This window comes from Eumetopias jubatus, unplaced genomic scaffold (assembly GCF_037043125.1).
Source record: "Eumetopias jubatus isolate StellerSeaLion01/CBP00866 unplaced genomic scaffold, mEumJub1_p1.0 scaffold_9, whole genome shotgun sequence".
NCBI classification, from domain to species: domain Eukaryota; kingdom Metazoa; phylum Chordata; class Mammalia; order Carnivora; family Otariidae; genus Eumetopias; species Eumetopias jubatus.
The window spans coordinates 63964396-64036484 of NW_028274815.1; the positions used below are offsets into that span (position 1 = coordinate 63964396).

At 36.1% G+C, this 72089-nt stretch overlaps 1 pseudogene; it reads left to right on the forward strand.

Annotated features, from left to right (window-relative positions):
* The first annotated feature begins 23906 nt into the window (after window positions 1–23906).
* Window positions 23907–51928, forward strand: LOC114198528 (proteasome maturation protein-like; annotated as a pseudogene).
* Window positions 51929–72089: the final 20161 nt, after the last annotated feature.

The window sequence follows — 72089 nt, forward strand, 5'->3', positions numbered from 1 at the left end:
AACTGAGCCAGCCAGGCGCCTCTGTTCTATTTTTAACATATGCCAACCTGACTACTGCCTTAAAGCCTTTGCTTCAGCTTTTCTATCCTCCTGGATTATTCTTTCTCTACATCATAGCATGACTGGTTTCTTCTCATCATTTCATCTCCCTGGAGAAGCCTTCCTGATCACCACAACTAAGGTGCCATCCATCCCTTCTGTGCCATTACTTTTTGTATATTCATAGTGTTTATTACATTTGAATTTACTGCACTTATTTTTTAATGTGTGTATGTATTTTTTCCTTCTCTAGAATATATACTCCAATTGGGTAGGAACCTTTTCTATCTTATTCATTGATATAATCACTTATCTAGAATTATAACCACATAATTGAAGTTTAATGAAGGTTTCTAAAATGAAAAACACGTCAGATATTAGTTTGCTTATATTCATGTCTGGAATTCCTATTATAGCTTGGTTTTCTCCCCAGTATTTCTAATTATACTCTTTTTGTTGTTGTTGTTGTTGTTCTTTATAGAAGACACATTTGCTTTCTTTGTGACTCTAAGATATTCTAGTATATTGAAAAATGTAATTTATTGTGGGCAAGCTCTTCCTAAAGTTTCTTTCCCACAGAACGCTGTTTTAAATTGGATATATTGCTTTCTAAGTTGATATATAGATGTTGACTTGGAACATCTTTTCATTATTGTCCTGGGTTCAAGTCACTGCTTCTCATTTTCCAAACCTTTTTCTTAGATTACTATTTTTCTTTTAAAAACAGAGTCTCAAACAAATATTATAAAATTTTATTTACTTATTCACATGATTGGAAAGTGTAATTGAAATTGGAAATCAGGTAAACAAGCTGTTTATAATAATATTGCCTGTCAGAAAAGTTCAGTCCCCTCTTTGGAAATGCATTTGTATTAGGGAGAACTTTTTCATGATTGCTTTAACAATCTGCCCAATACTTTCCCATTTTCATAAGATTCTTCATTCACTAAATGCTATGGCAGTGTTCTTCATAATTAATAACCTCTTCTCTGGGAAAGCACATGTTCTTTGTCAGGGCCCCCAAAGAGTCCTACAGATACTGATTTTTTTCCTGACTTCTTTAGATTTGGCAAATGTGAACTAAACTCTGAAACTCTAAAATTGCAGTTCTATCTGGTTTTTAATCTGTAGTAAATCTCCATGCTCTATGCTTCTATTCCTCTCTATACTTCTTCACTACTGTCAGAATATTGTGCTTTTATTGTAATTATTTGTTCAGGATCACCATCTAAACATCTCCTTCAAAATTTAAGTTCTGCGAGGGCAGGTGCCAGGCCAGTTGTACTATCTTCAGCACTGAACACAGGTTTCTGGAACACAGTAAATGTACACCCAAAATATCTACTGAATGATCAAAAGTGCAATGGATCGATAGGTAAACTCTTGCTGTTTTTCTGTTTTGGTATTTATGACTTTAGCCAGTATCTCAGAGATATCTTCCTGGTGAGATATTTAACAGTTTAAAGAAAATGTTAGCTATGGACAAAGTGTAAATCCAAGTGTAGGAATTCAGTAATTATTAAAAGCAGCATTAAGCCCATTACTGCTAAAGCTGAAAATAATTCTCTTCTGATGCCTTCGATATCACTAATGCGAAAATGTAGGGAGTGCTAAAGCATACAGAGACATTCAGAGAAATATAATTTACTAGTACTTCTCTTACTATTTTACATGAGAACTTGTATTATAACCTCTTTAGCTCCAAGAAGATGTATTCAGGGCATGTTCTGAATCAAAGTTCACCTAGCAGGGAACCCAAACCTCCTGTATAACACATTTCTGCAGACGGTGTTAATGGGGATGCTCTTCTCTTCCATTTCCCATTCTTCCATATGGAAGGCAGTTCATAGATAGGTTTTTGTAAGCTCGTTTCTGGTCTCCAGCGAGCACTCAACATAAGAGACATTTTCAAGAGGATCATTTCATCATTAGCTGCTTATAGGAGGCCCCTAATGAGTTAGCTGACTCAAAGAATTGGGAAAACAAACTTACCTTGAAGCAAATGGGATCAAATTTGTCAACAATACCAAATTGCCGCACATGCTGCTGCACCTGCTATAGTAAAAGAAGATAAAATATAATTGCAGTTGGGAGGAGATGCCCAACCAGGGACTGCAGCCAGAGCTTCAACAGCTGTTGGTAATGGAAATCTGTCATCTTCTATCTGCGCTCAGTGCTTGGAGACAGTTACACAAATGACATTCTCTTAGGCTGTCTCATAGAATTAGCAGTGCTTTCCTTTGCAAACTTTACCAACGTGTCCCTATAAGGAGACATATTGAGGAAGTTCAATAAAACAGCTATAATGCTAGTAAGCCTCTAAAAAGGAATTGATAGTTTGGTTATTCAGTAACCAGTCAAGAACTGGTCTGCAATATGGAGTCTACTAAGTTGTAATTCAGCTTTTCATGTGCTTACATCAAATTTCCATCATTAGATCATAAGCAGTTTCAAGGTAGCATGTGTCTGATCCATCTATGTGTCCACCTGTACCGTCTGGCCTTTCACATAGTGTATGCTCAATAGATACATGTTAATTAGATTTTTGGCATAAATAGAATGTACTCTATGACATTCATTTATGTAATTATAACACCCGGTTTTTTTAAGGCATGAAATCTGATCGTCAGTATATCTGAAACCAAGCTTTATGTAAAATTTATCCCTTCCCATAGTTGGAGTGCAATAGTATATTTGTAAAGAGGAACCACATGATTTGCTAAGCTTGACTTTTAAGCTAATATCTAAAATCAGGAGATGTCATTTTAAGGGATATTTTAAATAAATGCTATGGCCCCGATCCAGCAGACTGAGAACATAGTTATAATACACTGATGAAAGAAGTTAATTATGCCAAATCTATAACATGTTTCATTTTCCATTTCCCATATAAACAGGTGAGATTTTTTTTTCCAGGTGAGTTTTAAGATAAAATACAAAGTCATTAAAGTCAGATGGTGGAAATAGATCTCAGTCATCCCCTCCACCACTGCTGGATAGGCCTCTGATAGATTTTTTTGCTGTACTCTCCTCACTAGCTTATGCAGATCTGCCACTATATGTCTAGGTTTCTTACCTAATGCTGGTAGCAAATGATCTTTTCTCTAGCAAGAAAATAAATCAAGCATTTACCTGCAATGTGATGGGAGTATCTGAACTGTCCACGTGTAGCAGAAAAATCACATACAACAAGTACATCCAAATTCTTCTGTTAACAGAAAAATAATATAATAAATACCAGACTTTTGAAAAGGCAGGAAACCTGTTCACTCTGAATAAATTAAAGACACCCAAAGTATAGAAAAGGTTAGTTGGAGAAATGCCTAGATTAGATTTCTCTTTTTCTTTCCTTGATTTAAAATGAATCATCACCCACAGGGATTTTTATTTGTTCTGAGATCAAGCATCAACTTGATGCCAACCTGTTCAAAAGATCACCACTCCTCAGTTCTCTCATGTATAGGAAGATTTTAGGGATTCAGAACAGCAACTGCAATGAAAGCTCAAAAAGTACTCAATCTTCAAAATAAATGAATCTTCTTTGTCCTTCAGTTCTTCTTGCAAAGTGCTTTTGGTCCCTTGCCCACTATTTGTCTCTGGTACTGCGGTACCATGGATGTCTGCTTGTCACTGGTCACCACAGTAGGTCAGCTCTTATGCACATAAACTTTTATCTTAGTTTTGAACATGGCCATAAATATTTAATTTAAAATATTCAAACAGCCTTTCCTCCTATAGAATGTAAATTCTTTAAGGTTGGGACTTGTTTTATTTATCATTATATCTCCAACTTTTCAAATAGTTCCTGGTATATAATAGGTGCTCAAAAATAATTATTGAATTAATCAATTTATACATGTATGAATGAATGAATAAATGGATGGGTGGGTGATTTCTGTTAAGTTGGAGTGAAGATAGCTGTGATATTTTGGGTGTTCAAAAAAAGGATGTGGCTTAGGAATACAAGTATCTGTTCAGGCAATTAAACTTTGCTTATCTAGAATCAGCAAATCTAGGAATACTTAAATTGCCTTTACCCTGTCTCAAAAAGATATCAAAAGCAGAAGAAAAAAACTTTGTCCTTAGAATAAAAAGCCTCACTGTGTGTGTGTGTGTGTGTGTGTGTGTGTGTGTGTTCAACCATTTTAAGCTTCTGAAGGACAAAGTCTTTTGTATGTGTGTGGGATGCAATGGGCAAACTGGGTAGAATATTCAGCCTTGAATGGTAAGAAATAGATTTTATGATTTTATTAATATTTAAATTTGTGAGTTTCACAGATGACTTTGGAAGTATATTCCAAATTAATATATTTTGATTTATAGTGGTGGAACTTACAGTTTAAAAAAAAGAACCAATAAACGATGGGGGTAAAATTCTAGAAAATATCTAAATTTTTCAGGTTCTCATTTCATTTATACACAAAATATAACCTGCCAGCAATGAAAAGATTTCAATGATTGATATCAAACCACCAGACTGACTGTTTAGATTCCATTTATACAATGGCTCTTTTGTGACTGGGTTCAACCAGTCTTAACTTCCTACAAGACTTTGTCCTAAACCCTGCCTTTTTGATTAGGTGACAATGAGTAGTACTTACTGGGAGTGGTTGCTGAGGTTTTGATTACTTTTCTACAACACTAGATATAAAGCAGCAGTTAAAACTTCACATTTAGAGACATTTTAATAAATTGAACATGTAATTGATTAGATCTATGATCTAAGTACACTTATCATCCCTTGCTTTTCTATTTCTTTTTAATCCTTAACAGATGGTACAGAATTCATTATGGCTCAGCCAGAATTACAGCAAATTTTTCCTTGTCACCAGAACAACATGCTTAATTCCTTAGAGAGTGAGTTAACTTCTGAAGCCTCTTAGAAAAGACTTAACTTTTAAGAAGGCAGTCATCAAAAGATGCACCTAAGCTTATTCAACATTTTCTTCTCTTTATGCCAATCTAGAGGCAAGGAATAAATAAATTAAAAGTTCTATTAGCCAACAGCTATTTATTGAGCATCTATAATGTGCTTGGCACTGTGCTAAGGCATAGATATATTGAAAAAGAAAGAAGTTTTACCGTAAGATGCAAATATACTAACATATACTTAAAATATATGGGGTGCCTGAGCGACTCAGTCAGTTAAACGACCATCTCTTGATTTAAGCTCAGGTTATGATCTCATGGTCCTGGGATTGAGCCCCGAGTGGAGCCTGCATGGGGCTCTGTGTTTAGCAGGGAGCCCGCTTGAGATTCTCTCTCTCCCCATCTCCCTCTGTCCCTCCCCATTGCTCTCCCTCTCAAATAAATAAATCTTAAAAAAAAAAAGAAGAAGAAAATATATTGTACTAAAAGCTATGTTAGAAATAAAAACAAGGACTTTGGAAGAGTGACTAAGTCCCCATGCGGCAGGGTGAAGCCAAAAGAATCCCATCTGACTATTAACTTTTTTCAGTATTATTTGCCAAAAATGAAAGTGCTGTGTTCCAAAATTGCTTAGTTGATCTCTGTCTCTATTGCAAAAGAGGATAGGATTACTCTTCATAAAAAGTTACTTAATGACTTAAAAATACCATAGTTTATTTTCCCCCTTAAAGAAAAATGTATTTGATCTATCCATTAGTTAACTCATTAAGAAAATAAGATGTCTGAAGACATTCCTGCAATGTGAAGAAAGAGCACAGGAATAAAAATATCAATGTTAAAAGGGCATTTGATAAAATTCAGCAACACATTTCTTATTTAAGAAAATAACAACGAATCATGGAACACTACATCAAAAACTAATGATGTACTGTATGGTGACTAACATAATAAAAAAAAATAAGAAGAAAGTAACTGCAACAGAGAAGTGGAACATATTTATCTGTAAAAAAGACTGTTCACCAGCAATAGGAGCAAATACTATCCCAAATATAAGACTCTAGATTCACTTCAGTTAAAATCAGAAATTGGGTCAAGATGTCAGAATCACAATTATTTGACATATATTGGAATAAATATAAAAAATAAAATAATTTTCCTATCTGGAAAACTTATTTTAAAATTTATAAGAAAGAATAAATACCTAATATTTGATGGGAAGGAAAAAAGTAACAATGTATTTAAAAAACTAGGTATTAGAATATAATATAAAGCTACATTAAAAAAGTAATGTGGTGTTGGTATAGATTAGATATGTTGTTCAGTGGAGTCCAGCAGTGTTCAAAAATAGATCCCAGTGTATATATGTGAGAATTTAATACAGAACAATTTTTTTTTTCAGTGAAGAATGTGTGATTTATTTAATAAACAGTATTAACATGGTGGGGGCCATTTCTTGGAATGAAAATATATTCAAAAACAAATTCCAGTTTCATTAAACAATGTCTGATACCAAAAGCGTTTTACAAATTATGAAGACAGGAAGAAATAACCCAGTAGAAAGGTGGAGGGGGAGGGAGTTGAGACAATTTGGAAAAGAGCAAATGACCAACATCCAAATGAAAAGATCCTCTCTGTAGCCAATTGTCTGGAAAGTGCAAATGAATGTATCAATGCATGCCACTTTATAACCATCAACAAACATATCGATGAAAATAAAGAAAAAAGAGTACTCTTGGTAGCATCCTCATTGGAGGATGTGGAGAAATGTATGTTCTTACATTTGAGTGATGGAATTGCAAATTGTACATTTTTAGGGTGTTATCAGATTTATTCAAATTCAAACATATATATTATACCTTTTAATCTCTTAATATCCCTTTTAAGAGCCCAGCCCATGGAAAGAAAACTACTAATATTTAAGGTCATAGGCATAGTGATGATTATTTCAACATTTCCAATGATACTTTCCAATGACAAAAATGTGGAAACAAAGTGTTCATCAAATACAGAAATTCTGGAATACATTATGGTATATCTACATGATAGAATATTAAATCAATGATAAAAAGAATGAATTATAGCTATGGTCATTTACTAGAGGAATTTTCTAAAAATATTTATGAGAGTGAAAATCAAGATGCAGAAAAATACACCTAGTGTAATACCATTTCTTATAAACAATGACAATAAAACTTGTATATGCATATGCATGTGTCTATATAGTTGATTATATTGATTATTTATTTTGTGTGTATGTGTGAGAGAAATAGTTTTAGAGTATATTTGTGTGTATATATAAATAGGTATTATATGTACATATATTTTCAGGGAAAAAAAGGATATATGGGCTTAGAGGCATCCGGGGTTGAAGTGGGGTAGGAAGCTGATACAGTATGAGGGAAGAAGAGAAAAAGTGTAAACAAGTGGAGCATTTTAAAAAAATGATAATATAAAATATCCAAGATATATATTATTTTTATGCATTTATAAAAATTCCATATGTATATAAGCATAAATACTTTAAATTCCTAAAATGATTACAGATTAGAAAACAACTAAATTACATTGATTTGCAGTTAAATTCTCTTTGTGAATAGAGTTTAACAAACCAAATATTGGTAGGCAATAACGACCATGATTTGTATAATCACTAGGGATATTTCAGTTTGCAAATTGTCATGGAATATAGACACCCCCCCCCCCGTTAAATGAAGCTCATATATGAATGAAATAGTCTGTTGAATTGCTATCCCGATGTTTGGCAGTTTATAGGCATGTAGTAAGTGATAATATTTTTTTCAGGAACTTAATCTCTGAACATGGATTTTGGCATCTGATAAAATTCAATTCACATCCTAGTTTAGCTCCTTACAACCCCTATCAACTAGAGTAAGCTATTAGAGCTCTTTAAAACCACCATTTCTGTAAAATGAACATCATGATGCTTAGCTCTTCCATCTATTTGTGAGGATTAAATAAGATAACACATGTAAAGTTCCTAGCAGAGGGCTTGGTATAGCGTAAGTGCTTAATAAATACTCCTATAAATAGAGCTTCACAGTACAGAGTGGTGGTACAGTGATATAATGGTGAAAAGCACTTTCCAATATCTGATGAAATGTATCAAGCCAAACAAGACTGACAGGTGGTATATATGAATGAATTTTAGGGTATGGCTTTTGTTGCATCGAAACTAGTTAAAGATACAGTGAACCTCTCTTTCAAATGCTCCTCAATAAAAATTCACATCGCTAAGGAACACCTTATTTTAGTTAAGTCTTCAATAGAATGAAGTCTGAAAGGTATTTGCTTTAACAGGATATTACAGTTATTACTGGGATGTCAGAACACTCTGAATTAGAAAAACTCTAGATCCGTAAGTGAATGCAAGAAAAAAAAAAAAAACTCTTGGATCCCCGCCCCCTTTTTTTGGCTTTCATTCAGTTTCTTCTCGTCCAGTCCGACATGTTGAAATAGGACACACTGTGATAATATATCTTATTATGAGAAAGAGAGAGAGACAGAGAGAGGGAGAAGGAGAGACAGAGAGAGAAAGAGATCTGAATATGCTCACTTACAGTCTTTTTCAGACACCAAGAATGTCTATGTTGTTGGCACTGGTGTCTCAGCTCATTTTCACATGCATTGGCAAATCTCTGTTTAATCTCTTATTCTGTACAGTCTGTGTAAATGATGGTTTAAAAAATCTACATATGACTCCTATATTACCAGTAAACTGTACATTCCTTGAACAGGGTGAGCATAAACAATATGGCAAAAGGTAACTGGACTGGAGGTAAGTAACTTCTGATTTCTCATATCTGAAACTAACTAGTTCTATGACCTTAAGGAATATAGACTATAGTCAAAACTCTTTGAATATGTTTTCTCATTTAATTCCCACAAATTACACCTCAAGGGAGATGTTATAATTCCCATTTTACAAATAAGGAAACGGGCTTGGATGAGCTGTTATTTGTTACAAGTCATGGAGTCTCCGAGTGGCATAGATAATATTTCTACCTATGACTGTCTTAAGACCACAACTCTAAGTCTTTTCTTGATAAACCTGTCCTCCTCTCCCTCAACTCAATTCCATCTTAAGCAAAAAAAAAGTAGCTTATGTAAACTCTTAACTCCCTTTTTTGACTGTAATTCTAGTCATATCCATATACTTTGGTTATACCAAGTGCCGAGTGCCTCAGAATAAAAGATTTTATAAAACAAGAGAGGAATAAAAGAGAAAATCTTGAACATTTAAAATTTACTACTACATCCTAAAGCTAACTGTTCTTCAGAGTGGATGTTTCTCTTTTATTTTTAGACAATTGGGCATTGCAACAGAATTAAAATCTCTGTAGAAGTTTCCTTTTCCTTTTGGCATAAAGCAGTTGTTCTTAGGGGAAGGAGGATATTAGAATAACCCCACTTTGGTACATGTTTATCCTAAAATTCACATCTTAAGTACTCTTCTATACAGTGGTCTTACAAAAGTTAAAATAAATATAAAAACCAGGAAAAATTAGTGACCAAAAATAGGACTTCTCTAATGAAAAGAACAGGAAAATGGCTATTTTAAGATTGAAACTAGAGCACACAATTCAGTTTCTAAACTTGATTAGATTTCTTTACCCAGCCTGAGAAAAATGAGCCTCAAATCGAGGCAATTACAGATACAGAATAAAACTATTCCTTTAAAAAAGTGTCTTTTATGTAAGGAAAGGTCTGAAAGGGTACCATCAGACTATAAGATACTTGGCTGCCCAAAGTAATCCCATAAGAAATAGAGCTTGAATTGGGATAAAGAAAAAATAATGAAAAATAGCATTATCTTACTAAAAATACCCTGTACAATAAGGGAACATTTTGTAAGAGGAATCATAGCTATAATCATAAGTTACCTAAGATGTTTCATTTCTTTATTCTGTCATATACCTACAAAATAGTTGCTGTAAGTAGTGGCATTTATTTTAACGTTTCAAAGAAAAAATACTGCCTTATCATTCTTTGTCATTTCTCCTAGTTGCCTATTTCAGCTAAAAATCCACTGATGATTACATGTAAACTCTCACATGATAGAGTGGTATATGTTGTCCTGCATTTCTTTGTCAAATCTACATTTAGCATCCCTACCTCTACACAGGAAAATGAAGAACAGACTGAGCAGATTTGGTAAATTGAATTATTCTTCATCCTTCTTATATCCATGCCCCAATGTTTTATCCTTCCTATATCCAAGTCCTTTGCCATATACTTTGCAGTGCTTACCCTAAAATGGGTGAAGTTTAGTTCCCTACCCGTTAACATTGAGTTTGGCCCTAAGACTCTCTTTTCAATAAGATGAGGCAGAAGTAACAGTGTGCCACTGCAGAGCTCAGGCCTCCAGAGTTCATGTGGGCTACTGTTTGTGTGATCTCACTTCTGGCCTTCTCATGAGAAGAACCTTCATTAGACTGTTGGATCCGGGAGGAGAAAGAAACATGAGGTACAGAGCCACCCCAGCCAAGCCCAGCCTAGATCAGCCAAGCCTGGGGAACCCAAGATAAGTGAGAATTAATGACTGCTCTTTTAAGTCATTAGCTTTCGACTAGTTTGTTATACAGTCGTTTTTGCCAGTAAGTTAAATGATACAGCAGATATATGTGAGATCTGATACAGGGGATGACCCCACACACATCTACACACACTCAGAAACTACTGTGTTTTCATGCCAGCAGGGTTTTTACTTGAGGCTGTAGAGCTTTTTTAACTCAACTGCTTAACATGTATTGATGCTATGAACCCTGATGTGGAATAAAATCAAGTTTTCCTTTACTTTCCTCTAAGTAGCAGGAGTGCTTGTTATATAATAATAAGTGTGTCAGTCTATTGTATACTCTCAAATACCCTGTAAATCCCCTTCTTGACACATATCACATTTGTAATACAGTATTAATTTTATTTAAATTTCTGCTTTGCCCACTAGGATGAATAATAGCTACAAAGCATGGTGGCCTTTGGTAGTCACACAATATTATAAGGAGCTCTTGATATCACCATTTGAGATGAAGAAAATGAGATCCAGAGATGCTAAGTAAATTTCCCAAAATCACACAGCTGGGAAGTAGAAACACTCAAGTTCAAATCCAAGCAGCTTTAATCCAGAACCCTTGCTCTAAAGCATTGAGAGATAGCACACAATCTGGGAGGTCATTATTCTATCCCTAACACCTTGCCCAGTACATGACACGTGGACATGGAACAGTTGTTGAATGGTGTGATTGAGCATGCCTGAGCTAAGGTAGAATACATACTATGGAAAGAGGAAAGCTAATATCATGTTGAAGCCAACTGTTTTATTTCATTAACACTTATGAGTATAACCAAAGCAGCTGCTGTGATATGTGCTGATGATTTACAAGCTGGCAAAAATTGACAGATATGGTCCCTGCTCTGCTGGTGCATACATTCTAATTGTTGGAGATAGAAATAAACAAGAAGTGATAATTACAAAATATGAAAGTGCTGAGAAAGAAATAAGATGATAGAAAATAATGGGTATGAGCAAGAGATATTTTATTTTCTTAGTGGTCAGGAAAGGCCTCCATTTAAGAGGACACATTTAATCTGGGAGCCAACAAGTGGACCTGGGGCCTTTAATCCAGGAGCAGGGGAGGTGATCATTCCAGGAAGAACGTGTAAGAGTCCTGAAGCAGGAAATCCCTACCATCCTACTTTTTCTACATCACTGCTAAAATCTTCCGATGCTCTGTCCACATTTACTCTGTCCATTTCTCAATATATCTCAACATTGTAGCCACAGTGATCTTGCTCAACTTGTTCTGTTATTTTAAAGAAGAGAAAAATACTTAGGCCTGCAAGTTTGGCTCAGGCCTTTTCCCCAAAATTCATCTTGTTCTGTTTTGCTTTCTGTTCTCGTCATCTGTCCTTCCATCTCTGTGCCCTGTCATGCCTTGTCATACTTTAAATCTGCACATTTACATGCTTCATTTTCTGCCTGGGTCCCTCTTTTTTAGATAATTTGTGCTAAGGAATTAGTATCTCAACAATCCTTGTTTTGTTTCCTAACTATATAAAATTCCTATTTGAAGACATTCATAGCACTGTTCATTACTCCTCTGTATGTTTGCCACAGTTAACATTTTATAGGTGTGTGTGTGTGTGTGTGTGTGTGTGTGTGTGTGTGTGTGAATACTGAATAAGTGTAAATTTAATGAAGTTAGGAACCATGTCTTTTTGTAATTACCATTATACCCCAGGGCTGTGAACAATGCTTGAACACGAAATAGATGGTTAACAGATATTTATTTAGTGCATTGAGTAAAAGTTGTTGAAGAATTTTAGGCAGGGGAGTTGCATAGTACAATGTATTTGAAAATGATCACTTTTGCAGCCTTGAGAAGAATGAATTAGGGAGGGGGGGCAAAAGTGAAGGAGAAAACAGTTCACAGGCTGCTGCTGTGGGCTGGGTGAGACAAAATTGTGGGTGGGTATGGAAGTGATGGCAGAGCAGATCTCAAAAAGTTGTTGGATTTCAGATGATTTTGGAGAAAGAGTTTGCAAGTTTTACCAATGTTGGCTGAGAAGTATAAAGGAAAAAAATGAATTAAGCATAATTCCTAGGTTTCTGAAAGCATAGTGATATTTCTGGAGATGAGGAAAATTCATATGGATGGAGGAGTTCTGTCATTGGGGACATTAGGACTGATTTTAGCTATGTTAAATTTAAGATGTCTTTTATTTATTTCTTGAAGATTTTATTTATTTGTCAGAGAGAGAGAGAAAGAGCACAGGCAGGGGGAGTGGCAGGTGGAGGGAGAAGCAGGCTCCCTGATGAGCAGAGAGCCCAGTGCGGGGTTCAATCCCAGGACCCTGGGATCCTGACTTGAGCTGAAGGTAGATGCTTAACGAACTGAGCCCCCCGGGCATCCCTAAGATATCTTTTAAATGCTCAATGGGCAATGTCAAATAGACAGTTGAAGTGAATTATCTGGAGGCCGAGGGGAGATTGTTCAAATGCCAATATACGTGTATATGTAGGCATCATCAGTATTTCGATTTCATTGAAAGTCATGGGAAAGGCAAAACCATGTGAGAAGGGAGTATAGTAAAAGAGGGCTTAAGGCTAATTCCTGAAGAATATCTATATTTAGAAATAAGAAATAAGAATTTTAAGAAGGACAGAGTAGGAAATATTTTAAGCAAAGAATGCGGAAACATCTGGATAATCATACTGCAAAAAATAAGAAAAGGACATTTGATCTCTACCTCTCTTTATATAAAAATTAATTCAAGCTGGATCATGGACCAAAAGAAAAAGCTAAAGCTCTAGATGATACAGAATAAAACACAAGAGTGTATTTTTACAACTTTGGGTTAGGTAATTTTTTATTTTTTTGGCCAGGATCCAAACTATGCTACACTTAAAGAGAAAAGAAACTGATAAATTAGATTTAGATTAAGAGCATTTGTTCTTCAAAAGACATCATTAACGAACTGAATAAACAAACAACAGACCGGAAGAAAACTTTAACAATTTATATACTTGACAAAGAACTTGCAGAATATAAAAGGAACTTCTACAATTCAATAATAAAAAGGCAAACAACCCAACTTAAAGTATTAGCAAAACACTTCACAAAAAAATACAAAATGCTTACCTGTAAAGCTCTACCTAATGTGACATTTGCCTGTCTCTCTGACCTCATTCTCTAGCTCACTATGTTCCAGCCACCCTGCACCTTTTCCCATTATTTGAATACACTCTTTCCTGCTTCCACAACTTTATCCTTGCTGATCCCTCTGCCTGGAACATTTCCCCCTTTATTCTTCACCACATCTAGTTCCTTGTTATCTCTCAGGCCTCAGTTTTAAAGTAGTTGCTTCTGAGAAGACATGTTGGCCCAGCCCAGGGAAAGCTGTTCAAACTCCGAACCCTATCTATTGCCTAATCCCACTTCAATTGCTTAGAGCACATATCGTGTACCAAAATTCTCTTATCCCATTGTTCCTATCTTATCTCTTTCCTCTGTTAGACTCTTGAGTTTCAAGAGCAGAGACTATATCTGACTTGTATTATTCCGGTGTCCTCAGCTCAGAATATGTGTACAACAAATATATGTTGAATAACTGAATGACTGAAAAAATAGGAAGAAATGAAATGAAATGAAATGAAATGAAATGAAATGAAATAATACAATGATGTGCATTGGAAATTCCCAGTTCCTCCAGTTGGACAACTTAGAGCAGATTTCTTTCTCTCCCCCGACCCCAAAATGGGTGAAAATACCAACCCAGCATGTCTGTAGCGAAGATTTCTTGAAAAGCCTCATGAAATGAGCCCAGAACAGTGACTAGCCATTAAGAGTATCTCAAACACAAAAAGCTTAGAATTGGAATGAAGGGCCGAGAAGCTGGGGCCAGACCACTTGCGTTTGATTTCTGACTCTACTACTCTCTGGTTTTATGAGTTAGGCAAGTTCCTTTATCTCTCTGTACCTCGGCTTGCCCACCTGTAAATATTTGTACTTACCATACAGAGTTACCGTGGGGATTAGATGCGTTAGCACATATATAGGTCTTAGGAAAATGTTTGGCAACGGTAAATGGTCTAAAAGTGTTTGTTAAATCTGTGTTGGTCTTCCTTGAAGCATCTTTTACCTGGAGGGTATCAACCTGAACTAGTTGTTAACAACTCCTGGCACTGGTTCTGATGTTAGCCCACCTAACCCATGCCCCCACGTTGCTTGATTAAGTAGATATGAAGGGTGAATGCAGCCTTGGGATGGTTTTCTCTGAACCCAAACTCCTGAATTTCTGTCCCTTCCGTCTCTGGGTCAGCAACTTCCGTGTTTCCCGTCCCTGTGCGCATGCGCCCTTATAATAGAGCCGCTGAGAAGTTCTGCAAAGCTACCTGTAACCAAATTGGACCCAGGAGACCCATTCAGCACTACACATGTAATGTAAGTGAAAGTATCAGACTTACATAAAAGTTAAAAGCATTTTTGCCTTGAAAACTCATGCGTCCACTAGCTAGATTCTTCTATTAACATTTCTATACATACCACATACTCAGTTCATCTAGCTGTTCATCCATTGTTCATCTTGTTTTACATATATTTCAAAGCAAGCTGCAGACACCAGCACTCTTCACTCCTAAACACTTCAGCATGAATATCATTAACTTCATGTCAGTATCTGACTAGCATTTTTAATTTTTTTCTTTTGATGTAAAATTTTTCTACAAAGAAATACAAAAATTATAAATATGCTGTTCAACGAGTTTTGACAGTTGTATACAACTATGTAACCTAAACCCCTATCAATATATAAAATATTACCACCACTAGAGAAAGTTCCCTAAAGCTTTTCCCAGTCAACCTTTAACTCCACTCCCTAATAACAATCATTGTTTGATATCCCACCACTGCCCGCCCCCCATAGATTATTTTTCTTGTTCTGGAACTTCAAATAAATGGAATAATTTGGACGAGGCTTCTTTTCCTCAGCACAAATTCTGAGTTTCATTCATGTTTTTGCATGTGTCAGTAGTTACTCATTTTTATTGCTGTGTAGTATTTCATTATATGAATATACCACAGATTATTTTTATCTATGCACCAGTGGATGGATGGATGTATTTTTTCCAGTTTTACACCACTACAAATAAAGTAACTTTGAACCTTCTTATACAACTTATTTTTTTTTTTTGTGGATATATATTTTTGTTTCTCTTCATCTACATCTAGGATTTGAATTGCTGGGTTACAGAGCAGTTATATATTGAACTTTATAAGGAAATACAAGACTTTCGCCAAAGTGATTATAACACTTACAACCACAGGTACCAGAATTCCAGTTTTTTACCTCCTCTCCAACATTGGATGCACAGCATCTCACACATTTTGCCCATTCTATGTTATCTGTCCCATACGTTCTTTCCTCAGATATCTATGTGGATTGTGCCCTCACATACTACTAGTCTTTGCATGGTGACAGATGGTAATTAAACTCGTCGTGGTGATCACTTCATAATGTATATAAATGTTGAGTCACTATGTTGTACACCCAAAACTAATATAATATTATATGTCAACTATACTTTGATTAAAAAAAGTCATTTTGTCAGTGCAGCCTTTCTTTTCCATCATATTTTAAATTGCTCTCAGCATCCACCTTGCCAACCACCAACAAGATTATCTCCCTTACTTCCTTAATTTTCCCAGAGAGTTTATGTACTTGTCAGTTTATCTGTTCCCCCTAGTGGAACGTGAGCTCCATGAATAGCAGGGAATGTTTGCTGTTTCTTCCATATGTGTTTAAAAAAAATTGCCATCTAGTCATGCTAAACTGCAGCTAGAACAAAAATGGATTTGGATTATGAAGGACCTTCAGAATGCCAGGTCAACAACTGTACAGTTCTATAACGTATACTTGTTCTATAATGTAAAATGTAAATACCTGGCTCACAGTAACACTTAATATATATTTATTTGAATGAGTGAATGCCTAGAAACAACTTGTGGAGTGGATAAAGCACAGCATTAGTCTCCTTGCAAAAGTGTACTTGTAGTAAAAATTCATCTAGCGACAAATTTGAAATACTTGAGTTAAACCTGATTGCCAATTAGAATGTGTCATTCTTTTCCTTTGCTTGAACCTAAAAAGGGACAACAGATGTGATAGTAATTCATCATGACTAGTAGTAGATGCTTTGATGCCTAGCAATGAAGGAATATTCTTTGTCAAAGCCAACAACTAAAACTTTTAAGAGAAGAAGTAGATAGTTTTCCAAACTAATTTTAACATCTCTTAAAATGTCTGGAAGACTTTCATGGTAAAAATAAAAAGTCTGTGAAATGTTTGCAGCCCTTACCTCATTATGTATTGTGTATCACTCATACAGAAGAAACACATATGGCAGCTAATTGTATATTGTTTCTCGAAATTGTTTTAAGATCTTCTTATCTTCCCAGCATTCTCTGCCTTGTTAATGAGGTTCTCATTTGAATATATTGAGAAAAGTTTCAGAATTAGTACAGCTGTTCAGTGAAACACTGTTAAACTTTAACTTCTATCTTTTTCCTCTCTAGGTGTTTTATTTTCTTTTGGTTATAACTTTGACTCTTTTTCATCAGAATGAGGCCACAAATTCTCAAGGTAGCCTTAATAGGGATATATATTATATATTGTGTTTGCTTTAAAAATTGTTTACGTTATTGAACACAGAAGTCCTACTTCTAAGCGGTTAAGTTCTAAAAGGAGGTTTGAGAATACATTTATTTCTAAGTCCACAGAGTGTTCAAGGCAGCGAACATGGATACACAACTGACAGTTAGGAAGTCTGTTGTCTCCTTAAAGCTTTTAAAATAGCTTTTTAAATATTTAAAATTTTTTTTCTTCCTTGATGATATAACAGCAGTGACATTTTAAAATCATTAATGTGATTTTCTTACTTGCCTTTGTGAACTTATAACCTTGGCCCTTTTCTGCCTGAGACATCCATTACATCTGGAGAAAGTGAAGATTTATAAAAGAAAGAAATAGGGCTTATTAAGGAAAGACTATATAGAAAAATATTTAAAAATATAAAGAGTGGCATTATTGTTCTTGGGTAGATTTTCCAAATTCTTTTCCTTTTTCCCTCTCCTTTTTAGGATATCTAGGATCAATTAGTGAAAGCCCATGTCATAGTTTGATCTACAGTGTAGACAAGATACCCATTGTCTATGACATCAAGACTATTTCTCCCACAGAAGGAAATCATAGCTTACGAGAATTAAAAGGGAAAGCCAATTTCCATTCCTGAGAATTATGGGAAGATTGGAAGGAGAGAGAAGCAGGAGATGACATAGGTATCCTTTGCTTATTCTTAGGAAACATCTTAATTAAAAAAAAAAAAAGGTCTAAGTCCTGTGAGAAGACTAGCATTTCATGTGATGTGGCCAAGAACTGGATAAAATTTCAAGCATAATTTATTATAAGTGGATCTTCAAGGAGAAAGTTAGACCAAAGATTTAAGTGCATCTTAAAGAACAAAAGGAACTATACTGGGTGTGTGGGAAAGCGGGTGCTGGTGAGTTGATATATGGAGTAGTCTTTTGATTACTGCAAGGCTAGTGAGCCCATTTCAAGTTTGCATGAGCAAATTCAGTTTTCTGAAATAGATATGATTTGCAGGCTTTGTGGCTATCACATGCCCTGCAGTTAAGATTACATTTTAGAAGATTAAAAAATATCTTGATATTAAACTGCTAAATGACTTGAAGAGACTTTTGCCCTTTTCTTTTTAGAATGAAAGGATATATAAGGAACATAATCACAATAAAATGAAATGGCACATGCTTCACTTTAATTTTAAATAAAGTATTTTCTTTAGCAGTAACCTTTGTTCTCCATGCTTCTGGGATCACCAGATTGCTTATACTGTAAAACTCTGCTGTAACTTTCATAGCAGGAACTTAGATTAGGCTATATTGTCATTGCTTCCAGTCACCTGCCAGCTCTGAGAACGAGGGTTGGAAACAGGCTAATGTTCTTATTTTGGGGGGTAGGATGTGAGAAGGGGAATAAGGCAGGCAAATCTGTCTTGTCAAAGAGAGATCTCCAGAATTCTCCAGGCTCAATGTCCTTGACAGAGCTAATGAATTGGGTACAGGTTGCCAGATTTAACACTAAAAAACACAGGATCACCTGTTAAATTTAAATTTCAGATACACAGCAAAGAACTATTTAGTATAAATATGTCCATGAAATATTTGGAACATATAAAACAAAATGGATCCATTATTTATTTGAAATTCAAATTTGACGGGGCATCCTATATTTTATCTGGCAGTCCTACTTACGTGCTAACCGACCGGAAGATTCTTGGGACTATTGATCCTGTTCTGCAAATTACAGATAGCCACAAGGCTCATAAATATTCCCATCAATATTCTCATTCCACCTCCAGCCGCCACAGCCAGAAGAGCTCTGGCCACTTCTGCGCATCTATAATGGATGGTCGCACAGAACTGCTCCAGTTTCCTGAACAAGAGGAGCAAGCAAATGTACACCACCAGCCCAGTTATCTGAAGGCCCGCAATTTCTTCTGCAGCGGGCCGGCAGAGGACCACAAAGGTGCCATGTCAGTCATGAAACAGGGCCAGCAAGCCTGCCGCCTCCTATGGGTGGCCATCAACAAGAACACCGAGGCCACCCTCAGCAGCATCGGGCACATGATCTGCAAGAACAACTACCACGAGATTTACACATGGCCACATAGGCAGACCCAGCACCATCCTGCGCAACCAGAAGCCTGTAATGGAAGCCTGAAAAGGAAGTGAACTATCCACCAAGAGATCTTGAGCAACCCCTACCCCTACCCCCAAACAAGCAATAAAGATGTCAGCCAACTTTTCTAAAGAAAACAAAAATTCCCATCTAGTCGTGCTAAACTGCAGCTAGAACAAAAATGGATTTGGATTATGAAGGACCTTCAGAATACCAGGTCAACTAACTGTACAGGCTTGCCATAGTGATTTCATTAATTTCACAATAATGCAATTCTACATCTTCATATTTTTGGACTCTGCTTATTGTGTACAGCAACCTTCTCTTTCCTATCTCACAGCAAAGGACGATAATTAGCTCAGTACTTGAACTAAGAACGTTTATATTAAGGACAAGATTATTTCCACTTAAATGTCTTTGTTGTGATCTATAATTTATTTTAATTAAAAAATATTCACATTTTAGAGCTTATGATATAAACTGTAAAAACTGGAGTGGGAGAGGCATATCTGATAAAATGAGGGTTTACCTTCCTTCCCGTTTGGAAGTCTGGAAAGTGGCTTCCTTGAAAAGCTGCCCAGGGGCTCTGTTTCATTAAATCAAATGTGTTAGTGCTAAGGAGGAGGTGTGAGGTTCAGCTTTCTCAGCTACCCTTGGTTTCTAAGTGACAATGATCCAGAAGTAACCGGTATCTTAATGGAGAACTTGTAAGATAACTCTGGGTTGAAAGTTACAAAAGAATCCACCTGAGCAAAGCCAAGAGGAGCCATAATAGGAACACAGAGGAGTCTGGACTATAAAATGAAGTGGTTGAGGTCTGTGGTGGTAAATTTGAAGTATTGGTAAGAAAAAGGCAAAGTCTTTGAGTTATACCAGCTGGTCACTTCTAGGAATGTAGTCTCATATCTGTATAAACTACATCATCCAGTGATCAGAAGACCTACTTTTCTCCCTGAAAAAGTCACATAAGCTCCACCCTTCCCCCTGAAAATGCAGTCACCAGTGGAGGAAAGGAAGTAGAGAAAGGGGGAAGTTACTGAGGAATTGAGAACCGTTCTCCATAGAGATTTCTTTCTCCCACTGCCTCTGTATCATGTATCTTAGATTTATCATATGCATCAAAATTCCTTTATAAACCTTTGTTTTTAATATGGTTGTGAGATCCTTGGGGCATCTGGGTGGCTCAGTTGGTTGAGTCATGATCTCAGGGTCATGAGATTGAGCCCTATGTTGAGCTCTGAGCTCAGAGGAGAGTCTGTCTGCTTCTCCCTCCCCTTCTGCTCCTCCCCCCACTCGTGTTGTTTCTCTGTCTCCCAAATAAATAAAAATAAAATCTTTAAAAAAATATGGTTGTGAGATCCTTGAGGGTAAACACCATGCCTCAGTATGCTTGTTAAAATGCCTGGTGAGAAAAGACACATCTAAAGAGGTTGAATTGCACAGAAAAACAGGGGAGCGAAAAAAAAAAAGATGTGCCAAAGGCATCCATAGCTCAAATCAATCTCCTTCTCTCTCTTTCTTTTATCCAAAATTCATAGAAAATTCTAGAAAATGTAAGCAAGCAAAAATCAGTTAAAAATGAAAAATCACCTGTAATTCCATTGTTCAAACATGTTTTCTGTTAAGTTTTTGTTACCCCGGCCTCCACCCCTTGCTATGGAATTATATGAGGTATAAAGGTTATACTCTTGATTTTCAGTTATAGGTATAAATTAAACAACCCTCTTTGGTAATAAACCTAAATCTACATCTATTCTTAATGGCACAGCATGATTCTTTGCCTTAAATATTTTACAGATTATGTTAGCCATTTAAGTAAATTTTTATTTTTATTATTTTAAGCAATGATGTAATGGGAAGCCATGTATATACAATAATTGGTTGCATGGTGTTTATTTTTTTCTTTTGAGATCATGCTTCATTATTTTTTAACTCTATTTCATGTTTTTTCCATATGAATGCATATTTATTTGTAAAGATTTTCTCCAGACCCTCATTTGTATTAATTTGGAAATATTCAAACTCTCCAGAGCATTGTATCTTCTTATTTATTCATTTAATAAATACTTTGGAACCTCCTATTTGGTTGGCACAAATGAAGGTAACAAATATGGCTTTATAGTCTAATGGAAAGAGTCATAGAAAAACTCAGATAATCAGAAGAATAAATAAATGATTTATATTTGCAATGAGAGTTACAAGATAGTTAATCTAGTGGATAGTCAGGAAAGGTGTCTTCATGAATGGAAATTTAAGCTGAGACATGATATGGGCAAAGTGTAGGAGGAAGAGCATTAGAAGAACCAGTTTGTACAAAGGTCCTAAGGCTACACATTTTTGAAGACCTGAAATATTGGCATGATTAGAGCATAATGAGCAAGGGAAACAATCATACAAGAGGAGCTAGGAGAGATAAGGCTTTGTCTTGTAGACTTTGGTAAGAACTTTAAATGCTGTGGGTTGCATTGTGCAGTTATTAAAATTGTAGTCATCTATGAAACATATTTGTAATTTGCCTGAGAAATATTTTAAATCACTTCATGTTTATTAAGAAACAGGTAGCCATGTCATTTTCCACTGTGAAACAGTTCTAATTAATTATTTAAGATTTAAGACAATAGGGATCATTAGAAGTACACCATTTAAAGAGGCAATGATTCAGTCAGATTTATGTTCTAAGCACATATTTGGGTTTGTCTTTTTTTTTTTTTTACCTGTATATAGTGGAAGCATACATCTTATATGTGCTGTTATTTAAGTTCATCTTTATTTTTAACCCTGAGTTTTATCAGTTCTGATGACTGTTGCATTTGTAGCAGGATGTGGCTCAACAAGAGGTGGGGCAGAGCCAGGACCTAACTGGATCCTTCCAGCGGGTGAAGGCTCTTGCCTACAGGAAGATATCACAGGATGTGATTTTACACAGAGAATTCTTTCTGTGCCAGGCTAGATTTTGAGAACTACATAGAAAATTAGGAAACTAATTTTGAAAATGTGAAAATTTTGAAAACCCAAACTGACCAATTCTTACACAAATGCTTAGTATTTCGTTTAGGAGTGTTTTTCCTGAATTGAATTATACTGCTTTCCTTTATTATTCCTTCAGTGGCTTTAACCAGTGAGTTATATAACTACATACCCAAAATAGAATTGCAGAGCTCTGTATCTATCAAAAAACCAACACAGAACCAAGGATTAAAAGTTTATGACAACACTCTTCTTAGAATATATTATGGATACTATTTAATTAATCCCTACCCTATTAGACACTGTGTTTCATGCTTCTCATGGATTATTAGCTCCATTTGTCATATCAACTCTGCAAGATAGGAATGGATATTTCCATTTTCCATGTGAGGAAACTGAAGGTGCATCACCTTCTCAAAGTCACAGTACCTTAAGTGACAGAGCTAAGATTCAAACTACATCTGTTTTTTATACCAAGATAGTAGTAACTTTTCTATTACACAATTTTCTTTGAAGGAAATTCCTGTAACATCATGTCTCATCATCAGGGACTTTACTAGCCCATATGGCATCATTTTTGTGCAAATTTCAGAGAGCACCTCCCAAATGTATTCCGTACAGCCTGGTGCCAAAGTATATGACTTGGCAAACAGAGCACAGACTGAACTTCAGTCTCCACTCACTCTCTTAACCAGGATCCTAGGGACGTGAACATGTACACCACTGCAAGTGAAGACTTCAAACACGATGGAAAGTATATTATATCAATAAGTGATCTAAACCGAAATAAGTCTACTTATACTTGAAAACCAATTAACAACTTGAACTGCAATAAAACAAAAATAAGTCCTTAGTTTTTCCTGGTGAATTTGGTTATTCTGAATATTAAATTTTATTCCCAGGCATAATTCAGAGTACAGCTTTCTGCTATATCCTGACAAATTCTATACAGCCTTGTTAATTATGTGTCTGATATCCGCTTCATAATGGGATTTAAGCTTGCTTTTTCCAACTTTTTCTAAATTATTAAATCTAGGTGAAGTAAAATACCCAATTAAGTTTCATTTTATAATATATATTTATTAATTAAAAAGTTAACTATGGAAAATTATAGACATTGAAAGAGTAATATAAGCCTTAGGCAACTATAATTAACAGAATCAAAACACTGGCTTCATTTGTCTATTAAATTTAAAAAAATCTTTTTTTGCCTAGCCCTGTTTGATAGTGGAACATGGAATGGGTATGAGGAGTCTAGTGCAGGCAGATGAGGTTAGAATGTCATTTTAAAATGAGATCTCAGTGTGTGACTTCTGAGACTAGTTCAGAAATGTAACACAGTTTCCATCTGCCTTTCTCTCTCATGAGACATCCACCCTTCGAATCCAGCTGCCATGCTGTGTCAAAGTCCCAGCCACATGAAGAAACCATGTGTAGGAGTTCTGGCTGAGAACTCCCAGTACTATCCTAGCTCATAGCAAGCATCAACCACCAGACTCTTGACTGAGGTGGGCTTTGAGTTGACTTTAGTCCCCAGGGGCTGTCAGCTTGCAACTGCATCACAGACCCCATGGGACAACTGCCTAGCTAAGGCCAGTCACCCCAGAATGATGAGACATTTGAATAATAAATAATGGTTATTGCTTTGCCAGTATAAGTTGGGAATAAGATAATCAAAGCCTTTCTACTTCAGAGAGAGAATAACATATATGCACATAAGCATCAAAGAACAGTAACAGCATTTACAAAAACAAAAGATGTCGGAGGCAGGTGAGATCAATGTAGGTCATTGTATCTGGAAAAAGCTTCAGGGAGAAAGTGGCATATTAGTTGGATATTGAAGGTGGAATAAGTATAAAATCCATTCAACGAGACTGTATCAATTAATAAAATCAAGTAGCATGCTATAGAAAGTGGTTTAGCATTTTACCAAATAGAAAATGATATTTTAATGATTTTTTGGAGGGGATTAAAATTTAAAGAATTACAAATATAGAAGTTAGTAAACAATTTTAACATTGTTTTTCTATATTTGGAATCATCATTTTACCTTGAATCATATTAAACCACATTGTCCTAATGCCAGGGAAAAAAAGGATTGTACCTGGACCATGCAGAAGGGCCAAACATTTGATCTATAATGAGAAATAAAAATAGGTTACATTACTGCATGTATAAGTTAGAGAAGTTATGCAGTTAAGTACATTTGAATTAACAAATATAACGTAGATGACATTTTTAGGAAAATAATTTGATGAAAAAGTTTTAGATTGATAGCCTCCGCAATTTTATTCATTTGCATTTTGACAATGAAAAGTTTGCCAAACCATCTCTTAATTAAGAACATTGTGCACTATTTTTACTCTGATTCTACTATCATAAATTTCACTTTAAATTTCCAAGACCTTTTGGCAAACAAAGAGATTACTATATAGTATGATGCTGTTTTCTGTACCCAAACATAGTGTAAGTCCTTGATTAGACCAAGTATCCAACGGTGTCATTTCCTCTCAGATTTATTGAATGTTGGTCACTAATGCAGAATCTATCATTTTATCTTCCTCTAGTAGTGAATTTGAACTAGCTCATCCACATTGCGGTAGCTTAGATTACGGTTCATCAAATATTCACTGCCTTCTTTCCATGGAAGTTGTCCTCATGGGCTTAGAATTTGGCCATGTGACTGGCTGTGGCCAGTGGATATGAACATCAGTGATAGTGTGCCAGTTCTGAGCTGAGACAGTAGACAAGCACACCCCATGTATCCATTACTCTCTTAGATTGGATCCTGGAATGACTGTATGTGAAGTAGACCTGATCTGAATCCAAAGCTCATAATGTCATTCAGCCTATTTAAGCTCAGACAAAATAAATTGAATGGTAGCCCAGCCAGTAGACATATGAATGTGAAATCCATGTCTAATATTGTAAACCACCATAGTAGGGTTTTTGCTATACGGTATTATCATAGCAAAACCTTAGTACATATGTTTACAGAAATTAAAGGGTTTTATTCCCTTAGGTTTTCAACTTTTCCTGAGACTATAAGAATAAAATTTGCCAAAGAAAAGAGTTATCAATTTATTCTAACATATTTGTTATTTTCCAAATACAAAAGGATTCACAGATCATTTTCTAAAATTAATATTTTCCCAAAGTTTTATTTTGCTGATGAAATTTCAATCACCCCTATGATCTACAAGTGAAATTTCTTTGTATGTATTCTACCTCCACCTGGATAAATTTCAAGTATACGGATGTCTTCTTAAAGAATAAAACACAATCAGCGTAGTGGCAGCTTCTATGAAACCATCTTTTAGAATTTGAGGGATTTGGGGTCTGAATACATTTTGCTGGAAAAAAATGTATTCTTTATTCAATAAGTGAGATTCTACAGATAAATAAGTTTTCTTATAGTGCTACACTTTATACCAAAAAAGAAGACAAAAGTCAAAACCAAAAAACAGTCAACCAATAGAGAAAAGAAATTATTATGTTGTGTAGACATATCAGTGACATGTACCCCAATTTTCTTATTTCTCAATCCATACTTTGCTACTCACGTAATTTTAGTTTTAGTAATTCCTAAAATTTACTCAACCACCCTCTGGATTTGTTACCAGGTTTTGATTGCCTCACACATACTTCTTTGCATAGAGAAATTGTGTTGAGAAGTTCAGCCATCACCTCCCTAGACTTTTTCCTACTGTACAGAGTAAGATCTTATTGAAGATTGTATGGTAAAACTACCATTTGGAATGTAAGTAAATATTTCAGTTTCCATTCCATATCCCACTCTGCTTTATAATTTTGCTTCTGATTTAAATTCTAACTGAAGCTTAATTTTGAACCAACCTAATCTGCAGACTATGTATTTTCTTCAATCTTTCAATGACCATGTGCTACTTATATTTATGTTTTTAGGTCATAAAACAGTATTCAATTATTCTAGAGATCATAAATCTGGTATGCAAAATGAAAACCCAAGTGGTTCCACCCTTGTGAAATTTGAACAAAATTGCTAAGTTAAATAAATAGATAATTATTTGAGTTGGGTCATTTAGATATTCACTTGCTTCAAAAAGGGAAATAGATCATATAGTATTTGGGGGGCCAATCTCCTATCTAATTAATGAGTTAAACATTTTTGAGTAATATTTTTTATTTCTTTAAGATTTCTTAAATCTTGATTGGGTACTTGATTCTTCCAATAACCCTATGAAAAAACAAGGAATACATCCCAAAACATAATAATTTGATAAATGGTAACTGCTGAAATACTTGATAAGTAACTGGATCCATTTGGAAGATAAAAGAAAGAAAATCAGTTTTCTGCCTTACTATTTTTACTTTATATAGTTTTTTTTCAATTGGATTAAATATTTATTGTGAAATAAAACTATAACTGTACTAAAAGGAATACAGATGAATATTTACTTATTTATTTATTAAAGATTTTATTTATTTGAGAGAGAGAGACTGAGAGAAAGAACATGAGTAAGGGGTGGGGCAGAGGGAGAGGGAGAGGCAGGCTCCTCGCTGAGCAGGAAGCCCAACATGGGGCTCAATCCCAGGACTCTGGGATCAAGACCTGAGCCGAAGGCAGATGCTTAACCGCCTGAGCTACCCAGGTGCCCCACAGATGAATATCTAACCAACATTAAATGGGGACAGCTGGGTGTCACAATTGGTTAAGCAACCCACTCTTGATTTTGTCTCAGGTCATAATTTCATGGTTTTGAGATCAGGCCCCATGTGGGGCTGTGCTCAGAATAGAGTCTGCTTGAGATTCTCTCGCCCTCTCTCTCTCTCTCTCTGCCCCTCCTGCCTGTTCTCTCTCTCTCTCTCCCTCTCATAATGAATAAATAAACCTTTCAAAAAAATGACATCAGGATAAAATAGCTTTCTAAGCATTAAAACAAAAGTTGAAATTACAAGGAAAATGATGTTTGATGCAAGTACATTAAGAATATTTAAATACAAGTGCATCAATACCAGTAAAAATACTAAGAAATTACCCAATTAAAGATATACCTGTAACATACATTACAGAATCAGTTGGGTTTCTCTTTAAGAAAACAGATGATATCCATAGAGTGATTGAGGATATTTTAATAAAATAACTTCTTATAAATATGTGGGTGGAATTAGGAAGAATCCTCATTCAAGAAACAGTTGAGTGGAAGCCATTACCTTCACTAGACCCAAAGATGCAAATAGAGCTAGAAATTATCAGAAACTGATTAGGCCAGTAGCTGCAGGAAACAGCTAACAGGAGCTGTGGTTTATGGTATTGATTATTGACTGCCCAGTAAAGATAGAGTTGATTTTGATTCCTTCTGATTCCTTCTGATTCCGTCTGATCTTCTGCCTCTTACTGCCCCAAACCAATCAGAAGTCAGAGGACAAGGTATGTGGCCCATAGGGATTAGCCCAATTTATGTGGCGCATAGGGATTAGCATCCTAAGGGCACAGAGCAGGATGGAGAGTAAACTTGTAAGGACAAATGGACAGTATTCCAGCATAATCTTTTTTTTTTTTTTTTAAAGATTTTATTTATTTATTTGACAGAGAGAGAGACAGCGAGAGCAAGAACACAAGCAGGGGGAGTGGGAGAGGGAGAAGCAGGCGTCCCGCAGAGCAGGGAGCCCGATGTGGGACTCGATCCCAGGACCCTGGGATGATGACCTGAGCCGAAGGCAGACGCTTAACGACTGAGCCACCCAGGCGCCCTCCAGCATAATCTATCATACCTTTGACATACCCACTTTTAGCTTCTAACCAAATGGAAAGCTTTGTCTGAACTCAGAGGTCATACAAGTCCTATCAGTTATTATATAACCATAATGTGTCTCAGTTTCATAATACTGTCACCTAAAACTTAAACTATTAACCCTATCAGTGTTCTTAATATCAAGTAATTGATGGAGAAAAAGCAATGTAAAGCCTAGCTGATACAGGCCTACTTCTATGGATTAGAAGCCATTAGGCTTGGGTTGATAATTATATCTTTCTTCTTTCACAACCTATTCCAATTTTTATTCAATTGCTTTCAGCACCTTGCTGAATGAGTTTCATTATTTGAAAGGATGACCCAAATGTTTATTTCCACATAATCTGAGTATATGGTGATCTTTTGGGTAAAGAACTATTAAGAATCTTCATGAATTCCTTTGGTTCCAGCTACACACCTTATTGCTTCAATTGGCTTGGAGTAATCTAATCACCTTGTCCAATGTAGCACCATTACCTGTCATTTTTCTTCAGCAGCACAGCATCAGAGACTATACTGGATGAGAAGTAGCTTTAGCTGCCAACTTACCGAATTTGATTGTGCTTCTTAGTGGAACATTCTTTCTTGGGCATTAAAACCTAAAATCTACTGAGTTAACAGCTGCAAGGGTAGGAAGTAGAAATTCCTCAAGTGGGTTATTAGGTGAAAAAGTTAGGGGAGTCATTCTCACCCTGTGCCCCTCCTTTCTTGAACACATGCATTCTAATGTTGAAAAAGATGGCACCACATATTGGTTGCTGTTTTTTTTTTTTTTTAAGATTTATTTATTTATTTGACAGAGAGAGGCACAGTGAGAGAGAGAACACAAGCAGGGGGAATGGAGAGGGAGAAGCAGGCTTCCCACCGAGCAGAGAGCCCGATGCGGGGCTCGATCCCAGGACCCTGGGATCATGGCCTGAGCTGAAGGCAGACGTCTAATGACTGAGCCACCCAGGCGCCCCATATTGGTTGCTGTTTTAAGGTATGTACTCTATCTCAAAAGACAGCATTCTAGTTTCAGTGTATTATCTCCCCATTGGTACTATAACAGAGTCTTCAGCAGCTGTTATACTGTTCTATCAAGCTATCTGTGTCTGGATGATGGGATACACCCTAAAACTTAGGAATTTTGCCAGAGGCAGTCTATTGCCATACTATCTTCATTACAATATGAGGGTTTTTGTTTGTTTGTTTTGTTTTTGTTTTAATCAGAAGAAATGCTGGGTGTCGTATGGTGATGAGGAAGTCATTCTGAAAGCCTGTGGTGGCCTAGGCAGGGAAGACAGTCCTTATCTAGATTCTATTTCTATTCCGTAGAGGAAAAATTGCTCCCTCCGCCATGATGAAAATCAGCTTGTCACCACATGGTGCTGGTGTCCTCGTCTCATCAGGGAGGTGGCTTATTGGGGGCAGGACATTGGCTTCTGCTATTGGCAGGTGAGCACTCACCAGTGCTGGTGGCAAATCAGCCTTGGAATAGGAAGTTCATGATATTGGCCTATTGTGTGCATTGTGAGAGCAGGAGAATGGTTGGGAAAGTGAAATCCAAAGAATGGGAAATTTCTTCTACCTAATTATTAAGAGACTCTCCCACAGTAGATTGATCGGGATCATGACCTGATGAAGTAACACAAATGTTTATTTCCATGTGATCTGAGTAGGCATATATTTGGATACAAACATCTTCACAGTCTGTGATAATTTTGATAGTTTATCCATCTACCTCTCCCTTTAAATTCCTAGTTCTAAGTCTGCTGGTGTCGTTTTTCCTATTCTGAGCTGCCAATTATTAGGCACTGTCCATAAATTGATGGAGCTTTGTGCTTCAGGATTTCTCTCCTATGTGAAGTAGATAAGCAGATGTATCAACTGACATTATTCTAAATCCTGGGAAGATTTCATCAAGATTAGCCCTGGGAATGACTGTAATTCTATAAATCCGCTTCTAACTGGCACCACTGCACCAACAGATTCATCTAAGAACAGGTCCATACTACTTCATCTGTTAACTGATTATAGAGAACTTCCCACGAGGCTACAAATGTTGGTGGAGGTAGAGGCAGCAAAGCAGTAAGAACAGGTACCATGGGAGTCTGAGCCATCCCCTCATGCAGCTTCCTAGTGCCTTCTAGACTTGTTCAGGCTTCTATATCCTATTTTCATTTTTCAATATAAGGCTGCTCTGCATACCTAATTTTATAATTTGATGGATCATACAAAGCTCAAGTCATAGTAGGCACTGTGGGTCACATAAACATTTGCTGTTTCATGGTAGGTGTGAAGTCTCTACGAGGGCCCAGCAGCTTTTCAAATAGAGGAAATGTTTTTAAGCATGGGAAGGCATGACCTCATGCCAAAACTTGTGTTGTGATTTTCATATTGTAGTTTTCCATAGATTCTATATAACACCTGAGTTTGTCGCAGACACTTTGAATACCATTTTGTCATTTAATTATAATGCCTGAAAATATAATATAATATTATATATATATATATAAAATACCTTGCATCTGAACTTGGAACTGCTGCAGAGTAGTTTATACTCTGAATCTTATTCAAAATGGGTAGCCAGACCAAAGCATCACACCCAAATATGGCAAATATTGCCTTCAAAATCCAAAAAGGCCCAACAAGCGCCATGTCTCTTCTTACTTGTGGGTTGTGCTAAACTACATAATTATTAAATTGAATAAAAGATGGATATGGATTGTAAAAGACTGCTTATCTTTAAAGAATACCTCTTTATTTTTCATTGCTTTTGCATGAAAAGAGAACAGAAATATCCCTGATATCTCTATTTGTATCATCTAATCTGTATTTATATTATCTATGTATTCATATGTGTATACTTACACACTTGACCCTTGAACAACATGGGTTTGAACTGTGTAGGTCCATTTACACATGGATTTTTTTAAAGATTTTATTTATTTGAGAGAGAGAGTGAGAGAGAGCGAGAGCAGGGGGAGGGCAGAGGGAGAGTGACAAGCAGACTCCATGCTGAGCGGGGAACCTGATACGGGGCTTGAGCTCTCGACCCCGAGATCATGACCCAAGCTGAAACCAAGAGTCAGACACTCAACCGACTGAGCCACCCAGGTGCCCCTACACATGGATTTTTTTATAGTATTGCACCATACATGTATTTTCTCTTCTTCATGATTTTCTTAATAACATTGTTTTTTTCTGTAGCTTACTTTGTTGCAAGAAAACAGTGTAAAATACTGATAAACCTACAAAGTATGTGTTCACCAACTGTTTACTGTTACTGGAGGTTTCCAGTCAACAGTAGGCTATTAGTAGTTAAGCGTTGAGGAAGTCAAAAGTTATACATGGATTTTCAACTGCATTGGTTGTCGGGTACCCTAGTCCCCACATTGTTCAAGGGACAACTACATGGCATTTTACAAACAGAGCATAAGAATGTATTAATACATTTCCAGATTTTGTTTTCTCTTTTAAGGGGTTCTCCTCATATCACTTAAGCTTGGAAGGATTATCTCAGCTGATTTACTATCTTAAGGCATCTTTTGATATCTTGTCCCAACTCTAGAAGTATGGGAGGGAACCTGCATAAGCAGACCTTTGTCTTTTTGACATTTTATTTTGAAATAACTGTAGACCTACAAAAAAACTGCAAACACAGTAAAGAAACTTCCCATATATTCTTTTTTTAAAATTTAATTTAATTTTATTATATTATGTTAGTCACCATACAATACATTATTAGTTTTTGATGTAGTGATCCACGATTCATTGTTTTCGTATAACACCCAGTGCTCCATGCAATACTTCCCATATATTCTTCACCTAGCTTTCCCTAATATTAACATCTTAAAAACCTTTGTAACACTATCACGAAGAGAAAACTAACTTTGATATAATACTATTAAGGAATTTACTGATCTTATATGAATTTTAAAAGTTTTCCCACCATTGCCCTTTTTCTGATTCAGAATCCAATCCTGAATCTGATGCTCTGTTTGGTTGTCATACTCCTTACTTTCCTTCTAGGATAGTTCCTCATTTCCACAGTCTCCCTATGTCTTTCAAAACCTTGACACTTTTGAAGACTCCAGGCCAGTTATATGTAGAATGACGTTCAATTTGGATTTGTGCTATGTTTTCTCATGATTGCATTGATGTTATACATTTTGGACAAGAATATTACAGGAATCATTTGCCTTTCTCTTTGCACCATATCATGAAGTACATGAGGTTAATATATCTTCTTGCTGGTAATGTTAACTTTGATCATATGGCTAATGTGGTGTCAGCCAGTTTCTTTCACTTGAAAGTTATAATTCTTCTTTTTGTAATTAACAAGTTTCTTGTGAGGCTACTTTAAGGCTATCCAAAGATCCTGTTCCTCATCATACTCTTCCCCACTAATTTTAGCATCCATGGATGATAATTCATGTCTGCCATAACTATTTTTGTGGTATATGTTTAATGATGAATTTCTATTTTGTTTATCCCTGCTACATTTGTTAACTGGAATTTTCCTGTAAACGAGGAGCCAATTCTTCTTCCACATTTATGTGACTATTTATTCACTCATTCATATATTGATATGGATTCACATATTTATTTTATTCTCTTTCTTATAATCCAATATTTTTATTATTATTATTTTGTTGCTAAATTTGTGTCAACTTTAGCATTTGGCAGCTTTGAGTTAGCTCCTGTGTTCTTTCAATATGCCCCCATTTCCTTTTATGTATGGTCTTACTGGCAACTCAAGATGTTTCAGGATCACACTGTACATCTCTGTGCCCCAGCTCTGACAACAGCCACTTCCCAGGTAGACCGAGTTCCTTTTATTGAAGAATAGTATTGAGAAGACTAGTGTGGGCTAAGCAGCTTTCTCCTTTTCTTTCTTTCTTTCTTTTTTTGTTTTTTAAGCAGCCCCTTTTTTAAAGCAATTTTATTGCTGAGAGTTCAAATCAGACATGAGATAATTGATGTGAGTCAACTTCAGAGTAATACTTTCCAGAACAAAAATCTCAGAAACTTTATGGAAACATTAAATGAGTGTGTGAATGTGGCTAAGGGTGAGAAATTTGCAACAGCAAATTAAACATCACACTCAAGAAAGTGGTAGAAATCCATTATGGGAATTATTTAACTTCATTTGTAAAAGGAAAAAAAATATTCACTGAACTTCTGATTATCAGCAGATAGGAGATGAGGTATGACCTAAAACAGGGCACATTCTTATATTAGAAATTAATTATAGGGGCGCCTGGGTGGCTCAGTCATTAAGCATCTGCCTTCGGCTCAGGTCATGATCCCAGGGTCCTGGGATCTAGCCTCACATCGGGATCCTTCCTCAGCGGGGAGCCTGCTTCTCCCTCTCCCACTCCCCCTGCTTGTGTTCCCTCTCTCACTGCCTCTCTCTCTCTGTCAAATAAATAAATAAAATCTTTAAAAAAAAGAAATTAATTATAGGTTGCTGTGTTAATGTAAGGGACTCCATTAGTTATTAAAAGTTTAGAGTTCCCATTCTTTTGGTGAGAAAATAGAGAATATGATATTATTCCAAATATAAGACTAGTACCAAAGGGTTTTAACATCTGTATTCCTAACACTAAAATCCTAATCGATAAACTTAAAATGATGAATGTGATATTTCTTTACAACAATAAAAGGAGAAAAAAAATGCATCCCACTGTCAAGACTAATGTTCATGGATTATGACTCTCTGAATTAGTAATCTCATTATGAGTAACAATAAGCAAACTATGGATATTTTAGACATTATTTAAGAAATTATGATAATTCAAAAAAGTAAAATATTAGATAGTTTTTTTAGGTTTACAAATGATTTTCCCCCTCTCTGAACCAAAAATATAACATTAGAAAGTGAGACATTTTACTTATTTAAAATCTGTTTCAGAAAAAGTCAGATTACCTAATCTCAAAGAAAAAAAGAATGATTGTGGTGCTTGTCATTTCAGTGGAAATATTCTCTTATTTGCACTTAAGTTCAACTCCTTCTAATGTTCTCCCATATAACACAATCCTCACACTTGAGGTATCTCATCTTTTGTAGGAGTGTATTTATCATCATTCTTATTAGTAATATCATGACATTTTACTATCAGACGATCGTCTATAATCATGGCTAGTTTTGTGTGCCAAATGAGGGAGGGCACTATAAAATGCCACTATTGGGTCAATTGGATGAGTACTCCCTAATGGAGTACTCCCAATTTTTTATGGGAGTAAAATTTTTTTTATTTTTTTTACATTTTTTACAAATGTTTTCCCCCCCTCTCTGAACCAAAAATATAGCATTAGAAAGTGAGACATTTTACTTATTTAAAATCTATTTCAGGAAAAGTCAGATTACCTAATCTCAAAGAAAACAAGAATAATTGTGGGGCTTGTAATTTCAGTGGAAATATTCTCTTATTTGCACGTATGTTCAACTCCTTCTAATGTTCTCCCGTGTAACACACAATCCTCACAGTTGAGGTATAAAAAAATGCCAGGGTTTGGGTTTAACACAACCCTATAACTTTAACCAGCATCTCAGGTTCACTTGAATTTAACCAAATAACAAGTTATAGAAAGATATCTCAATTCAGTATTAATCAGAATACAATCTATGTGGGAGATTCCAAATTCTGAGCCAGGGTACATGTGCAGTTCAACCAAAATGGCAATGAGACTTACCAATCTCCAGCTATAAATCAAGATAATGTATTTCTCTTTATATTATTTCCACATTAATTGTGGCTATTAATATGTACAATTCAAATAAAGACTGGAGAGTACACAAAATATTTTTCTAAAATAAGAGGTTGAAATGAGATTACTTGAGGCATATTTTGCTAAAAATTACTATAACACATGCATCATTTTCTTAGAAAATTTTTTTAGCAAACCCATCAACTTCATTTTAAAATCTTTTTAGATTGCTAAACCTGAGGAATTCTAACTTTCAGAATTTAGTATTTTGTATAACTACAAAATATTACATTAACTTAAATCATTATGATTTCCATTTCACATACTAGAATTTGAGAATTAAAACTATGGTCAGAAGAAAAAAAACAATGTTTATGATTTCAAGGTCTGACTTAAATAACTTTGACAAATAGGAAGATTGAGTATGATCCCATAACCTGTTTCTCCAGCTCCTTGTTTACATCTATGGCCCTTTCTTTATCTCTCCCCAGGGAGTGGCTTTGTCAGTCAGGTGTGATACAGGCAATTGGGCCTCTTCTACTGATGTTCCCAAACTCTGTGATTTAGGATTGAATCATAAATGGGGATGCATTCTTTTAAATAATCGATTCCAGTGTTTTATCCTTTGCATCTATGAAAATAGTAAGGGGAACTATTTGCAATTTTTTTTTAAAGATTTTATTTATTTATTTGAGAGAGAGAGAATGAGAGATAGAGAGCACGAGAGGGAAGAGGGTCAGAGGGAGAAGCAGACTCCCCGCCGAGCAGGGAGCCTGATGTGGGACTTGATCCTGGGACTCCAGGATCATGACCTGGGCCGAAAGCAGTTGCTTAACCAACTGAGCCACCCAGGCTCCCTGCAATTTTTTTAAACTTAATTAAAATTATGTACTTCTCAATACTATATGAGATAACTGATTGTTAATTTTTTCCTTTATTTTGGTCAGAAGTTAAATCAACTCAGAATAATGTTGGAATATTTTTTTGCAATTTTCTATGACTTTAATTAGTACAGAAAATAAACAGGGAAACTTGCCACTTAATAAATACAATTTCTTATTAGTCAACAATTGAAAATAAACAGAGTCCTTTGCAAGAATAATAAAAAATGAAAAAAAAGAAATAATAAAAAATGATCCTGTTACTATTCATATGTGCCCAAAATAAACAAACATTTAAAACTAATCAGGATGTGATAAGAACCAAAAATGGAATACAAATACTAACAAATGAACCTAGCTGTAGTACAAATGAAGTTAACTGTATTACAAATGAGTAACACATCTAAACTAAATGGAGTGGGGAAATTAAGAACCGATATAAGTAACTGTGGAAAACAGTGTCATGATTGGATACTGTCAGGCTAAAGATAAAAATGAACTCTAGTCCTTAAAATGTTTTTCATAGCAGTATGATTTAGCAATTCTGAAACTATTTTATGTGTATGGTAAAATTGAACAAATCAGAAAATATAGTGTGAATAGAATGAGAGCCAGCTTTCTCACTTTTGGGAAAAGAAATTATAAATAAGGAAAAGAAGAAGGCTAGAATGAGCCAGGTAGTGTCAGATTTGAATTGGAGGCATCAGTATAAACTCATGGGTTTTGATCAATAAATAGAAAAATAGATGTGGTATATATACACACACTTGAACTCATATGGGGTTAGTACATAAAAATCTATTTCCTAGTTTTGTCTGTGGACATGGCCTAGAAGCCATGACATCCTGGTAACAGTGAGCACACCTAGATCCCAGATCTTTGTTTATAAACACCATTCTCCAATAAAAAAGAACTAGAGCTCCTTAAAGAAATGCTTGATTCCAAAACTGTGGCAGGAAAATATAAGAGTAGTCTGAAACTTCTGGTCCCAGAGTGTAAGAAAATTAAAAAGGAAAGAAGGAAGGAAGGGAGGGAGGGAGGGAAGGAAGAAGAACACAAGAACCAACATGGAAGAGCCCCTAATGTTCAAAGCTGGAACAACTTTTCAATAGAGTAAATAAAGAGCATTGGAATAGAACTCATAGAATAAAATAAATGTTCATGGAAACTTATTGATATAAATAAATAATCAGATTAATGAATAAATGGAGGAGACATGACAGGTCTTCCTTTCGTAAAATTCTAACGAATATGTATGGGGAGGAATGAGAGAAATAAAGGATATTCCTTAGTCAGTCACTACAGCAATAATTGTTGTAGAGAAGATCCATTGATGAATACTAAAATTAGGGAAAACTAGGGGAAAAGTTTGATGAGGAAAAGATTTGCATAGTCTCAAGCATGTCCCCCAAGATACTTAAGAAGTACAAAAGGAAAGAATAACTTTACTGTGGGGAAACCCAACAGACACCATCTTAACCAAGTGATCAAGGTAAACATCACCAGGAATAACACATATCAACATCGTGAACCTTGATATGATGCCCTGAGAGGGGTATGATATTATTGTGGTACTTTTGAAAAGAATGCATAATCTCAATCTAAACATGACAAAACATCCGATCCCAAATTCAGGGTCATCCTCCTACAAAATTACTGATCAATATTCTTCAAATGTGTCATCTTCATGAAAGGCAAGGAAAGACTGAGGAACTGCCATAGATTGTATAATACGTACGAATAACAACTAAATGTAATGTGGGACACTGTAGAATCCTAGAGAAGAAAAATAACATGGGAAATTGGTAAAATTTGAATAAGGTCTGTGGTTTAATTAATATTGTACCAGTGTTACCTTTGTGTTCTTGATAATTTTACTATGGTAATGCAAGATATTAACATTAAAGGAAGCAGCATGAGAGATATAAGAAACTCTTTGTACTATTCTTGAACATTTCTGTAAGTCTAAAATTAGATTAAAAAGTTTTTGAATAAATTTTTAAAAGGGACTTTGAAGTAGAAACTTGGGGACCCATGATGTCTTCAACTTCCTCATTTTGTACATTATAGGCCCCAAAATATTGAAGGACTTACCTATGGTACACAGTTTGGGAAAGGCCAGGATGAGAACTTAGAGCATTGCCAAGTTTTCGGTATTACTTTCCTGTGGTCCAGTGTATAAAAATAGGAGCTTCATTCCTCAGAAATTGTTAACTATTGGGCATCCTGTCTGAATTAGACCTTCCCTAGGAAGTTTCAGCTTCCAGGGTTTATGCAATGTGGAGATGAATGTCAAAATTCTTTTACATATCTTTTGTCATACTGTCAGTATGCATTACATTGACTAAATTACATTGAATAAATACAGCAGGGACAAAAATGCTCTATCGCCGATAGCCTTGCTTGTCTATACTGAAGATTAGTAAAGCTGCCAGATGTTACTAATTTAAGGGGAAAAAAATCAAAATTTATAAACAAGATAGGTAGGAGCAAGATGGCGGAGGAGTAGGAGACCTGGATTTCGTATGGTCTCAGGAATTCAGCTGAATAGGGATCAAACCATTCTGAACACCTACGAACTCAACAGGAGGTCCAAGAGGAGAGTAGCAACAACTCTCTGAACAGAGAAGCGACCAGTTACTGGAAGCTAGGACATGCGGAGAAGTGAATCCGAGGCGATATTCGGGAGGATAGACGGCGGGGGAGGGGGCCTCCATCGGCCGCTTCTGGCAAGTGCTAGAGCTGCGGAGCCCAAAATCGGAACATTTAGAAGCCGGCTCTGCTGAGGGACATTGCACCAGTGGCTAAGCGGGGGGTGGAAACCTCGCGGGACAGTGTGGTCTCAGGACCCTCGGGGTCACAGAAAGACCAGGGGTGCCTGAGTGCGGCAGAGCTCCCAGGTATCGGAGCGGGGAAGCCGGCTGCAGAGACGGAGCCAAGGCGTGGGCTCTCAGCTCGGGGTTGCCATAAACTGTGACTGCGGCCCAGTCGGGCCACTGCTCCTCCAGCAGGGACCCAACAAGCGGCAGATCCGGGGAGACTCCCCTTCCTTCCCAGGCAGGAGCGGTGCGGAAGCGCACCGCAGGGATCTGCTGGGTTTGGAGACTCCACACGGGGTCAGGTGCCAGACATAGAAATGCTCGGTCACAGGCCGGGTGAGCACGGAGTGCGGCCAGAGACCGGGGAGACGGGAGTGACTGCTTTTCTCTGGGGGCGCACTGAGGAGCGGGGCCCCAAGTTCTCAGCTCCTCCGAGTGGAGATTGGGAGGCCACCATTTTCACCCTGGTCCTCCAAAGCTATACCAGAGCTTGCAGGGAACAAAAGCTCCTGAGAGCAAACCCGAGCAGCTTGCTTAGCCGGGACCGACAAGGGCGGGGCAATTCTGCCTCCGGCAAAGACATTTGGGAACCACGGCAACAGGTCGCTCTCCCAGAAGATCAGCACAAACAGCCAGCCAAGACCAAGTTTACCAATCAAGGAGAATGGGAGAACTCCAGCACTGGGGGAATACTGCACATAGAATTCATGGCTTTTTTTTACCATGATTCATTAGTTTTTCAAAGTTAATTTTTTTAAACTTTTTTTTTTAATTTTTCTTTTTCCCTTTTTCAACCAACATCTTATCAATCCCTTTTTTTAAAAAAAACATTTTTTATTTATCATTTTTAGAGTCATATTTTATCCCTTCATAGTAGTTAGCCTTATTTTTGGCATATATATATAAATTGTTCTCTCTTTAAAATTTTGACATACAGTTTCTTCTAACAGATCAAAATATACCCTAAATCACTAGTGTATGGCTTTGTTCTAGTCTCCTGCCTGATCACATTCTCTCCCTTTGTTTTTTCTTTTTCTTTCTTTTTTTTTAAATCTTCTTTCTTTTTTCAAACAACTTCTTATCATATCAATTCCTTTTATAAGATCTTTTATAATTTTCATCTTTACAGTCATCTTCCATCCCTTCATTGTATCAATCATTATTTTGTACATATATAAGTCTTTCTTCCTTTAAAATCTTAGGAGGCACTTTTTTCTAACAGACCAAAATACGCCCAAAATCTAGTGTGGGGCACTGATCTATGCACTAGCCTGATCATATTTGATCATATTCGTTTTTTTTTCGTATTGTTCTGTTTTTGTATTTATCTTTTTCTCTTTTTTTTTTTTCTTTCTTTTCTCTTTCTCTCTCTTTTTTTTTTCCTTTCTTTCTCTTTCTTTTCCCCTGGTTTCAGGTCTTTTCTGATTTGTATAGAGTATATTTGCTGGGGACATTGTTAACCCGTTAGCATTTTGTTCTCTCATTCATCTATTCTCCTCTGGACAAAATGACAAGACAAAAAAAATCACCTCAGCAAAAAGAACAAGAGATAGTACCTTCAGCCAGGGAACTACTCAATACGGACATTAGTACGATGTTGGACCTAGAGTTCAGAATCATGACTAAAAAGATACTAGCTGGGCTTGAAAAAAGTGTGGAAGTTATTAGAAAAACACTTTCTGGAGAAATAAAAGAACTAAAATCGAACCAAGTCGAAATCAAAAAGGCTACTAATGAGGTGCAATCAAAAATGGGGGCACTAACTGCTAGGATAAATGAGGCAGAAGAGAGAATCAGCGATATAGAAGACCAAATGATGGAAAATAAAGAGGCTGAGAAAAAGAGAGAGTAACAACTACAGGATCACGAGGGCAGAATTTGAGAGATAAGCGATACGATAAGATGAAACATTAGAATAATTGGGATCCCAGAAGAAGAAGAAAGAGAGAAAGGGGCAGAAGGTATATTGGAGCAAATAATAGCAGAGAACTTCCCTAATGTAAGGAAGGAAACAGGCATCAAAATCCAGGAGGCACAGAGAACCCCTCTCAAAGTCAATAAAAATAGGTCAACACCCCGACATCTAATAGTAAAACTTACGAGTCTCAGAGACAAAGAGAGAATCCTGAAAGCAGCTCGGGAGAAGAGATATGTAACCTACAATGGTAGAAATATTAGACTGGCAACAGACCTATCCACAGAGACCTGGCAGGCCAGAAAGGACTGGCATATCTTCAGAGCACTAAACAAGAAAAATATGCAGCCAAGAATACTATATCCAGCTAGGCGGTCATTGAAAATTGAAGGAGAGTTAAAAAGCTTCCAGGACAAACAAAAACTAAAGGAATTTGCAAACACGAAACCAGCCCTCCAAGAAATATTGAAAGGGGTCCTCTACGCAAAGAGAGAGCCTAAAAGCAGCATAGATCAGAAAGGAACAGAGACAATATACAGTAACAGTCACCTTACAGGCAATACAATGGCACTAAATTCTTACCTTTCAATAGTTACCCTGAATGTAAATGGGCTAAATGCCCCAATCAAAAGACACAGGCTATCAGATTGGATTAAAAAACAAGACCCGTTGATATGCTGTCTGCAAGAGACTCATTTTAGACCCAAAGTCACCCCCAGATTGAAAGTGAGGGGGTGGAAAACCATTTATCATGCTAATGGACACCAAAAGAAAGCTGGGGTGGCAATCCTTATATCAGACAAATTAGATTATAACCAATGACTGTAATAAGAGATGAGGAAGGACACTATATCCTACTTAAAGGGTCTATCCAACAAGAAGATCTAACAATTGTAAGTATCTATGCCCCGAACATGGGAGCAGCCAATTATATAAGGCAATTAATAACAAAGGCAAAGAAACACATTGACAACAATACAATACTAGTGGGGGACTTTAACTCCCCCCTCACTGAAATGGACAGATCATCTAAGCAAAAGATCAACAAGGAAATAAAGACTTTAAATGACACACTGGACCAAATGGACTTCACAGACATATTCAGAACATTCCATCCCAAAGCAATGGAATACACATTCTTCTCTAGTGCCCATGAAACATTCTCCAGAATTGATCACATCCTATGTCACAAATCAGGTCTCAACAGGTACGAAAAGATTGGGATTATTCCCTGCATATTTTCAGACCACAATGCTTTGAAACTAGAACTCAATCACAAGAGGAAAGTCGGAAAGAACTCAAATACATGGAGGCTAAAGAGCATCCTACTAAAGAATGAATGGGTCAACCAGTAATTAAAGAAGAATTAAAAAAATTCACAGAAACCAATGAAAATGAAAACATAACTGTTCCAAATCTTTGGGATACAGCAAAGGCAGTCCTGAGAGGAAAGTATATAGCAATACAAGCCTTTCTCAAGAAATAAGAAAGGTCTCAAATACACAACCTAACCCTACACCTAAAGGAGCTGGAGAAAGAACAGCAAATAAAGCCTAAACCCAGCAGGAGAAGAGAAGTAATAAAGATCGGAGCAGAAATCAATGAAATAGAAACCAAAAGAACAGTAGAACAGATCAACGAAACTAGGAGCTGGTTCTTTGAAAGAATTAACAAGATTGATAAACCCCTGGCCAGACTTATCAAAAAGAAAAGAGAAATGACCCAAATCAACAAAATCATGAATGAAAGAGGAGCGATCACAACCAACAGCAAAGAAATACAAGCAATTATAAGAACATATCATGAGCAACTCTATGCCAGGAAATTAGATAACCTGGAAGAAATGGGTGCATTCCTAGAGCTGTATCAACTACCAAAATTGAACCAGGAAGAAATAGAAAACCTGAACAGACCTATAACCACTAAGGAAATTGAAGCAGTCATCAAAAATCTCCTAACAAACAAAAGCCCAGGGCCAAATGGCTTCCCAGGGGAATTCTATCAGACATTTCAAGAAGAATTCATACCTATTCTCCTGAAACTGTTCCAAAAAATAGAAATGGAAGGAAAACTTCCAAACTCATTTTATGAGGCCAGCATTACCTTGATCCCAAAACCAGACAAAGACCCCATTAAAAAGGAGAATTACTGACCAACATCCTTGATGAACACGGATGCAAAAATTCTCACCAAAATACTAGCCAACAGGATCCAACAGTCCATTAAAAGGATTATTCACCATGACCAAGTGGGATTTATCCCTGGGCTGCAAGGCTGGTTCAACATCTGCAAATCAATCAACATGATACAATGTATTAACAAAAGAAAGAACAAGAATCATATGATCCTCTCAATAGATGCAGAAAAAGCATTTAACAAAGTACAGCATCCTTTCTTGATCAAAACTCTTCAGAGTATAGGGATAGAGGGTACATACCTCAATATCATCAAAGCCATCTATGAAAAACCTACAGCGAATATCATTCTCAATGGGGAAAAGCTTAGAGCTTTTCCCCTAAGGTCAGGAACGCAGCAGGGATGTCCACTATCACCACTGCTATTCAACATAGTAGTAGAAGTCCTAGCCACAGCAATCAGACAACAAAAAGAAATCAAAGGCATCCAAATCAGCAAAAAGGAAGTCACACTCTCACTCTTTGCAGATGATATGATACTGTATGTGGAAAACCCAAATGACTCCACTCCAAAACTGCTAGAACTCATACAGGAATTCAGTCAAGTAGCAGGATATAAAATCAATGCACAGAAATCAGTGACATTCCTATACACCAACAACAAGAGAGAAGAGAGACAAATCAAGGAGTCGATCCCATTTACAATTGCACCCAAAACCATAAGATACCTAGGAATAAATTTAACCAAAGAGGCAAAGGTCTGTACTCAGAAAAGTATAAAATACTCATGAAAGAAATTGAAGAAGACACAAAGAAATGGAAAAATGTTCCATGCTCATGGATTGGAAGAACAAACATCGTGAAGATGTCAATGCTACCTAGAGCAATCTACACATTCAATGCAATCCCCATCAAAATACCATCCACTTTTTTCAAAGAAATGGAACAAATAATCCTAAAATTTGTATGGAACCAGAAGAGACCCCGAATAGCCAGAGGAATCTTGAAAAAGAAAAGCAAAGCTGGCGGCATCACAATTCTGGACTTCCAGCTCTATTACAAAGCTGTCATCATCAAGAGAGTATGGTACTGGCACAAAAACAGACACATAGATCAATGGAACAGAATCAAGAGCCCAGAAATGGACCTTCAACTCTATGGTCAACTAATCTTCGACAAAGCAGGAAAGAATGTCCAATGGAAAAAAGACAGTCTCTTCAACAAATGGTGTTGGGAAAATTGGATAGCCACATGCAGAAGAATGAAACTGGACCATTTCCTTACACCACACACAAAAATAGACTCCAAATGGTTGAAAGACCTAAACGTGAGACAGGAGTCTATCAACATCCTAAAGGAGAATACAGGCAGCAATCTCTTCGACCTCAGCCGCAGCAACTTCTTCCTAGAAACATCGCCAAAGGCAAGGGAAGCAAGGGCAAAAATGAACTCTTGGGATTTCATCAAGATAAAAAGCTTTTGCACAGCAAAAGAAACAGTCCACAACACCAAAATACAACCGACAGAATGGGAGAAAATATTTGCAAATGACATATCAGATAAAGGGCTAGTGTCCAAAATCTATAAAGAACTTATGAAACTCAACACCCAAAGAACAAATAATCCAATCAAGAAATGGGCAGAAGACATGAACAGACATTTTTCCAAAGAAGACATCCAGATGGCCAACAGACACATGAAAAAGTGCTCAACATCGCTCGGCATCAGGGAAATCCAATCAAAACGTCGATGAGATACCACCTCCCACCAGTCAGAATGGCTAAAATTAACAAGTCAGGAAACGACAGATGTTGACGGGGATGCGGAGAAAGGGGAACCCTCCTACACTGTTGGTGGGAATGCAAGCTGGTGCAGCCACTCTGGAAAACAGTATGGAGGTTCCTCAAACAGTTGAAAATAGATCTACCATACGATCCAGCAATTGCACTACTGGGTATTTACCCCAAACATACAAATGTAGGGATCTGAAGGGGTACGTGCACCCCAATGTTTATAGCAGCAATGTTCACAATAGCCAAACTGTGGAAAGAGCCAAGATGTCCATCGACAGATGAATGGATAAAGAAGATGTGGTATATATACACAATGGACTATTATGCAGCCATCAAAAGGAATGAGATCTTGCCATTTGCAATGACCTCGATGGAACTGGAGGGTGTTATGCTGAGTGAAATAAGTCAATCAGAGAAAGACATGTATCATATGACCTCACTGATAAGAGGAATTCTTACTCTCTGGAAACAAACTGAGTGTTGTTGGAGTGGTGGGAGGTGGGAGGGATGGGGTGCCTGGGTGATAAGACATTGGGTAGGTTATGTGCTATGGTGAGCGCTGTGAATTGTGCAAGATTGTTGAATCACAGATCTGTACTTCTGAAACAAATAATGCAACATATATTAAGAAAAAAGAAAAAGAAGAAGATAGCAGGAGGGGAAGAATGAAGGGGAGTAAGTCGGAGGGGGAGACGAACCATGAGAGACGATGGACTGTGAAAAACAAATTGAGGGTTCTAGAGGGAGGGGGTTGGGGGGATGGGTTAGTCTGGTGATGGGTATTAAAGAGGGCACACTCTGCATGGAGCACGGGGTGTTATGCACAAACAATGAATCATGGAACACTACATCGAGAACTAATGATGTAATATATGGCGATTAACATAACAATAAAAAATTTAAAAAAGAAGGAACTTATAAAAAATTTATAAACAAGATATATTTAATTATATTTATTCACACTTTTAAAAATCCTCAACTTTTGAAATATGAATATCAAGATTCCTTAATTTGGGAAGAAATGTTTGATTCACAAAATAGTAAGTTATACAGGCTAGAAGAACATTTATTTAAAAAATATTTTTCTTTAATTTCAAGACATCAGTTATAACTTAAAGAATTTTTATTTGTTTTTAGCACAGAGACAAGAACTATTTAACCTGCAATGCTGTCTCATTACCTTATTCATTAACTGTCCAGTTTAGCATTCAGTCTATGAATGTTATCTTTAGGCCTGACAATAATTTTCCTAAATTTCTTTATTGAAAGGTATTCTTCTCATGTCCATCAAAGTAGAAATTAACAACAAAAAATATATATAAAATATGTTAATGGTGGAAGCAAAAAAAAGGGGGGGAATCAGCTCTTAGTTGGATTCACGTTATTTATAGTTATGAGTCGTCAGGCATATATTTCCAAGCTGAGAGCCTTAGAAGTTTGGTAAGCCCCATAACTACTCTTGAGAGTTACTTATGTGGTATGAAGTGAGTTAGGCTGGTTAGAGCTGCCTGTTCCCACATATCTCCACTGCTGAATTGCCCATTACCTGGGACTCTGGCATTAGTGTTTTAGAGATAATACCTATCTATGATAAGAGGAGAGGAAGCTTATCAGAGAGCCTTGGATTTGGGGTTGTAGGACGTTTTACCAATAATTGTTTTTGTTGCCTTAGACATACCACTTTATATCTCTTGTTCTACATTTCCCTTCTGAAAAAGTTTCTTCAATTTTATCATTCTATCTCTAGTATTGAAGAAAATGCCACTAAAGTCCACAGAACTGCTGTTCCTGGACCTTGTCTGACTTTATCACGGTGTTACCTTTCTATCTTCCTTGCCAGGAATATAATTCATATGCCAAATTTTAAACCAGTTTTAAATATTTGTATATATTCTTTTTTAAATTTAAATTCAATTAATTTACATATAGTGTATTATTAGTTTCAGAGGTAGAGTTCAGTGATTTATCAGTTGTATATAACACCCAGTGCTCATTCCATCACATGCCCTCCTTAAGGCCCATCACCCTGTTACCCATCTCCCCACCCTCCTCCTCTCCAGCAACTCTCAGTTTGTTTCCTGTGGTTAAGAGTCTTTTATGGTTTGTTCCCCTCTCTGATTACATCCTATTTATTTATCCCTCCCTTCCATTATGATCATCTGTTTTGTTTCTTAAATTTTACATGAGTGAGGTCATATGATACATGTCTTTCTCTGATTGACTTATTTCACTCAGCATAACACCCTCTAGTTCCATCCACGTCATTGCAAATGGCAAGATTTCATTTTTTGATGGCTAATATTCCATTGTGTATATATACCACCTCTTCTTTACCCATTCATCTGTCGATGGACATCTTGGCTCTTTCCACAGTTTGGCTATTGTGGACATTGCTGCTATAAACCTTGCGGTGCACGTACCCCTTCAGATCCTTACATTTGTATCTTTGGAGTAAATACCCGGTAGTGCAACTGCTGGGTCGTAGGGTAGCTCTATTTTTAACTTTTTGAGGAACCTCATACTGTTTCCAGAGTGGCTGCACCAGTTTGCATTCCCACCAACAGTGTAGGAGGGCTCCCCCTTTCTCCACATCCTTGCCAACATTTGTTTCCTGACGTTAATTTTAGCCATTCTGACTGGTGTGAGGTGGTATCTCATTGTGGTTTTGAGTTGTATTTCCCTGACTCTGAGTGATGTGGAGCATTTTTTCATGTGTCTGTGGGCCATTTGGATGTCTTCTTTGGAGAAATGTCTGTTCATGTCTTCTGCCTATTTCTTTTTTTTTTAATTTTATTTTATTATGTTAATCACCATACATTACATCATTAGTTTTTGATGTAGTGTTCCATGATCCGTTGTTTGCATATAACACCCAGTACTCCATTCAATACATGACTCTTTCCTTTTCTGTGCAGAACCTTTTTATCTTGATGAAGTCTCAATGACTCATTTTTGCCTTTGTTTTCCTTGCCTTTGGAGATGTGTCTCGCAAGAAGTTGCTGTGGCTGAGGTCAAAGAGATTGCTGTCTGTGTTCTCCTCTAGGATTTTGATGGATTCCTGTCTCACATTTAGGTCTCTCATCCATTTGGAGTCTATTTTTGTGTGTGGTGTAAGGAAACAGTCCAGTTTCATTCTTCTGCATGTGGCTGTCCTATTTTCCCAACACCATTTGTTGAAGAGACTGTCTTTTTTCAATTGGATATTCTTTCCTGCTTTGTTGAAGATTAGTTGACCATAGAGTTGAGGTCCATTTCTGGGTTCTCTATTCTGTTCCATTGATCTATATGTCTGTTTTTGTGACAGAACCGTACTGTCTTGATGGTTACAGCTTTGTAATAGAGCTGGAAGTCTGGTATTGTGATGCCACCAGCTTTGGTTTTCTTTTTCAATATTCCCCTGGCTAGTCAAGGTCTTTTCTGGTTCCATACAAATTTTATGATTATTTGTTCCAGCTCTAGGAAAAATGTTGATGGTATTTTGATAGGGATTGCATTGAACATATAGATTGCTGTAGATAGCATAGACATTTTAACAATATTTGTTCTTCTAATCCATGAGCATGGAATATTTTTCCATTTCTTTGTGTCTTCCTCAGTTTTTTTCATGAGTGTTTTATGGTTTTCAGAGTACAGATCCCTTACCTCTTTGGTTTATTCCTAAGTATAGTGAACAGGGAATGAGGTTCTGGGGCAAAACTCTCTTATCAAAAAACTTACATTTGTCAGAGATAGTAAATATAACTTCCATTTAATGGTTTAAGGTTCAAATAACACATATCACTTAATCTTCTAAATAGCCCCAAAATAGATATTATGTGATTTTATGGAAGTTGAATCTGGAGCTAAGAGAATGGATGCCTAGGATCATCCATTAGTTAGTGAAAATTGGAGAACATCCAGCTACCCCACTTTCCACTCTATCATACTGTCTTGTGGACACACCAATTAGCATAAATTATTTGATAAACAGAGTGTTCTGGAACCACATATGGACTCTTAAGTCTTTTTGAGTATCTGTGCTTAATAATAAGTGGGTGAAAGGAAAAGAGGAGGACAAGTATTATTTGACATTGTATTTTGTTTTAGCCTGTGCAGTTGGTGCCTCCTTTGGGCATTTCTCCCTACAATCTCCTCACAGTATTCACATGGAATAAGCAGTGGTAGCTTGGGAAATTCTTTTATAGGAATACCTCTCTTGACTTTGAGGTATAGAAAGAGAAAGACTTTGAATGAATACACTTGAAAGTGAACACTGCATTATATGAGATTTGAAATAAATCAAACCTAAAGAGCCTTACTTCTGAGCCTGTTCTTGAAAGGGTTTGAGAAGGCAGAATGAGTCATGTATATAATCGAAATTAAAGAAAAACTGTCCAAAATTCTGACTGTCGCATTTCTAAAGTTAAAAAAAGTGAAAAATGTGATTGTATAGCAAATCTCATCCTGAAATCCTAGAAAATGACAGTTCTTAGGATTATAGGGAGGGGGCAAAGGAGGAAGACTGGTAATACAGAACAAAGAAAATTGAAGTAAAAATTCTTAGAGCTTAGAAAATATTAATTTTAGGTAAGAGAATAAATGAGATCTTTACTCAGGGAATCAGCAATAATAAGGCTGATTAGTCAAGTTAAAAACCTTTGATTTTAGAATCATGATTACATAGATATGAGAAAAATCCTAGCTTGTGGTTCTGGGCAGCTCCTTAATTACTATATATACGTACCTTATAGTACCTTAAGTATGATATCTGCAATACAAAAAATTTTGTGCAGGAAAAGCTGTGAAATGGATACCATACACCTTTATTACCTCTCAGCCTATACCACCTCCCTTTTTGCTGTTTCTTTAACCAATACACACCTAGTGCAGAGTTTGGGCGATGACTGCTTAGCTTCTATCCTGACATCACTCACTTACCAACCTACTGACCCTGGGCCAGTATCATAACCAGGAGATTCCAGGACCCTTAGTGCAGTCTAAGGCCAAATCTATTCTGATTGGTTAGTGTCTGTACAATATTGATTTTTTTTAATATGACTAATAATACTCCCAGAATCAAGCATTCTCGTTGTTTGTAGATGCATAAAACATTTCGGAAACATATACAAAACTGGTAACAGTAGTTACTACTAGGGTTGGAACTTAGATGAAGGAGGGAGAAGGAAGAATTTCTTTTCACCATATATGATTTAGTTAAGTTTGTATCATGAGTATATATTGTCTCATCAAAGCAGTGATTCTTTTTTTCTTAAATTGAGCAAACTTATAAACATAAATCTAGGGAATCTATAAAATAATTAATTGAAATAAGCATTTCTATGATTCCCCTTAAAGAAGCAGCATATAGGAATTAATGGTGTCCTATCTGCAGTGTTTGTTTTTCATTTGTGTCTGAGCTGAAAACCTCTCATTCAATTTAGTACAAGTCAGTATTTGAAAGTATTTTGTAAAATCTTTCTTTTTTCCATTTTTAATTATCTGCAATAATTCTGAGAGGCAGTTGCCTTTATTATTGCATTTTATAGATAAGTATACTGGACTACAAAGGTATTTTTAAAGATTTTATTTATTTATTTGAGATAGAGAAAGAGCAAGAGAGAGAGCATGAACAGAGGGGGAGGGGTAGAGGGAGAAAGAGAAGCAGGGAGACTGACTCAGGGCTTGTAGGGATCGATCCTAGGACCCCAAAATCATGACCTGAGCTGAAGGCAGATGCTTAACCAACTGAGCTACCTAGGCACCTCTGGACAAAGATATTAATTAGCTTGCTTAAAATCACACAGCATATGAAAGATAAGATTCAAATCATTTTTTACTTTTTAAAAATTTTATTCTTGCTATTTTTTAAACAGATTTTATTTTTCAGAACAGTTTTAGGTTCATAGCAAAATTGAGCAGAAGGTATGAGATTTCCTATATAGCCTGTCCCCACACAAGCTTAGCTTACCCTATTATCAACATCCTTCAGTAGCATGGTACATTTCTTATAACTGATGAATCCACATTAACATATTATAATTACCCTAAATCTATAGTTTAGATTAGGATTAATTCTTGGTGTTTTATATTCTATGGGTTTTGACAAGTATATAATGACATGTATCCATTATTATGGTATCATACACAGTATTTTCAATGCCTTAAAAATTTTCTACACTTTGCCTATTCATCCCTCTCTTTCCCCTAAGCTATGGCAACTACTGATATTTTTACTGTTTCATAGTTTTGTCTTTCCTGAATGTCATATAGTTGGAATCATACAGTAATTAACCTTTTCTGATTGGCTTCTTTCACTGAGGAATATGCATTTAGGTTACCTTTATGTTTTTTAATAGCTTGATAGTTCATTTCTTACTATCACTAAATAATACTCCATTACCTGGATGCACCACAGTTTATCCATTCGCCTACTGATGGACATCTTAATTGCTTCCATGTTTTGGCAATTATAAACAAAGCTGCTGTAGACACCCATGTGCAGGTTTTGGTGTGGATATACATTTTCAGTTCTTTGGGTAAATACCAAGGAGCGCGATTGCTGGATCATATGGTAAGAGGCTATGTTTAGTTTTGTAGGAAACCTCCAAACTGTCTTTCAAAATGATTCTATCATTTTGCATTCCCACAAGAAATGAATGAGAATTCCTGATGCTTCATACTTCATCTGTATTTGGTGTTGCCTGCTCTAGAGTTTAGCCACTCTGACAGGTGTGTAGTGGTATCTCGTTGTTTTAATTTGCATTTCTCTAATGACATATCATGTGAAACATCTTTTCATATGTGTATTTGCCATCTCTAACTTTTAAATTTGGGGGCCACAAATCTGTACACATTTTAAAACATTTGCCAGCAGATGTGGGGGGTCAACCTCTAGAATTAGAAATGAGTGTTAGCTGATGTCTGAGGGCTGAGAAGTTGTGTTTGGAACAGGCTGAGATAGATATCAGAGGACTTGGATCCCAGGTAAAGGACAGTATTCCAGTTATTAAACTTTCAACAAGTGGACCTTTTGAAAGTCATGATTTTCTTTGGAAAGACTTTTCTTATGTGAAAAGTTAATTTTCCCCAGTCATTCTCTTGAATTATCAGGGAAAAAAAAAAAAAAACAACTTTGCAGCTTGTTAGGTACTGAATTGTAGCCCCCAAATTCATAAATGGAAGCCCTGACTCCCAATGTGACAGCACTTGGAGATAGGGCCTTTAATGAGGTAATTAAGGTGAAATGAGGTCATAAGGGTGAGACCATAATTTCATCAATGTCCTCATAAGAAGCAGAAGAAACAGCAGAGATTTGCATGTGCAAAGGCCATGTGAGGACATAGAAAGAAGGCAGCTGTCTGTGAGCCAAGGACAAAGACCTTGGGAGAAACCCACCCTGCCAGTATTTTGATTTTGGACTTCCTGCTTTCACAATGTGGAAAAATAAATTTCTGTTGTTTAAGCCACCCGGTCTGTGGTGGCTGTTTTGTTATGGCAGCCCTAGCTGACAAAAATACAGCTCAGCCAAAATGAAATGAATTTATCCACATTAAGACACACCCAGGGTCTATGTGCTCTATGAAAATTACAAGTTACAAATGGAATTCAAGGAACTGCAGTGGATTCAGTATCTTCCATTTTGTCCTGGCTCAAATCTTTCACTGGATATTTTGAGTAGTAATGATGAAACTATTGGTTTTTTTAAAGATATTTTTAATGAACCATAACAAAATAAAGGAATGGGAGAACCCCATGTGATGGCAGAATATAAGCTGGGTTTACTATAATGCAGTTGCACCATTCATGAAAACAGAAGGACTGCATCTTGTTAATATTTGTCTTTTTACTATAATTTGATGTACACAACATTAAAAGTACTGGTACATAGCAGTTTTTGCCCCCCAAAAGTAAAATTCTGCTCCTGCAAAAACAAACAAAATATATGCTAAAAGCATGAATCCTCCAGTATAACATTTTGTCTGATTTAAAATGATTCAAAACATTTAGCAAATGACATGACAACTAAAGGAACACAGTTGGATTTTCTTGTCTCAAAAACTTTACTTAAATATTTTATATCATGTTGATGTATTTTTACATTTGTTCTTAATTTATTATAGAAAAACTCAACTGTATCTAGAAATAGAAAGAAAAGCATAATAAAATCCTTCACCATTACCCATCAACAACAGTTATCAACACCTGGTCCATCTTGTGTTATTTATACTTCTACCTATTTCCTCTTTTTAAGTCATTTCTGAGCAAACCTAAGATGTATAATTTCATCTGTAAACACTTCAGTATGTTTCTCTGAAATAGCCCTTTTTTAAAGATACCCGTGTTTTCATTATTATTCTAAAAATGTAACAATAAATTCCTAATATTGGAAAAGATCTAATCATTTTTCAAATTTTCCCAATTTTCTCACAAATGCCACAATTGTTTTTAGTTTTTTTTTTAATTAGGAATCAACTAAGTACTAAACATTGCAATTAGTTCAGATATCTCTTAATTCCCTTTTAGTATGTAAGTATTCTCTCATCTCTCTTTTTAAATTACTTGCAACTTATTTATTGATTTAGAAATAAGATCCCTTGTCCAGTAGTTTCCTACAGTTTAGTCTTCACTGATTGCATCCCTCATGTGTCTTTTAACATGTTCTTCTCTCTTTTTCAGAAGAGGTCATGGAGAGAACATGACTGCCAGTTGACCTTCGAGCTGGACCTGGGCAATCAGAGGCTCCCTGCCCTTTCCTCTATCCTTGGAATGTAGCTCCACCCTCCATTTCAACAGTGGCAACCATTTTCAAGGGATTAGACCTGAGAGAAAGCAATGTGTTATTGAGACCATCTGGAGGGTAAACATGACTGAGTCCAGTAAGGCCTCTGCACAACTTTTAAGATTTTTGGTGGACAGGTGAGGAGATCTACTAATCTGGTGGCCACCCAAGATGAACCTTGTAAGTAAGTTTTCTTGCTTATTAAACCTGCCACCTACCAATCTGAAATGGTTTGCTTCTTTCTTTGGTCTCTCCTTGGCCTCTCACATTTCACCTGGGAAATTATAGAGTTTGTGAGCCAATGTTCTTGTGTATTTCTCTATAGATTAGAACTGGAGGCATGATAAGATTCACATTTATTAATTTTTCTTTTTTTTTTTTTAGCAATACTCTTTCATAGATAGTGTTGTCTCAAATGAGGTGCATAAAGTGTGTTTATCTTGTTTTCTGATGTTAGCAGTTGATCAGTATCTAGATTAACTAATTCATTTGAGTATATAAAACAATATTATAATTCTATCTATTGCATTATTTTATTATCTGCAGTTCTCCCTTAAAAGTAAACTTCTCTCTGCTGTGTGATTATCCAAAAGAACAGTTATTGTAGAAAACGGGTACATGCCTAATTTTTTACATTTATTTTACAATATAATGAGTCTATTTACCAGCATTTGAAGATAATAATTATTATTTTTTAGTATCATGATGAACTCGTATACTTAAATATATTTTAGGTGTTCAAATGATCTTACTTTCAATGCTTAAATTTTCTTGTCTTCACTGAGTGTAAGACTATTCAATTACTACTGAGTCCTTTACCATGACCCTCGGTATATCTGAGATATTTTTTGCTATCTAAGCTAAAATGTTTCCATGTAGACTTTGTATGGTTCCTTCCATTATTTTCAAGGAGTCTTGGTCTGTTTTATATGAAAATTATATATCAAGACCACAATGTGGGCAATGAGAATGTTCTTTGCTACCAGGTTGTCATTGTTTTAAGAATTTTCCAATGAACATGGATAGGAAAATCACTTTCTAAATTTTAAATTTAGTGATTGCATTTCAATTTAATTGTATTTTATAATTACTAATATATTTATAATTACAAATTCAAACATTAAACTATATATATAAATTATGTATATATACATAAATATATATATGTATTTAGAATCTACATTTATCCCAATCAACTGCAACTTAATTCCCAACTCTCTTAAGTGATCAACTAAAAATGGTTTTTTTATTTGTTTTATTTTGTATTCTCTCTCTCTCTACCCTCCCCCTTTCCTGCTTCTGAAGCAGGAAAGTTAGAAAATTTATTATGTCAGTATAGCTGAAAAACGGTGGGCCAGTGTTGTAGCAGGTGTTGCAAAGATTTGGAAGGTAGAGCCAACAGCATTTGATGATAGATTGTAGAGGAAGAGTGAGGGAATGAGGGAAAACAAGAATAACTCTCACATTTTTGGCATAAGCAAGAGGGTAAATGGAGATGACACTTGCTGAGCTAGGAAAGACTGGGGGAGAAATATATTTGAAGGGGAAGAAGATTGAGAATTATTTGGATTTGTCAAGTTTGATATGCCTAGCAGACACCCAAGATTGGATTCAAGTACAGTTGGATATAGTCCCCAACCAGAATGTAAGCTCCAAGAGGACAGCTACTTTTGTGTGTTTGATTCACTGCTGTAGCTTCAGAACCTAAAAGAGACATATAACAGGTGTTTAATAAATAGTCATTGAGTGAATAAGCAAATAAATAAGCATTAAAATATATCTTAGAATGTAGCAAATATGTCTCTTCTTATTCCAAATGTCCACCTCTCCAGTCCATATAATTTTGATCTTCTACTTAAATCTGTATATAGTTTCAGTTTACAGCAATCATGATACAGGGACCATTTAATTCCTAATAGAAGAAATAAAAAAGTAACAGGCAGATGAGCCTTATCAGTCAATCAACTACTTAGATTTTAGTCTTTTGTTATCTTTATATCTGGTAGCTTATCATCAATTTTTTGTTTTCTTTCTGAGGTAAAATTTGAAACACAAAGAGAAATGAATGAAGGCTTTGTAATAGGTTCTCAGTGTAGTCTTGAATATAGTTGAATCTCAGTCCCAGTGTTTCACAGTATGTCACTAGGGCATAGTAACACAAAGTAGCTTTTCTACCTGCTCAGATATCTCTAGTCTTGACCTGTTGGTATAAGATGGTTTTCTATGTACTGTACCCTATTTTAAGCTTTCATGAGGCTTTTATACTTGCTTAGCCAATATTTTCTGAGGTGACTACAAAAATGATATATTTATTGTTGATTAACCTTGGTCTTCTTTTTGGCCTCAGAATTTCAGAGAGAGATGCCTTATTTTCTCTACTTTCTTGACAAAGCAAATGCTGAAAAAAATGAGATTGGCATTTATTCTAGATCACTCATTACATCATCACTTAAAACTGGATTAGCCCTTGTAGACCTAGCAGTGACACCAAATCATTATTTTTAAATTGCGGCATGGGTGATCAGAGATAGTGACACTCAGGTATGCATGAACAAGGGTTCTTATTTAGGAGGAGAATGTGAATTACTTGTTTTTATTCAACACATGTTTCCTAGTGTTTTTCTATAGTATGCTGAGTCAGAGATCCTAGGCTTCATTTGAACTGTTAATCAACATAAGCTGCTGTGATATTGACTGATTTGTAACTAGTTTCATCAAAGTTTGTATAGGATCCTGCAAGATTTTTTCTCAGTACTTCTGAATGTAAACTTTATAATCATGAATGAAGTGCTAAAATAATATTATACCACTATGATTATATTTGTTATTTAAGGGCTTATTATAATGAATACATTTGAGCTTGAGTTATATACAAAGGTTTTGTTTCTTTTTTTAACTGTCTATTCTATAGTACAGTATAGTTTGAATCTCAAACATGCAAGTTAATTCAGTAGTAATAAACTCACTGTAAGGAAATAAATAGCTGGTAAATAAAAAATTCAGGAATCTTTTCTATATTTATGCTACTACCCCACATTTCAGAGTATGCTCAATTAATATACAAGGTTATAGATTGATTTTTTTCAGTCCTATAAAGGTGTTGGGAATATAAGTTTTTGTGCACTTTTCTCATTCTGTAAAGGTATAATGTGAATTTGTTAACCATAAGCCAAATAAATAGTCTATCCTTCTAGAGGTAGTTTTTCAAGCTTTTTGTAGACCTGAGGGCAAATATCTCTCATAAGTCTTGCATTCCTAAGATCATTATACTACATTCTAAAATTAACTTAATAATATACTCATTAATTTTACAGCCTCTTATTTTAAAGACTTTTCATGTGAGCTCATACCCCTTTATAATGAAGAAAAGTGCAACATGGAATAACTTTAGGTAAATGTATTAGCTTATGATGAGAATGCCCATGGGGTGAGAGGAAAAATAAACAAGTGAACGTTGAGACCTAGAGAAATCCGCCTGACTTGGCAGAATAACTCCCACTTGATTTAGTAGGAGTTAGAAGAAAGGGAATAGTAAAAAAGAGAAAAATTCAAAAGGAGACATAAGAAGACAAATATGCTTAGGTTGATCTCTGAAGGTGAAGGCAAGAATCATACCCATTGTGGTTCTCAGTAAAACATGGATTCTGGTTTTTATAGTGCAGAATATTATTGCTTTTTTTCTAGTAATGAAGATCAGCCTCTGTACATTAAGGGAAACTGGGAACATACAAACATAAATTTGCTTGTTTATCCTATCTCTTTTCCCATCCTATTTTACAAAGAACTAAACATGGTATGTATAACATCCCATTTTATTTATTTTATCTACCTTCAGATTAATTTCTAATGAGTACTAAAGTGGTTCAAATAACTAAATTTTGCTTGAATAATGTAAATATAATTATAGAGAATTATTTGTATTTGTAGTTTGCAAATACATACTATTTTCTAAATTTTTACTCTCCTGCAATGTGTTAGGTGCTTTTGTGTGTCTTATTATTGTTTTGGATTTTAGGCCATAAGCCAAAGAAACAAAAACAAAAAATCATAGTCATGGATGAAGTTATGAACTTGCTAGTATCATGGCTGTGATATAAAGAAGCATGAATTATTCTTTTTCAAATGTTTATTAGACTTAGGAGATATAAAAAGGAAATATAAAACACAGAGACCAAAGTGAGGAAGCTGCGTATTCTTAGTTGACTCTTCAGTGAAGGCTAACTACACTGTTAAAATTTAAGTACAAATGCACATTTTTACACAGAAGTATTTATGAAACATTTTGAAGTTTTACACAGAAGTATGTATGAAACATCTTCTTTAGAAAATAGAATTGACCATAAAGAAAGGATAAAAAATGGGTAACAGTTAAGTAAATTAAGTGACTGCTTTAAAAATGGTTTTGAATATGGTTACTGACCTTCTTCCTACCATGAACAATGATTAAACTGGAGATGTTAAAAATATCACCTTTGAAATTATTCTATTTCCTTGATATGTCCTTAGAAGTGAGCAGAATGATTAAAAACAGGAATTTCAACTACATGATTTTAGAATCACATAATTATTTACAGAGACACTGAAGGTGACCTTTCACTATTGGGATGAACTACTCTCTCATATTAATAAGAATAAGTAATTTAAGCTGCCAAACAAACATGATGAAAGAACTTCAGAATCTGTAGCTTTTTAAATACTTCAAGGTTTATTAGTTTCTGTACCTTGACAGAGCAAGAAGCTAATAGTTATAATGGATTAGCTTCCAGTGAAGAAAGTATTTAAAGTGCAGGCAGCCACAAAAATAGCTTACAATATGTTAGGAGGATGAGAATTTTTATAGTACAATATCTCAAAAATGTAATCCGAAAGTTGCTCATTAGTTCTAATCCTATAGCTAAAGTTGAGACTGAAAAAGTCAGATTATGAAGTTAGTGCTGATTTCAATAGAGTGCTAGACCAAAGAACTCTCAATATTTGGAAATGGTATTCATCCTGATGCAGTAGCAATGTGAAGGAAGGCCTTTGGGAAAACAATTAGAATATGATATTTTAAATGTTTTGCTGACTTAAAATATAATCATTTCATTAGACATCTATAAATCAAGACAGTAGAAGCATCTATAAATCAATCAGTAGAAGCGTGAGTCACTGTTCAGTTGAGGGAGGGACCTAGTTGCAAACACAGCAGTAGGAAAATTAACCTCCTAGACTTAGTAGAGGGTCTGTATGTTTCATATGGTTTCAGAGCTATCCCTGAACTCTGATGGAGGAGGCAGAGAGTAATTTGCACCTTGCTCCAATTTTCAGCATAGTTCTACAGAAGTGAGGGACATCCTGAGGAGAGAGGTATAACACATGGGTATTCATTTTGGAGAGAATTTAACCTGTCTCCTCACTGGGGGTAAAAGTGCTAAGGGACCAAAGTGTATGACTTGCCTATGAGCCCCCACCTTCTTTGATACCCTTCCCCAATCGAACAATTGATTTTTTTTTCATTTCTGACCCCAAGCTTCTCATATCATCAAAAACTAAATGTGTTTACAATAAACAGAAGAAAGAGTGAAGCTAGATCAGAGGGGGAGATGAACCATGAGAGACTATGGACTCTGAGAAGCAAACTGAGGGTTCTAGAGGGCAGGGGGTGGGAGGATGGGTTAGCCCGGTGATGGGTATTAAAGAGGGCACATATTGCATGGAGCACTGGCTGTTATATACAAACAATGAATCATGGAACACTTCAGCTAAAACTAATGATGTACTCTATGGTGACTAACATAACATAATAAAACAACAACAACAACAAACAACAACAACAAAAACTAGGGGTTGAATGCTCCAGTCATGTGTAGAAGGTTGATCAGAAGGAGAACATAAACTGCAGGAAAGCTTCTTATGTTCAGTTATCTTTTTTCTCCAGTATGCCATAAGACATTCTTCCTCTTCCACTTGATTGCAGAAATTTGCTCAATAGCCAATACTGTTGGAAAAATCTTGCTGGGGTACAGAGTTTGGGTAAACATTTAGGACTGAGCATCCCTCACTCTGCCCCAACAGCTAGGGTTGGTAAAGTTCAATCTAAGAAGACTTTGTTTTCTCAGATCCTGAATCTCTCTAAAAGTTTGAAGAAAGGGGGTATGTTGGAAGCAGAAACATCAGAATATATAGATCAAGAATTAATAAGTACAATAAACAGGCAAAATAATTATATTACAGGAGACAGAAAAAGATTGACAATATGAAACAAAAATGGGATCAGGTGGAACTATTGGAATGAAAATTGAATAGTAGGAATGATAACAGAGTAGATTTGGGAATAGAGGGATACATATACTTGTATTTGTAATAATAAGTCTAGATTGAGGAATTGTTCCAGAAGGAAACAAGGAAGTAAAGGAATATTGAAAAATCTAAGTGAAAAGATAAAAATATTCCCAGAACATGAAAGAAAAATTTTTTAAATTCATAGGAAGAAATATTTTGAGAAATGCAAAATAAACTTCCTGGAGTTAAAGAAGAGAGAAAGACCTCAACATAAAAGGGCCCATAGAATGTCAAAGGAGAGAGATAAGAACATTATAAAAGAGAGCCCCATAGAAATGGCAGAATTGAAAAGTCCAGCACATTAAATAAAATTAATAAAATGGACAAAAGAAAGTGTCAGTGAACTTAAAAACAGATGAAAAAATTGTGCAATGTGCAAAAATAAAAAGGAAGGAAAAAACAAACAGAGCCTCTATAGCTCCTGGGATGATATTAGGAAACATACCTATACTTGGAATCCATAAAACAGGAGAGGAAAAAAATGAGCCCAAAGAAATATTTGAAGAAATAAAAGAATGTCTAAAACTTTCTCAAATTTGGTAAAAAATATAAATATAAGAATCCAAGGTACCCCACAAACCCTAAGCAGTATAAATAAGAACATAACACTTCAACATATCATAGGCAAATTGCTGAAAGCTGGGAGAGAGAGGGAGAGAGGAAGAGAGAGAAATTGAACCCTACCACAGTAAAAACACACATCATTCAACAAGGTAAAAATGATGACTGGCTTCTCAGTAACAATAGGGGTGGAAGACAAAGGAATGGTATCTTTAAAAGGGATGAAAGGGATAAAAACCTGTCAAAGAAGAATTTATACCGAGTGAAAACACCTTACAAAATTGAAAGCTCAAATACAGACACTCTCAGATACATGAAAGGTAAAAACTACTACTAGCATATCTGCTGTATAAGAAATGATATACAAAGATTTTCAATATCTTCTAAAAATGTTTAAAAGACAACTAGCTTTCTGCTGCAAAGTATGTACCAAAACAGCAAAAACTGAGGAGTAAATGGAGTTATATTGATTTAAGATTTTTAGATTTTATATATTGTGGTACAATATTAACTATAAAAAGGCTGTGATGAGTTAAGAATTAGTACTGTATTGTCTAGAGCAACCACTAAGAAATACAGCAATGAATGAGTGTAGCTAAAAAATAAATTGATGAAATAACATGAAATACTAAATGAATGCTAATATTCAATCATCCCAAAAGAAGTCAGGGAAAGAGGAAAATAGGAACAAAATTCAGAGACAAAGAGAAATAAATAGCAAAATGACAGGCCAACAGACTACATATATCAGTAAGTAACTAAAGTGTAAATATGCCAAACATTCCAATTAAAAAGCAGAGATTATCAGACTAGATAAGAGACACCCAACTCTATCTTGTCTGAAAAGCATATATTTTAATATAAAACCAAAGACAGACTGAATAATAAGGGGATAGAAAAAGATATACCACATGCACTTCACATAAAAGACAACTGCTATGTCTATGTTAGTAACAGGAAAAACAGGGCCTCCAAATGTGTTTTTCCAGAGATAAAAAGGGACACATTTTCAATTCTTTAGGAAACAATAACCACATATGTGTATGGCCATACTGAGGTTCAAAATGCATTAAGAAAAACAGACATAGATAAACAGAAAATTACACAAATACACAAAGATACTGGGAGATTTGAACAACTGTATCTGTTAATTTTCCAAGATACCAACACTGAGATGGAGTTAGAAGAGCAAAAGGTATATTTATATACCTAGAAAATGAAAACAGGAGAGCCAATATCTGGCAAGAGGAGATCTCAAATTGTGATGCAAACTTGTCTTTCCAGGAAAACAAGAACTCCAGAGCAAAGGTGATGTATTAGAAGAATTTCTCCATGGAAAACTATACAAATTATTACTAGAGAAATTAAAGAAGCCTTAACTAAATAGAGACATATGCTGTGTTTGTGATTTGGAGATGGCAGTCTCCAGAAGTTGATCTATATATTCAACACAATCTTAATAAAAATCCAAACAGGCTTTTTTAAAAATAGAAATTGATAAGTTGTTTCTGGAATTTATATGAAAGAGAAAAGAGAAAAGAGAGGAAAATCAGAAAGTTTTGTAAAAGACTTTGAAAACAATATTAACGTTGGAGAGTTTACACAATAAGGGTAAACTTACTCAATGTGCTGTTGGTATAAAGATAGGAAAAATGATGAATGGAACAGAATAGAGGCCCCAGAAACAGACCAACACATGTCTTGTTGATTTTTTTTTCTACTTAGGTGCCAAACTAATTGAAAGAGGAAGGATCCTCTTTTCAACAAATGTGGATGGAAAAATTAGATAAACATAAGGGGAAAGAAAAATGAACCTTGACCCATCATCATATCATAAAATTTAATTGCAGATGTATCATAGATATAAACACAAATTAAATCTAAAACTTCTGGAAGAAAGAGTAGGAGATTATCTTTGTGACCAAGATTTCTTAGAATGCAAAAAGCACTGTTTAAAATATATATATATATATTTAGGGCATAAAACCCCTTCTATCTGAAGACATTTTGTTAAGGATATGAAAATGCAAGTTATAGACTAGAGAAATATTTGCAATATTTATATTTGACAAAGTACTACATATATATTTCTTCCTTTTAATAAATAATGAAAACACAAACAACTCAATTATAACTAACATAAGACTTGTGGTCCCAAAGCATGCAAAAAGGTGCTTAACATGTCTAGTCTTCATAGACTACTACTACAAATTAAATTTTAAAATGAGAAATAATTTCACATCAAGTAGAATACTTAAAATGTAAAAACTTGCAACACAAAATGTTGGCAAGGACATGGATTAATTACAACTCCGTCTTTGCTGGTAGGAATATAAATTAGTCCAACTACTTTGCCAACCTTTTTGGCTATTTTTTAAAGTGTTAAATATATACCTACCCTATGACCCAATTCTAAAATAAACTGAAGCATGTCCAAAAAAAATATGTAAGAAAATTCAAAGAAGCTTTAAAGGAAAAAAAAAAAAAGCTCCCAAGTGGAAACAGAGTGTCCAACAATTGGAGAATGGATAAACAAATTGTAATAGGAAATACTGATAAACCCGACAGTATGCATGAATCTTAGAAGCCTTATGCTCGGTGAAAGTGGCCCAATACTGAGTGCATACTGTATGATTCCATATATATGAAATTCTGGAACATTCCATATAAATCTATGGAGATAGAAATAAGAATTGTGGTTGCCTATGGGGAAAGGGAGATTGCTTTTAAGGGGAATCAAGAACACTTTTTAGGTTGATGGAACGATATATGTGGTGATTGAGGTGCTAGTTACATGGGTGTAGACATGTATCAAAATTTATTAAATTGTACATTAAACTCCAAACACACACACACACACACACACACACACACGTGCGCATTCCAGTCTATTAGATAAATCTCTGACAGCAAATCCTGATATCTTATTTCATTTCCTCTTTTTTTTTATGAAAGTTAAAATAAATTGAAATGCAAATCTCTTCCCAAGTGTGCCGTATTAGTGCGTCTTATCCCTTTTTCTGGTCTAATTGAAGCTTCACACAGTTCATACCCTTTTGGAGTGACTGATCCATAATTATGCCCCAAACTTCATGCATTTCAACTGAATGGCATTACTTATTTCTTAATCGTTTTGGCCCGATGTACAGGGCTCTTCACCAGGTTCTCTATTATATTCCGTTTACCACATACCCACTTAGCTATGGGGCATATTGAACCCTGCCTGTGTTTGGTTGTAGCTTCCTCTACTTCTCTCCTCCCCTGCAATTTTGGCTGATTAGTAATTCCAGCTAGTTCACAGTCATTTCCTTTCTCTAGATCATTTATAAAGATTAAAATCAGCAGAAGTCCAAGGACTAATTTCAGCAGGATGCCAGATAAGTATGTTCTCAGTATATTGTTTGTCTATTAACAAGGAAATAAGGTAAAGGAAAATAATCTACTTGAATAACTATTGGTAGGAAGGAGAGAGTTAGGTTCAAAAGTTGACAAAATGTTATATGTCCAGAATTCCATAGCAACAAAGAAACTCTGCTGTTGGAAGCCTAGGTTAAAAAGGGAGCTATTTGGAGAAGATAATTATTGGGCTAGAACATTCAGGCACTTACAACAAGCAGAGACAGTGTGATCACCCCTGCAGGCAAGCATTTTATTATAGATGTGGGGAGTCAGGCTGCCAGGGAGAAAAAGGTGTTAATGGAGTTATTAAGAAGATTTTAAGATGCTACCAAGGATCTTCCAGAGCAGGTGCAATGGACAGCAGGGCATATCTGATACTGGATCAGTTTTTCTTGCAAGCTCAGCACAGAGATACTTACTGTCTTTAATACTCTAAGAAAGTGGGAAAGGGCTGTGCATTTGAAACAGCCTCTCATATGGCTCTCAGCCTGAGCCACACAGGCACTCATGTATCAGAGCATGGCATGATTTATTAAACCATATTTTTGTTTGTGAAATATGGTCGATCATCCAAACAGAAGTCTTCCTTCTTCATTTTACATCCATTTCCAAAAAGTCTGACTCTTCCCTTAGATACTTCTCGGATCATCCTCTCCTCACCAACCCTACCACCACCTTTGTTGAGAACCTACTTCTGTCTAATATGATTTTTTTTAAGATTTTTATTTATTTGCAAGAGAGAGAATGAGAGACAGAGAGCATGAGAGGGAGGAGGGCCAGAGGGAGAAGCAGACTCCCTGCTGAGCACAGGGAGCCCGATGTGGGACTCGATCCCGGGACTCGAGGATCATGACCTGAGCTGAAGGCAGTTGCTTAACCAACTGAGCCACCCAGGCGCCCTAATATGATTTTTGAAATAATTCAGAATTTGTCTTCTTTTGCCTAATGTAACTTAGCTAATTCATAGAACTTCCAATGTGGATGAAGATGAAGATAATGTTACAGTTGCTACTACTTCTATTCCTACTAATAGTTATTTAACCATAAGCCAAGCACTTTATGTACATTATTTCAATTTTCCTCAAAGACAAATGGGATAATATTATCTCTTATTACAATTGGATAGATAGAAAGTTGAGTGACTTACCAAAGGTTACATGTATCTAATACATGGGATCATATATTGTATTAATTTCCTATTGCTAATGTAACAAATTACTGCAAACTTAGTGACTTAAAACAACACCGTATGTATTATCTTAAAGGTTTGGAGGTTATAAGTCCAAAATGGGTCTCACTGGGCTCTGTGGCTGAGGTTTTCTGAAGGCTTGAGGTAGAACCCATTCTACTGCTTTTTCAAGCCTTTAGAGACTGGCCTCATCCCTTGACTCAGGGCCCCCTTGTATTTTCAAAGACAGCAGCGGCCAGTCAAATCTTTCTGACACTGTATTCATTCTGACACCAACTCTTCCACTTCTCTCTTCCACATTTAAAGGACCCTTGTAATTACATCAGGCCCATCTAGTAATTCAGAATAATCTCCTTATTTTCAGATCAGCTAATTAGCAATCTTAATTACCTCTTGCCATGCAACCTAACATATTCACAGGTTCCAGGGATTAGAACATACACATCTTTGGGGGACCATTGTTCTGCCTACTGCAGATATAAACTGAAGTCTCTGAGATTGTGTATTACTAATCAGGACCCAATTTTAGCAGTACCATTCTAACACAGAAATGGGATTGTGTTGTACTCCCACTTCAAAAACATTAATGATTCAATATTTCCTTTAAGATGAAGAATTAACTCCATATGTGAGGTCCTTTATAAGTTGGACTCAACATATTTTCCTACAGTAGGTTTTCCCTACCTCCTGCCATGTTATTCTGTATGGCCACACTGACATGGGTGCTTCTCTCTGAAAGCACTGATGTTTCTCCTATCCCCATAAGTGTACACAATCTAATCTGTGCATGTCATATTCTCTGTTCTTTTTCCACCTAGAAGCTCTTATTAACAATAGAATTCGGGGTGCCTGGGTGGCTCAGTCGGTTAAGCGGCTGCCTTCGGCTCAGGTCATGATCCCAGGGTCCTGGGATCGAGCCCCACATCGGGCTCCCTGCTCAGCGGAGAGCCTGCTTCTCCCTCTCCCTCTGTCTGCCGCTCTGCCTACTTGTGCTCTCTCTCTCTCTCTCTCTCTCTCTCTCTCTCTCTCTCTGTGTTAAATAAATAAATAAAAATCTTTAAAAAAAAAAACAATAGAATTCAAGTACCAATCTTTTTTAATTCCAATATATTTAACATGCCATGTTATATTAGTTTTGCATATACAAAATAGTGATTCAGCAATTCCATGTGTCACCTGGTGCTCATCACAAGTGCCCTCCTTAATCCCCGTCACCTATTTCACCATCCCCCACGCCCCTACCCTCTGCTAACCATCAGTTTGTTCTCTAGGCTTAAGAGTCTGTTCCTTAGTTTCTCTCTCTCTCTTTTCCTTTGCTCACTTGTTTTGTTTCTTAAATTCCATATATGAGTGAAATCACTGGTATTTGCCTTTCTCTAACTGACTTATTTCACTTAGCATAATACTCTCAAGCTCTATTCATGTCACTGCAAATGGCAAGATTTCATTCCTTTTTATGGCTGAATAATATTCCATTGTAAATATATACCACATCTTTTTTAAAATTTTTTATTGTTATGTTAATCACCATATATTACATCATTTGTTTTGGTGTAGTGTTCCATGATTCATTGTTTGTGCATAACATCCAGTGCTCCACGCAGAATGTGCCCTCTTTAATACCCATCACCAGGCTAACCCATCCCCCTACCCTCCTCCCCTCTAGAAACCTCAGTTTGTTTTTCAGAGTCCATCATCTCTCCTGGTTCATCTCCCCCTCTGACTTACTCCCCTTCATTCTTCCTCTCCTGCTATCTTCTTCTTTTTCTTTTTTCTTAAAATATGTTGCGTTATTTATTTCAGAAGTACAGATCTGTGATTCAACAGTCTTACACAATTCACAGCGCTCACCATAGCACATACCCTCCCCAAAGTCTATCACCCAGCCACCCCATCCCTCCCACCCCCGACCACTCCAGCAACCCTCAGTTTGTTCCTGAGATTAAGAATTCCTCATATCAGTGAGGTCATATGATACATGTCTTTCTCTGATTGACTTATTTCACTAAGCATAACACCCTCCAGTTCCATCCACGTCGTTGCAAATGGCAAGATCTCATTCCTTTTGAGGGCTGCATAATATTCCATTGTGTATATATACCACATCTTCTTTATCCATTCATCTGTCGATGGACGCTTGGGCTGCTTCCATATTTTGGTTACTGTAATAAACATTAGGGTGCATGTATCCCTTTGAATTAGTGTTTTCGTATTCTTTGCATAAATACCGTAGAACGATTGTTGGATCATTTTTAACTTTTGAGGAACCTCCATACTGTCTTCCAGAGTGGCTGCACCAGTTTGCATTCCCACCAACAGTGCAAGAGGGTTCCTTTTTCTCCACATCCTTGTCAAGATTTGTTGTTTCTTGTTTTTTATTTTAGCCATTCTGACTGGTCTGAGGTGATATCTCATTGTGGTTTTGGTTTGCAATTCCCCAATGATGAGTGATGTTGAGCATTTTTTCATGTGTCTGTTGGCCATCTGCATGTCTTCTTTGGAGAAATGTCTGTTCATGTATTCTGCCCATTTTTTAATTGGATTATTTGTTTTGGAGGTATTGAGTTATACAAGTTGTTTATATATTTTGGATACTAACTCGTTATCAGATATGTCATTTGCAAATATCTTCTTCCATTCCACAGGTTGCCTTTTACTTTTGTTGATTGTTTCCTTTACTGTGAAGAACATTTAAATTCCCAATAATTTATTTTTGCTTTTGTTTTAATTGCTTTGGGGGACATATCTAGAAATATTGTCCTATGGTCAATGTCAGAGACATCATTGCCTTTGCTCTCTTCTAGGATTTTTATGGTGTCCAGTCTCATATTTAAGTCTTACATCCATTTTGAACTTGTTTTTGTGTATGGTGTAAGAAAGTGGTCCAGTTTCATTCTTCTGCATGTAGTTGTCCAGTTTTCCCAGCACCATTTGTTAGAGACTGTCTTTTTTTCTATTGGATATTCTTTCCTGCTTTGTTGGAGATTAATTGCCTATATAATTATAAGTTTAATTTCTGGGTTTTCTATTCTTTTCCATTGATCTTTGTGTCTGTTTTTGTGCCAGTACTATACTGTTTTGATGACTACAGCTTTGTAATATAATGTGATGTTTGGAATTGTGAAACCTGCCTTTGGCTCAGGTCATGATCCCAGGGTCCTGGGATCGAGTCCTGTGTCAGGCTCCTTGCTCATCGGGGAGTCTGCTTCTCCCTGTGCCTGCTGCTCCCCTGCTTGTGCTCGCTCGCTCTCTGACAAATAAATAAAATCTTTTAAAAAAAAGTATACAATTCTAATAGATAAAATACTGTAAGTTTTATGCAATAAATTTCCCTAAGAAGTCCATTCAGAGGTTTAACTCTTGCTTTTTGTATTTTTTTCCAGACACAGGTTTACAATGCCAAAAACAATTTTCATCCAGTTTAAACTTTGAAATTTGGGATAAAGGCATTATGCAAATAAATGAAGTCTACTTAAGTGAGGACAAGCTGAGGCTATTTGTTCAGAGCTTAGCTATAGCAAGGGAGTCAGCCATTATCACTTGTGTCTGATGGAGGCCCAAAGGTTAGGCAGGAGAATTGGAAAACTTATTAGAGTGAAAAAAGGGAAGGATTCAGGTGTGCTCTGAAGATTGCTACCTTGGGGAAGCTGGAAGTATTCTATATAGAAACAAGAAAGCCATCTGATATGATTGGTTTGGTGAGCATAATCAGCTTTTCTGCTTGGTCCCAAAATAGAGGCAGGGCCAAAAATGAGGGTAGCTGGCAGTTTTTGACCAAACCCTGACCAGTATGAGCCAATTGCTGCAGATGTATGCTTTGGCTTCCTACACTGTTTGCACAGAAATTGTGGGTCAGAGCTCTATTTTCATATATGATCTGGAAATTCTCCATTTGTATATTCAGTCTCTCAATACTTCTTCCAGTCATCCTTTAGTTTGGGAGAAGTTGAGCAATTTAGGCAAGGCCAGTGATACAGATCTTCACTGCTCAGAGGTTGTTCAGCAATCTCCACAGTCAGCTCTGTTGTACGATCTTGACCTTTTTGTTGTTGTGTTATTCTAATGATCATCTGAGGAGAAGGCAGCTGTGAAGACACATGTAAGACTCTATATAGAATCCACTGGACCAGCATCATGAACAATATGAAAAAAGAAACAAATTTATAGTCCTTATAAGATGCCTCAGAATCAGAAGCCTCAACTGCTCAAACTGAGGGAAGAAAACAAATCCCACAGGCCCAGAAGACAGACCCTAGAGAACTAGTAGATTTTCCTTAAGATGATTCATAGCCTCTTCTACCTTGTCTTTTCTATTGATCTAAGTACAACAAGAAATATTACAATGACACAGAAGCCACCATGACTGGCCAACAAAAAAATCTAGAGCAATGTGATTGTCCATCACTACTTGTGCCAATGAGTTGAGACTGATCATTTTTCCAGGTAGGGCAGAGGTGGTTTCATTAATAACTTCTCCCTGAGTTAGTGATACATTTCTTAAACTTTTCAGTTTGAAAGCATGCTTCTGATGGGAAGACTGTTCTAATTCCTCACATAAAAAATAGGTCAGTAATTCTCCCAGGTAGACTGCCTGAATAATCAAGGTGGCCTCATTGTGGAGCTTGCTTCTGAGTTGGTATTTCTAGACTTTGTGATTTATAAAACTAGGGTCTTAGTGTATGGAGAAGTCTTAGAATATTATTGCTAATGTGCATGAGGTATTATTATGAGGTAAATAGGACAGATGGCATGGCCTCAAAGGAAACTAATAGGAGCACATGGAGATTTAGGGGAAAAAAGAATTGTTTACAATGTAAGATCAGAGCCAAGGCCTTACATAAACTAGGTTACATATATAGACCTTTATTAGCCTTTTTTTAGGTTGGAAATATTTGCCCATTGTTCTATGAAGATCTTTGAATTCAAATTTAAAATTCCTTATGGTCTGATCAATAGATTTTAATAGTTGGTTCTTTTTCTGGGACACAGAGCCACTAGCAAAGCAATAGGTTGATTTGTTTACCATCATTTGTCCATGTAAATAAAAGGAGAAATGCTATTGGCTATAATTCTTTATGGTCTCATTTGATGAGTCCAGCATTGCTCAGAGGTTTTTATATATCGGTGAGGTCTTGTGATGGATGAGGATGTTCTAGATGAACAATTATAGTAAGAAGGGAAGAAAAGAGGAAAAAGGTTACTATGGGTGGAAGACAACCAGGGCTCTATAGAAAATGAGAATGATTATAAGAAAGCATATCAAAGACAAAACGGGAGTTAGCTATAAATATTGGTCCTACGTCTTGGGCAGAAGCTGTTTGTTATTTGAAGTCATTCACTTATTCTAAAGGTCTTGGATCAACTGTCTGCTTTCAAAGATCAGTTGCTTCTAGGGGATCTCTGAGAATTTTCAATTTGAGGTTCCGTATTGGTGTAGTCTTACAGTTTGTGTAGAATTCTAAATTTCTTCTTTGTTTTGAAATGCAAACCCAAGGTTTGACTCCCTGGAGTTTGTTTGGAATTTGTTCTTCACAATACCTGATAAAGTGTTCCCTGACAAAGTTCAAGAGCATCTTTTCTCTAATCTCTCCTCCAGTAGATGAAATGTCTTGGTTGACAATCATGAAGAGTCTATTTAGGAAGATATTGTGGGAAGGCAGCCTTAATGTGTATAGTACATGGATATAGTACATGAGTGTCTTTCAGTATTTTGCCATGTCTGCATGCAGTATAGCAAAGCCTTGTATCAGAGATAAATTCCTTAATGGCCTGGGCTTTCGGTTCCCAGTTCATAGGTAGATAATTTATATGTCCCTGTGGCAGTGGCCCAAATGACCATCACAGGTAATGGGAGAGTACCCTTGGCCAATGGAGCTCAAGGATTTCTGAAAGTTTTGTTAATTTTAATTTAAGGGTGTCATTGGGCATTTCAACCTTTCTAGGAGATTGTGGAGGGTAAGAAAGTACATTTTTTGAGTTAAGGCTAACACTTCGTGTGTGTGTGTGTGTCTGTGTATGGTCTAAGAGAGGTCTTTTCCTTCCTTAGATATGTCATTCCCTGAACAGTGGACTGTGTTTTGGCAAAACTGTTATTTATGTTTTGAAACTTTATGTCCCTTTCTGCTAAGGCTGAGGAAAAAAATGAAATGTTTTTGTAGGCTTGTTTTCTGAACAAAGTAGAATATCTACATCTCATATCAGAACTGAATAACAAAGGAAAATTTATGTCTTCTAAGTCTGGATTGAGGACTTGGGGAAAATAGAAGGGGCAACTATATTCTATTCTGTGACTCTGCGCAGGGATGAGTGGTTTCCTTTTATTTAGAGTTAGGATGAATATTCCAAAAGGTGAGCTTCATCATAGCACACAAAGGCAGGCATAAGGGTGTGCAGGTATACTTAGAAAACACGCTCAGGGGCGCCTGGGTAACTCAGTCAGTTGAGTGTCCCACTCTTGATTTCAGCTCAGGTCAAGATCTCAGGACCCTGAGATCAAGCCTCAAGTCATTCCATGGACACTTTAACATTATAATGAAGACAGGTAATTCAGAAGAGGGGAAGGGGCCATGGGCATGCTCCAAGATTCAGGGTAAACTGGACGGGGTCTTGGGCTCCTTATCTCAGGTCAGGAATGCAGAAACTTGCTTACTTTTCAAACAGCACTGGGAGTGGGTAGACTATTTCCAGGCCTTATAAAGATGGAGTTTTTGCATTCCCTTAAAATCCTTAGCTACTGATCTGATGTTTTTGCATTTCTTTTTAATTCTGATACCTCCTAGGAAGTTCTGCAAGAAGTGTGTTAGGGCAAGTAGAGCCAATAGCTGGGTGCCTAAAATGACCTCTCTTTCTTTTACTGGGGACCTCCTAACTCTTTCTGCTAACAATTTGAGAGGTTTTTTTGGGAGTAAGGAAATGTTCTAAAACTGATGAGGTAACAGTTGCACAACTCTGCGGATAAGCTAAAAGCCATTTATTGTACACTTTAAATGGGTGAATTGTGTGATATGTAAATTATATCTCAATAGAGCTATTAACAAAAAACCCCACAGATTTATAGTCCTATAATCTCTGAAAAACAAAAGAGAATCAACTACCATAATAGAAATTGAACTTGAAATTGCATCAATAGAAGTCATCCAGTTTAAAGAAGGGAAAAAGTGATTTTTAAAAAATGGACAGAGACTCAGTGACTTATGGGAGAATTTTAACATATAAGTAATTGTTATTCCAGAAGCAGAGGAAAGAAAAAGAAATATTTGAAGAATAACTTAAAACTTAACAAATTAGGTGAAATATATAAATTTTTAAAAATTTACAAATTCAAAGGCACCTGGGTGGCTCAGTTGGTTAAGCATCTGCCTTTGCTCGGGTCGTGATCCCAGGGTCCTGAGATCGAGCCCCACATGGGGCTCCCTGCTCGGTGGGGACCCTGCTTCTCCCTTTCCTTCTGCTGCTCCCCCTGCTTGTGCGCTCTCATTCTCTTTCTCTCAGATAAATAAAATCTTTAAAAAACAATTTACAGATTCAAGAAATTCAGTGATGGTGCCCTCAAACAGGATAAATTCTAAGGAAACAATGCTCACATACATCATTGTCAAATTATAACTTTAAAAATAAATATAGGAAAAAATTATGAAAGCATCTAGATAAAAATGATATCTGAAGTATAGTGGTACAAAAATTCGAATAAGCAGAAACA